The sequence below is a fragment of the Terrapene carolina genome, unplaced genomic scaffold (assembly GCF_002925995.2).
Source record: "Terrapene carolina triunguis isolate 2854851 unplaced genomic scaffold, T_m_triunguis-2.0 Scaffold62, whole genome shotgun sequence".
NCBI classification, from domain to species: Eukaryota; Metazoa; Chordata; order Testudines; family Emydidae; genus Terrapene; species Terrapene triunguis.
In genome coordinates this window covers 48,777,900-48,837,979 of record NW_020664413.1, presented here as the reverse complement: position 1 = coordinate 48,837,979, position 60,080 = coordinate 48,777,900, and the positions used below count along the sequence as shown (strand labels likewise).

The 60,080-nt window shown below is 41.5% G+C and overlaps 1 protein-coding gene across 1 annotated transcript; it reads right to left on the bottom strand.

Moving 5' to 3' along the window:
- Positions 1–7,631: 7,631 nt before the first annotated feature.
- Positions 7,632–44,360, bottom strand: WDR75 (WD repeat domain 75). The gene is made up of 21 exons (XM_026647633.1): positions 44,256–44,360; positions 39,053–39,182; positions 37,472–37,537; positions 35,891–35,990; positions 34,371–34,495; positions 32,377–32,447; positions 31,489–31,605; positions 30,594–30,682; positions 29,543–29,701; positions 29,007–29,066; positions 28,801–28,916; positions 27,967–28,142; positions 26,970–27,133; positions 24,317–24,497; positions 21,713–21,807; positions 20,621–20,716; positions 19,652–19,821; positions 18,909–18,968; positions 12,852–12,998; positions 12,666–12,757; positions 7,632–9,924 (listed from the first exon to the last, which is right to left on the bottom strand). Exons 1-21 carry the CDS (start codon positions 44,339–44,341, stop codon positions 9,717–9,719), a joined length of 2,508 nt encoding a protein of 835 aa, XP_026503418.1. The 5' UTR covers positions 44,342–44,360; the 3' UTR covers positions 7,632–9,716.
- Between the last annotated feature and the right edge of the window lie 15,720 nt (positions 44,361–60,080).

Sequence of the window (60,080 nt, the reverse complement as noted above, 5' to 3'; positions counted from 1 at the left end):
AGTGGGAAGACTCCAAGGGTATGTCTACACTACGAAATTAGGTCAAATTTATAGAAGTCGATTTTTTAGGAAGCAAATTTATACAGTCGATTGTGTGTGTCCCCACTAAGCTCATTAAGTCAGCGGAGTGCGTCCTCACCACCGTGGCTAGCATAGACTTTCAGAGCGTTGCACTGTGGGGAGCTATCCCACAGTTCCCGCAGTCTCCGCCGCCCATTGGAATTCTGGGTTGAGCTCCCAATGCCTGATGGGGCAAAAACATTGTCGTGGGTGGTTTTGGGTACATGTCGTCAGTTGCCCCTCCCTCTGTGAAAGCAACGGCAGACAATCATTTTGCACCTTTTTCTGTGCGGGCGCCATACTGCTTTCAGCAGATGGTGCAGTAGGTCTGCTAACCATTGTCATCCAACCACTGCTTCCGCTGCAACTCTGCTCTCCTGGTGCCATGAATCCACCTCACAGGTCCTCTCATCGTTCTTTATAAATATCTATTCTCGTGGCATCCCATCATCATCCACCGCTTCCGCTGCAACTCTGTTCTCCTGCTCTTGCCTTGATAGCGAATTTCTCCATGTTGTCTGTCATGGGCTCCCGGGAACGTGTGTTCTTCACTGGGAAATGTGCGCGGTGCTAACTGTCGTCATCCACCGCTTCCTCTGCAACTCTGCTCTCCTGCAGATGCCATACCACGGCAAGCATGGAGCCCGCTCAGCTCACCGCTGCTGTTGTGAGCGTTGTAAACACGTTGTGCATTATCCTGCAGTATGTGCAAAGCCTGCAGAAGCAGGCGAGGAGGCGACGACAGTGCGATCATGATAGTGATGAGGACATGGACACAGACTTCTCTCAAAGCACGGGCCCTGGCAATTTGGACATCATGGTGGTAATGGGGCAGGTTCATGCCATGGAACGCTGATTCTGGGCCCGGGAAACAAGCACAGACTGGTGGGACCGCATAGTGTTGCAGGTCTGGGATGATTCCCAGTGGCTGCAAAACTTTCGCATGTGTAAGGGCACTTTCATGGAACTTTGTAACTTGCTTTCCCCTGCCCTGAAGCACAAGAATACCAAGATGAGAGGAGCCCTCACAGTTGAATTACCGTTGGGAATGTTGAAATGCCTATAGTTATCCTTGGGAACCCAGCCTACCCCTTAATGCCATGGCTCATGAAGCCATACACAGGCACTCTGGACAGTAGTAAGGAGCAGTTCAACTATAGGCTGAGCAAGTGCAGAATGGTGGTAGAATGTGCATTTGGACATTTAAAAGCTCGCTGGCGCAGTTTACTGACTAGTTTAGACCACAGCGAAACCAATATTCCCATTGTTATTGCTGCGTGCTCCACAATATCTGTGAGAGTAAGGGGGAGTCGTTTATGGCAGGGTGGGAGGTTGAGGCAAATCGCCTGGTGGCCGATTACGGTGTGACAGTTCTATTTGTTTCTTCTTGATGAAAACCCGCCCCCTTTGTTGACTCTACTTCCCTGTAAGCCAACCGACCTCCCCCCTTCGATCACCGCTTTCAGAGGCAATAAAGTAATTATTGTTTCAAAATCATGCATTCTTTATTAATTCATCACACAAATAGGGGGAAAACTCACAAGGTAGCCCGGGAGGGGCAGGTGAGGTGGGAAGCACCGGGTCGGGGGGTGGATGAGGGGAGGAGGGAAGGACAATGCCACACTACAGTTCAAAACTTATTGAATGCCAGCCTTCTGTTGCTTGGGCAATCCTCTGGGGTGGAGTGGCTGGGTGCCCATGGCCTTGCCTCCCTCCCCCCGTGTTCTTGGGCATCTGGGTGAGGAGGATATGGAACTTGGGGAGGAGGGCAGGTGGTTATAGAGGGGCTGCAGCGGCGGTCTGTGCTCCTGCTGCCTTTCCTGCAGCTCCACCAGACGCCTGAGCATGTCGGTTTGCTCCCACATTAGGCTCATTAGCCTCTGGGACGGAGATGATGGGGGAGTGTAGAAACATTTGCAGCTGCGGGAGGAAAAAAAGGGAGAGTAGTATTTAAAAAGATACATTTTAGAGAACAAAGGGAAGACTATTTCACACTGAATCAAGCGATTTACATTACATAGCACATGTGCTTCACCCCCCTGCCCCCACCGCGTGGCTAGTATCAGGGAAGATCCTTCCCTCTCAGCCAAATGCGAACAGCTCAGCATGAACAGGCCTCCACCCACTGCATGGCAAAGGCTTTTAGAGTACCTGCAGGAGAGCTTCATGGAAATGTCCCTGGAGGATTTCCGCTCCATCCCTAAACACATTAACAGACTTTTCCAGTAGCTATACTGGCCGCAAGTCTTCAGGGCAAATTAAACATTAAACACGCTTGCTTTTAAACCCTGTATTATATTTACAAAGGTACACTCACCAGAGGTGCCTTCTCTGGCTTCATGGTCCGGGAGCCCGCTTTGGGAGGATTGGGAGGGTATTGGCTCCAGGGTGATGAACAGTTCCTGGCTGCCAGGGAGAAGGGATTCTCCGCTTGCCTGCTGCATGGATTCTTCTCCCCATACAGCGATCAGATCCAGTACCTTCCGTTCGATCCATGCTGGAGCTCTTTTGCGATTCTGGGACTCCATGGTCACCTGTACTGACCAGCTCGCCATGCTGGCCAAACAGGAAATGAAATTCAAAAGTTCCCAGGGCTTTTCCTGTCTACCTGGCCAGTGCATCTGAGTTGAGAGTGCTGTCCAGAGCAGTCACAATGGAGCACTCTGGGATAGCTCCTGGAGGCCAATACCGTCAAATTGCGTCCACACTACCCCAAATTCGACCCGGCGATGTCGATTTCAGCGCTAATCCCCTCGTTGGGGAGAAGTACAGAAATCGATTTTAAGAGCCCTTTAAGTCAACAAAAATGGCTTCGTTGTGTGGTCAGGTGCAGGGTTAAATCGATCTAATGCTGCTAAATTCGACCTAAACTCGTAGTGTAGACCAGGGCCAAGAGGCACACAGGAAGTTTGGGGCAGGGGAGGGGAATAGATTGCATGCTTTCAAAGCAGGGGTACCTGGTTTAGCTGAGGACCAACCAAAGGCAAAACAAGCTGACCTGGGAGAAGAGAGAAAGAACTAGAAAGGCTCCATAATTGGGAAATCAAGTCATGAGCGGCAGGAGAAGGACCCTAGACTCCCCCGGAGGACTTTGATCCCAACCCAGAGAATGCTTGGCACTGGTGAGGAAACTGAGGCAGGTAAATGCATGTAGGTTTTATTATTTTTGGATAGATCTGTGTATTTCTCATGCAATTACATAAACAGTAATGGTATTTTAGAATCCTGTGCAAAGTCTGTGTGTGTGTTATATGTTACACATATCATGAGCCCTTGAAGAGTAAACCAGTGGATCCAGAATGCCTATATGACTGGATTTCTGGGAGAAGGTGTGTTTAAGCTTTTGGGGAGTTTCAGGGGTAAGCACTGATAACAGGGGCCAGCCAGATGGACTGTGGGGCCACAACACTCAGAAGGGGGTGCTAAGTAGAGGAACTGCACCCCAAAAATGTGCCTAGGGACCCCAAGACAGGGGCAGTGCCTGGACTCAGTTCAGACTCAGGAGGGTTAAAGAACATAGGATCCAACAATTGATTCCCTCACAGCAGTCTGGTGAATGGCCAAGAGGGAGTGTTTAACTAGACCTGTCACAAATGCCTTCCTCATTTCTTTCTTTCAATTATTTCTTTGTCCCATGCCTAATAGTTCCACGACTTGATTTATGTACTTTCATTTCCATCTGCATTTCAAAAGTAGTGTTGCTTATATCTATCTAATCCAGTTTATTTATAATTCAATCTTGCCTTTATCCTACAATAATGTAACAGTAACCCCTGTAGCAGATGAACATTGATTCCTATCAAGTGACAGGAGTATTACCTTGTTCCATATCACGTGCCTGGGGCCAGGAGCTAAAATCAGTCTCCTATCTGTGTTCTTCTGTGGCGCTCGAATTATAAATACAAAAAGAAAAATATAACATTTCCAAATTCTTTAGAAAAAAGAACCAGAATTTAGGAAACAAAATTAAGGCAGACATTATGTCTTTAACTTAACCTGGTGTGTCACATACTTGCCATAATTTTTAATGTCCATTGAAATGCTCTAAAAACCTCTCCCCAGTTCTGTGTAACAGAGTAAAACAATTGTAATTATTTTATTGTAAAAATAAGGACTTTCCAAAACAGGCACCCTCACATCACCTACACTCTCTCCACTAATCCTTTTTTGGTGGAATTGTTTACATTCCAAGCCCCTGAGAAGCTTTCAAACAGCCATCTTTTTCTACTTAAAATCTACCAATTTTTTTTCTTTTTACCCGAAATGTAGACTTTCTCCCCAAACCTAAACTGGTGTAAGGTTCAGGACATGCAATATTCAGTCCTAGATCAAGGATAATTTTAAGATCAGCTATCTTATGAGCCACCAGGGTTAGAAGAACAAGCCACATTGTCTTTGGAGAGTTGAGATTTCCCCTCTTCTAATGTTATAAAACGTGTGATTCTGTCCCTGGGAGTTTGTAACTAGCAGGACTTAAAATTACCATACCTTATTATATAGACAAGCTAGTTTATATAACTTCTGGAGGTTTTAAAAGTGTTCTTTTCCCCCCCCGTCACCTTGTGTATAGCCAAGGCTATAGGAAAACAGCACAAAAGACAGGTATAAATAAATAAACATAAAAACTCTAAAAAGTACCTAAAATAACTTCTTTTAAAATGTGGTGTAAACAAAGCCCATTCTTCTGCCTTTGCAGCTATCAATATTATTTCCATAGTAAGAAGACTACCTCAAGTGGGGGAAGAAAAAACCCAAACAAAACAGCACTGCAGAGCCAAACAAGCTTCCTAAATAACCAAACAAAATAAGAAAAAATATATGGGATACATAAAATCTGAGATAGCGTGATATATGGCTCTTATTGCCACCTGTTTAAGAGGAGCTGCATAATTCCCTTGCTGCCAAGTATGGTCATCCCATCACAAGTTTTCCAAATAATTAAAAATAATAAACAATGGTAAATAGCACCTTTCATTTCAAAGTACCAGTATGCTTAAGGAAATGTGAATAATTTCCTTTGAAACTGGAATCATCTTGTCCATCAAGTACTTCCATTCGGGCATTCACTGTCAGTTTGAATAAATAACAAACTCAAGGCTAAATTCTCCTCACACATCACGTTTTCAAGGCTGTTGTACCCTCTCTATACGTGTGAATACCCACTGCCCTAAATTTACAGAATAGAAAAGATTTTAGAAATAGTGCTGGTGTCTTTCTTTAATAATAGTATCTAGAATCATGTATTGTACTATAGAGAGCAGATTAGTACTTAAGAGATCTACCAGGTGACTGACAGAGAACTTGGATCTCAGTCTGTGTCTATGGACATTTCATATTAACACCTGATAAATTTACTAAAAATCTATGGACTCAAAGTTGTCACTTCAATAAGGACGACTATGTAAAATCCACTATTTTTTTTGAGTTAGTTTTTCCATTGCAATGAATGTCTGCCAATATTGGCGAAAATAAATTAAAGCAAGAATGGACATAGTTTACCTTTTAGCAACACACTTTATTTTTGCATTGGTGGTAGTTAGTTTGCCCACACGTTTAGCATATTATGTGACAGTGTGCCAACTTCACTGCAGTCACTTCATGTATTAGATTTGAGGGGGTTAAATAGTTGTTTATATTTGGTGCTATTTTGTCCAGACATCCTACAAGTGCACATAGTAGTTTGGTTTTGAAACTTATGCTATATGAGAATTATAAAGTTGGGAAGAATGTAAGGGGAGGAACCTAATGATAAGATATCGGGCTCATTACTGCCTTCATGGATCAGGTAAGGGTAGGCCCATAGCTTGAATGCAATACTAAATGCAGCAGTGTGGAGTTAGACCCTAGGTGAGGGAATAAACACTGATTGCTTCCTGGAACTTGGTCATGTTTAGAGAGACACAATAGGAATGGAGGAAACCGGGTAATGCTTTACCGTGACTCGTGTGATGTTGGCCCTTGAATAAGGTTGCCAACTTTCCAATTTCTGGACACTGGACACTCCTGCTCCACTCCCTCCCACAAGGACCAACCCTCCATTCGCTCCTCCCCTTCCCCCCACGCCCAGGCCAGGCAGGGCTGCCCAGAGGGGGAGCAAGTGGGGCAATTTGCACCAGGCCCCGCAGGGGCCTCCACGGGAATATAGTATTCTATAGTATTGCAACTTTTTTTTATGGAAGGGGCCCCCAAAATTGCTTTGCCCCAGGCCCCCTGAATCCTCTGGGCAGCACTGAGGCCAGGGACCACTGCACTCTTCCTACCCCACCAGTTACCTGCAGGGGGAAGTCTCCTTCCGCTGCACCTGCACCCCTCTCCCCCACGGCATGTTCAGCCCGCCCCCAGCAGCTGGGCCTGGGTGGGGGTAGCCTACTGCCACTGCCTCCCACAGCCAGGCTCTCTCTCAGGCAGCCCAGCCACTCTCCGACCCATTTCTGGCTCACTCAGACTCTGACCCTGGCAGCCAGGCCTGGGCGGGGAGTGGAAGGGATGGGATCACCCACTTCTCACACCAGCCGCTCCACTCGGGGTTGGCGTGAGAGCCAACCAGCCTCCCAACCACTCTGGCGGCTGCCTGCAAGAGAGCACGAGCCTGGCTGTGGGAGGACAGAGCCCCTCTCCCTGCGCTGGCAGGTCAATCTGGGAGTGGGGGTAGGGCATGTGCCCCCACATACCCCGCTAGCTCCTGTAGGTGGCGACCGGACTTCTGGTGTCCAATATTCGTTTTAGACCCAACATCTGGCAACCCTACCCTTGAACAGCACTCAGCCTGTATTCCTCACTGATAAAATGTCCTTTGAACAGAAAGAAGCCAGAGTTCATTAGGCTACTGAATAGCATATGGTTGACACCCCTCTCCCCCATAATAGCCATTCAGCAAATCATTTCAATATATACCATCGTGACATTGTGCAGTCTATGGTTTTAAAGTGAATATAATGTAACTGGGATATGCTTCATGCAAAAGGTCTCTTGTAAGGTATCATTACAAAGTTTATAATCTACTGAGTGTGATCATCCTATTTGTATAAATGTACCACTTGTATCTGAAACTAGAAATATAAACTATAACTCTGAGGGCTTATTGTAATTATGCAAAGTGTGGGCCATTAATGGTGGTTTGGAATCTTGACTCCCATTAACCAGGACCATTGTCTGCAGATGGCTGTGTTTTACCTGTGAGTCTTCCTGTATGTGTGTGTGCTGGCAAGTGGGTAATGAAGTCTTGCAGTGACATGTGATCATGTCACCTGAACTGGAATCCATCTTTAACCTGGTGCTTTTCCAGTGAGGGGGGTGGAAACCCAGAGGGACAAAGGGTTCCCGCCTTATGCAAAAGATATATAAAGGGGTGGGAACAGAACAAAGGGAGAGAGAGGAGCCATCATAAAGAATCCCCTAGCTACCACCTAAGCTGGCAGGAAAAACAGGAGCAGAGGTAGTCCTGGTACATTAGGTGGCAGCTCCCAAGGGGGTTGTGTGATCCAACCCGTCACAGCCATCATATGCTGTTTTAGTTACAGAACTGTTAAACAATGATGACATTGCGATTCTGCTGGTATCAAACTATTTATTGAAAAAATACCCCACAGTAAATAAGCTTGATGGGCAGTTAAAGCAGACAGACTGTATTACATTTCCCAACAATTGTTCTTTCCTTCAACTCTTGGGCAATCTATCAGTTTCTCAAACACAGTAATAATGAAGTTTCCTGTTACTGTTTATCTGTATTCCTTCTGTAGCATTACAGTACATATATTTTCTATTATGATGTGTGCAAAACTTCAATACGCAAGAACATCCACACTATTTGTAACAATAGAGCAGAATAAATGATACTCTAAAAAAGTCATACTTCAGTATTGTGTATTCTCTTCCTTTATTTTCTTATACACAGATGGCAGAAAAGAGGAAGTCTCCAACACGCTGGTTCAGTCTGACCATCTGTGTGGAAGAGGGTTGAATGCTGCCTTGGTCACTGTCACCTTGCGTGATGCTCTGGATACTTCTGGAACCTTCTGGAATTCCATTAGAGCTCCACGTAGAAAATTTCTCCTTGACATTTTTATACATTGGGCAGATCAGCAAAAAGTGCTGAGCAATTTTTTTCCACTGATGATTTCAGAATACAAAGTCACGTCATTACTAGATTTACGCTGATAAAGCTACTTAAGCACCACACTCTAGATAATCTTTGAGCATTTGTGGTTCCTGCTTTGAACTGTTCAAGTCTAATTAACAGATCTGAGTGATGGATAAATTGCTAATAAAATTCAAAAGTCAATACTATAAATTGACTGTAAAACAAGAACAGCTGTGTTTTAGTGAAATGGAAGTGATATACTCAGCCAAATGGTTCTGGATACCTTTGTTTAGAGCTCAAGAAAGGAAGCTTTTCAAAAAACCTTTCTACACTCTACATTGAAATAATTAAGGGCATGTTTATATTAGCGGGGGACGGGGGATGAGGAAGCTAACACTGATTTTAACACTGGTGATAAAACAGTGGTAGTTGGGAGCTGAGCAACAAAATGCCCATTATGTAAGTGGTTAAAAAGATTTTAAAAATTATTCTTTGACTATTATTCTTTGCTTCATTTATGTACCAAAAGCCCATTAAAGGGTTCATTGCCCTTCCAGAACCGATGCTGTGTTTCTTTTTAAGTGGTGAAGTTCAGGCAACTGGAATTTTTGAAATGTTACATTAGACAGTATTGATGCACAAATACTTTCAACATCTGAAGCACCTTATATCCAAAGATCTCTCAGTGCTCAACAAATGTCAGTGAGGTATTTCAAACCTGTGAGGTATTAGGCTGCATTCACCCATGCTGACAAAGGGAAGTGGTGGTGATGGGGCAGGTAAGCTGCTATTTCTGGGGGATTAGGACAGTCAGGGTTTGCACTGCCTGTGGAGTGGCTGGCTGAGATGTCTGCTTGTCTGCTAAACTGTTAGTTACCTCCTTCTCCCACCTTGTTGTGTTTTGTCCATCTGCCACATCCTGTCCACCACCCAGATTGTATGTTCTCTGCAGCTGGGACTGTCTTCTATGTTACTTGCTTGTACATAGCCTATCACAATAGGACCTTGATCCTTAATTGGGGTTTCCAGGAGCTACAAGATAAATAGCAGCAGCTGCTATGAAGTAAGGTTCAGAGTCTATAGAAATCCTGGTTGGAAAAGCTGCCTGTCCCTTTGTGATCAATACTGCCCACTTTTGGGCCCTCTGTAGGCCATCCCTGACAGAGCAGTGGTTCTGGGACTTTCAGAGACTTTCTTGTGCCTTAGATATTTGAGGGCACCAGCCAATATAATACAGAATTGAATCAAGCCCATCATCTACATTTTACAGGTTGGAGAATAAACAACAGAGGTTAACAGTTGTTTGAGGTAACAGTGTGTTTGAGACAGAGTGGGGACAAAACCCAGATCCTGTGCTTTAGTCCCAAAACCAGTCTTCCTTTCTTAACTAAAATATATTAAAACTGCAAAATACTTGCTTTGAAATAATACCTTTTACATCAAATATTAGAATCCAATAAGAAAAACTTATGACAAAGGATTGAAAGAGAGCTTTTTGGTAGAACACAGTATTTAATCCATTAACATAATATTTAAGTTCATAAGAAAATATAAAATGCAACATGTCTTGATGTATCTAGAGAGCAGCTACCCAACTGTAGTCCATTCTTCTTATCTTTCGCAGTTGTTTTTCCTGAGATTTAGACAGTTTAGTTTGGGTAATTTCACCCAAAAACTCTGTAGGATTTATATCTTGCTCCATCTCAGTAAGCTCTAAATCCTCATCTGATTCATCCTCTGCTTTTTCACTGTCCATTTCAACTTCATCAACCACTTCTCCGGCACTTTAAAGTAGGGGGACAGAGGAAAAGAGAGACTATCAGCATATTCTACCACAGTAAGGAATGAGAATATAGTTTCGATACTAAACCATGATACTGAGTTAAATTGTCTGTGCAGGTGAATTTATATACGTTATATGACTTATTTATGTAGCACTGCAAGAGCACTAGGTACTTTACTTACAAGGAAAAGATATGCCCCAAAGAATTTACAATTTAAACAGATTACTCTCAGCATATGTAGCACATATATACACACAAACACACTACAAATATCTATAATAAGGCCTAATATTTGGGTCTGATCCAATGTCCTTTGAAGTCGATGGAAAAATTCCCATTGCCTTAAATGGGCACTAGAACAACCCCTTAAACTGAACAGCTATATGTTCAACTGCATGCATCACACACCTTTGCCCATCTCATCCACTCTCTACCCACTAATCCATTTCTCCTGGATTTATTACAACAATCCAAACCCTTGAACACTTCCAAATACCTGCTGTTTTATTTGAAATGAAACATATCTGATAATTTTTTTCTCCATATTATATTTGAATAAGGTACTGTATAGACTATATTCAGTCCTGCATCAATAATAGGTATAATCTCATGATTTTACAGAACTAGAAATGGGTGTTTTATACCATTGGAAGAGTGAGTTTTCCACCCTCCCTACAGGCCACAATATCATCTTTAAGACCTGGAGAATGCAGAGATATCAGACCTTAAAGTGTCGACATTTATAAGTATAGAAAAAGCTTTACAGTTAACTTTTCAAAGAAACTTTAAAAAGTTATTGCTTATAGTGTCCTCTCTCCTGCTCACACTCCCTCAATCTTGTGCAGACGACCAAATGATATTAAGGTAGAATGGGTTTCAAAAAAAGAGTCCCAATAAAAATGTTTAAAATAGTTACCTACAGAATACATGCAGCTGCATGTTGTCTGAAAGTTTAATTGGAACTTGTCTGAGATGATCTGTATAACTCTCTGCTTGCGAGTAACATGGGCGTCCTACACTCATCACTGAATTAAGAAATCTGTACCACGCACCCTATATATATATATAGACATCTATCTATCTATCTAGATCTATATCTCTTAGATATATCTGCCTGCATCTTGATGTCAGTATCCATATCTGCCTGTCAATGGTATATAACTTGCATATGCGTGAAGTGTATGTATAATTTATATATATATATATACACACACACACACACACACACACACACACACACACACACATATAGTATTTATACAGTTTTTACATATTTGAATGTCACTGTCTTTTTAGAGCCCAATCCTACAAATTCTTATGCTCATGTGTAACTTTACTTATTTGGATAGAACCAGTAATTACAATAGGATTTCAGATGAGTAATGTTACACATGTGTAAGTATTTATAGGATAAGCTGTTAGACTGTATGTGCAGAAATTCTAACCAGGACTACTGACAAACCCTCCTAGTGTAGATACAGCTTATACCAGCTAAAAAGTGCTGTTGCCCATATAGCTTAAGCTGGTTTAGTGAGCGAAGCAAGTTCTACTGGCAAAAGCACTTTTATACTGAGATAACTGCATCTACATGACGGCGTTTGCTGGTACAGAAATGTTGCAAAAACAAGATAGAAAACACCCCTTCCCTGTACCAGCAAAGGTTTCTAGTGTCTGGTGTATGTCTTTGCAAGTGTTTGTGAAATGCCTAATGCATAGGGTACCCAATCCTGGTTTGAGCTGTTTGAGCTGGTGGGCACTACCACAATATGAATAATAATAATAATAATAATAAAAAACAAAAACAAAAAAAACCACGTTTCTCTGGAGATCTAATTCATTGTTTGGTACACACTTATGTATGAAAGGTTTTCAAGAATAGGCGGTCTAAAGGTTAATCTGAGCATGCTAAGTATTTTATTGGCTTCAGTGTACTTAGCATGCTAATAAATCTACTACAAAATTACTATCATAGGCCACCAACCCATTTTTTTTTTTTTTTTTTTAGAACATACATTCATCTCACAAAAGAGTAAGCTTCATAAATGAAGACACCTCAGACATACCAAAGTGTTGCATATTGCTGCTAAACCAGTTAATCCTGTAAGCTTGCTATGCATGCTATCAATAAATTAAGTCCTAAATAAAAAAAAAAAACTAGGAACTCCTGTGGGGGCGCCTCTCCCCCAGTTTTAACTATTTAAATTTTGCCTTCATGATCTCCTTTACAGATAGAGTATTCACTTCTTGAGACTTCTAAAATGAGGAGTATGTAGAAATGAACATGGATTCAAAGTGCAATTACTAATACAAATAAATGGAAAGGTCTGTGAATGTCTAACAGACATTTATGTAAAAATATCATTTAAAAAAAGATTTGGTCCTTGAATGAAGGTTGAAAACAGTTTAATAGGAAATGAGAAATTTCTAAACTTAAAAGGCAATTTTTCTTATGTTTACATGGAGGCCAGAAAGTTTACCCTCCTGCCCCAAATCAATAAATTGGCACAGATTGATTCTAATAACAATCTAACAAGATCTTACAGCTTAGGGGGAAAGGTTATGCATTTAAAAAGCAGCTTTAGAAGATATTTAAATGGTTGTAGAAATGGCACCTTAATTATAATCATTCTTATTAAAAAAAAAAAAATAGGAAAACTGCCACAACACTTGGAAAATATCAGCTAGATCTTCCTAACTGACATATGAAACTTATTTAAGCCACCAGCCTTGACTGTTTTTACCTTTTATTCTCCTTGGATATCAGCATTGAATTGATAAAAATGGAACACAGGAAAGAAGCAGATGGCAACACATGTGCAGGAGTGTGTAGGAGCTGATGAGACAAGAAAACAGTGGTTTTATTAAAGTTCCATTTTTCATGCTTTTATATATGCATGTTTATCTCACACACACACTCTCTCTCTCACCTCTTTGATTGCAGGTGAATCTTGGGCTAAGTGACTCTGGACAACTGCTGTGCCAAGATCTGCATTCTCTTTGGATCGTTGCTGATGCCTGTGCTTTCCCAATAGCAAATAAAAGGGGGTCATAGGGAGACTCTCCTCTACTGCCAGCTAAAAAGAGCAAAGTAAAAAACAGAATAGGTAGTTTAAAAGGGGAAAGAGGCCTTCCTTTCTGAGAAGAAGAAGAAGGAAAGGACAATTTTTCAGTGCCAAGAATCTGAATTCCCCCTCTCCTACTAATGCCAACAGCTAACAAAATGCTAATGTTCAGCAATAAGTGTTTAGAATTTACCAAGGCACAGTTCAGATATAGTCTAATTACAGTCAGATAGAAATATGCAAGAAAGTTCAGATACAGTCTAATTCACTTGGATATTGTGAATATTTTGCTTTAAATTTTACATTTAATACTCCACATTAAACTTTAATTCAGTTATAATCAGAAAAGTGACTTTGTAACAACAACAAAAAAGCACCTTTCTACTCAAAAGATCTGGTTTCAGTGCACATTCTGAATAAGATCAGATTACTTCAATTACTCAAGGGCATATTATCCCCTCTGCCTCTGCATGCAGGGTGGATAAAAACTGATAAGGTCCAAATTTAGATTATAATCTATTAAGGTCATTTAAATTAAATACAAAAATATTAAGCAGTACATGTTTGCTGCCAAATATTAAAGGAAGTCAAACCACTGGACTGGTGGAAGTCACTGGTTATGCACCTGGAACCAGAATTTGTTGTAGTGCTAAACCAGTTTTTGACAACAGTAGCCTCTTCTGCAGGTACAGGAAGAATATTTTCTTTATTTCAGTTTATTCCCCTAGTTCAGTTCAATTACTTGCTCATTCAAAGTTAAGAAACTAACTGGGAGTTGAAATGGCAGGAATACTTTGTTTTCCTCTTCCAATCTAGGAATAAAATCTAGGTGTGAGAGGATGAGATCTATTAGTTCTAAAATCTTGAAGGACACAATGACCAAAAAATCAGTTCAATTCACTAACTACAGATATTACCTTTATTTAATAAATCAAGTTTTAAATATGAAAAATATTTTGCTCAATTTTATTATAAGAAAAAAGTTTAGTATCCAGCACATTTTAAGGTACCGTATAAACTCGTTCGTAAGTCGAATATTTTTGGTAAAAAAAGTGACACATCAAAGAGCGGGGGTTGGCTTATAAACAGGTCTACACCAAAATTTGATGATTTAAAACTCTATGGCAGGGGTCGGCAATCTATGGCACGCATGTCAAAGTGAGCTGATTTACTGTGGTATGCTGCTGCCAGCCTGGTGTCCCTGCCGCCAGCCCAGCTCAGCCCGCTGCCGGCCTGGATGGATGGAACCCCAGGCTGGCAGCCGGTTGAGTGGGGCTGGTGGCCGAGACCCCGGCTGGCAAGGGCCGGAACCCCAGACCAGCAGCGAGCTGAGCGGCTCAGCCCACTGCCAGCCGGGGTCCCAACCGCCGTCCCGCTCAGCTGGATGGGCAGAACCGGCAGTGGGCTGAGCCGCTCAGCCGCCGCCAGTCTGGGATTCCATCAGCTGGCCCCTGTAAAAGTCAAAATGTATTACTGGCACGTGAAACCTTAAATTACTGCGAATAAATGAAGACTTGGCACGCCACTTCTGAAAGGATGCTGACCCCTGCTCTATGGAATCATTGAATAGAATATCTAATACATTGTCGTTTTGTTTACCTGGAGCGTCTGCAGGCATGGAGCCCCTCAGCTCCCTGTGGCCGCGGTTCGCTGTTCACAGCCACTTCCCGCAGCTCCCATTGGCTGGGAAATGCGAACCACGGCCACAGGGACCTGAGGGGCTCCGTGCCTGCAGACACTCCAAGTAAACAAAACATCCCGACCTGCCAGCGGCTTACCCTGACGGGCCGGGAGACAAAGTTTTCCAACCCCTGAAATATAGGGTCAGCTTATGAAAGGGTCATACAGTTTTTGCTATTTTTACCTACACTTAGTTTCAATTCAACATGCTTTAATGGTTACCAACCCATGAGAAATCAACTTTTCTTTTGGAAAATAACTAAAAAGTACAAATGCAAACCATAATTAAAATCAATGATTTAAATCAAGGTTTGATGCTTGCTGATTTAAATAATGATTAAAACCAGTGATTTACTTCAATTCACTCTATCTGCATGAAGAGGGGACGGGCATCCAGTGGCTCTTGGGCCCAGCAGACAGAATCACAGAACTGGAAGAGACCTCGAGAGGTCATCTAGTCCAGTCTCCTGCACTCAAGGCAGGACTAAATATTCTCTAGACCAGTGCTTCTCAAAGTCGGACCGCCGCTTGTTCAGGGAAAGCCCCTGGCGGTCCGGGCCGGTTTGTTTACCTGCCGCGTCCGCAGGTTCTGCCGATCGCGGCTCCCACTGGCCGTGGTTCGCCGCTCCAGGCCAACAGGGGCTGCAGGAAGCGGCAAGGGCCGAGGGATATGCTGGCCACCCTTCCCACAGCCCCCATTGGCCTGGAGCGGCGAACCGCGGCCAGTGGGAGCTGCAATCGGCCGAACCTGCGGACGCGGCAGGTAAACAATCCGGCCCGGACCACCAGGGGCTTTCCCTGAACAAGCGGCAGACCGGCTTTGAGAAGCACTGATCTAGACCATCCCTGACAGGGGTCTGTCCAACCTGCTCTTAAAAATCCCCAGGGATGAAGATTCCACAACCTCCCTAAGCAATTTATTCCAGTGCTTAACCAATGACAGTTAGGTAAAATTTCCTAACATCCAACCTAAACCGCCCTCGCTGCAATTTAAGCCCATTGCTCTTGTCCTATCCTCAGAGGTTACGAACAACAATTTTTCTCCCTCCTCCTTGTAGCAACCTATTATGTACTTGAAAACTGTTATGTCCCCTCTCAGTCTTCTCTTTTCCAGACTGGAAAAAATTGGGTTTGTTTAATCTTCCCTCAGATGTCATGTTTTCTAGACCTTTAATCATTTTTGTTGCTCTTCTCTGGACTTTCTCAAATTTGTCCACATCTTTCCTGAAATGTGGCGCCCAGAACTGGGCACAATACTCCTGTTGAGGCCTAATCAGCACGGAGAAGAGCGGAAGAATTACTTTTCGGGTCTTGCTTACAATACTCCTGCTAATACATCCCAGAATGATGTTTGCTTTTTTTGCAACAGCGTTACACTGTTGACTCATGTTTAGCTTGTGATCCACTATGACCCCCAGATCCCTTTCTGCAGTACTCCTTCCTAGGCAGTCATTTCCCATTTTCTATGTGTGCAACTGATTGTTCCTTCCTAATTGGAGTACTTTGCATTTGTCCTTATTAAATTACATCCGATTTACTTCAGACCATTTCTCCAGTTTGTCAAGATCATTTTGAATTTTAATCCTATCCTCCAAAGCACTTGCAACTCCTCCCAGCTGGGTATCATCCGCAAACTTTATCAGTGTACTCTCTATGCCATTATCTAAATCATTGATGAAGATATTGAACAGAACCGGATCCAGAACCGATCCCTGCGGGACCCAACTCGTTATGCCCTTCCAGCATGACTGTGAACCACTGATGATTACTCTCTGGGAACGATTTTCCAACCAGTTATGCACTCATCTTATAGTAGCTCCATCTAGGTTGTATTTCCCTAGTTTGTTTATGAGAAGGTCATGTGAGACCGTATCAAAAGCCTTACTAAAGTCAAGATATACCACATCTACCGCTTCCCCGCTATCCACAAGGCTTGTTACCGTGTCCAAGAAAGCTATCAGGTTGGTTTGACACAATTTGTTCTTGACAAATCCATGCTGACTTATTTATTACCTTATTATCTTCTAGGTAGTTTGCAAATTGATTGCTTAATTATTTGCTCCATTGTCTTTCCGGGTACAGAAGTTAGGCTGACTAGTCTGTAATTCCCCAGGTTGTCCTTATTTCCCTTTTTATAGATGGATACTATATTTGCCCTTTTCCAGTCTTCTGGAATGGCTCCCATCTTCCATGACTTTTTAGAGATAATTGCTAATGGCTCAGAAGTGTCACTTTTGTGACTTCCTTCTCCTTTAACCCAAGCTCATGAATTGAGGATCCCAGGGAGAAAGGGGGTTAGCTATGCAGCTAACATTATAACTCACCAACATTTCCTCTGCAATTTGGACCCCATCCTCAAAGGAGGAGTAAGTCTGGGGGCATGGACTGAGTGGAGCCATTTGCATAGCTCCTGTAAAAGCCATGTTAACAAGGAACTTGAGAGAGGCAGTTGAGGAAGAAGGGCCATACAAATCCAGTGGAAACCCCCAAAATCTAAATCACATCTTCCCTACCCCTACATGGGAGCAGAGGTACAGCTCCAAGGCAAAGCCAGTTAGATTCTATACTGGTTCATGCATCAATTAACTTCGAACAATGTATCCTTTAATACACACGTTGATACATGAACTAGAAAGAACCCATCTTGACTTTCAGATTCCAGGTGTATACACAAGCCTAGAAATTAGAATTACCTCCTCAACACTGTCAACTGAGCAGCCTGGATCTGGAGTCAGATACCCCAGGGCAGTGGTTTTACACAGTCACTTCTCAGACTAGTATCACTACCACTGAACTATAGAGTACAGCTGAGTAAGGAATAAACGATGAATAGTTACTATTTTCCTCAAACAACAGATGAATATAGTTTTAAGAAGTCTATTTTAAGTCTTACTGATTTGTTTTAGATTGTGACTATGAATACTAGCTATTTGAACTTTGACCTGCATTGCTTAATTGGGATTGATCAAATTAATCAAGTGGTACTGTTTTTGTTCTGATTCAGTGAGTATGGAAGTACTCCTAGGGCAAGTCTACATTGCCGCTTAAGTCAATCTAACTTACGTCGCTCAGTTAGAAAGTTACAGTGAACTAAGCATTGTCCACACCAGCGCTATGTCAGCGGGAGATGCTCTCCGATTCAGCTGCGCCAATGTAGCGCTTCTGTATAGATCTGCCCCTAGTATGAATGCTTTCGGTATATGAATTTTAAATTCACTCAATACTTGCTCATATAATTTTGAAATTCACTTATTAACACTAGTCATCATGAAGATAAATCAAATTTCCACTTTCTATGAAACGCAAACAAAGGGCCATAAGGGCCATTAACAATATGACTACAGTAGAACCTCACAGTTACGAACACCGCGGGAATGGAGGCTGTTTGTAACTGAACAAAACGTTATGGTTATTCTTTCAAAAATTTACAACTGAACATTGATACATTAAAATACAGCTTTGAAGAAGAAAAATGCTGTTTTTAACCATCATAATTTAAATGAAACAAGCACAAAAACAGTTTCCTTACCTTGTCAAATTTTTTTTAAAACGTTCCTTTATTTTTTTAGTTGTTTATGTTTAACACAGTACTGTACTGTTTTTGTTTTGGGGTTTTTTTTGTTTTGTTCTTTTGTCTCGGCTGCTGCCTGGTTGGAACCAGAAGTATGCAAATGAGGTGTGAGATTGACCAGTTAGTTCATAATTCTGGTGTTCATTCTTTTGAGGGTCTACTGTATGTATAATTTATAAAATATGAATTGACTTCTACACAAAGTCAATTTTTTGCATTTTCCCAGCTCTACATGAAAAAGCATTTTCAGAAGTTACAGAATCCAGCAACTCCATTATTAAGTATACAAGAAAATAGTTAACACAGAAAACTAAAGATTTTAAACAGCTGCAGTGAAATGTCAATTGAGAAGTAATAGCACTTTAAAATACCAAGATACCGCTTTTAAGATATGTGCTTTTAGTACAGATGTAACACTTTTTTGCCAGGAGAAAGGACAGCGATTTGTTACTTCAGCTTTTAATAAGTCTCTATAAAAGGAGCAATACTGCTGAAAAATAAGCAAAAATCAAATTAAACATGACTGCACCTTTAGATTAGCACCTCTAGCATGTCAAGGTTATCTGAACACTTATGATAGAAGAGAATTTAGATCTGACAAATAAGTGTCCAACTGAACGAATATTGAACTCCTTTGCACAGTTCGACTATCAGAACAACTATAAAAGTACCTGTTTGCTTGATGGTGTAAGCCTTTCTTCTGTGGACTTTGTGCTAAATGTCAGTAGATCCTAGAACATGCAGAATGATGCAGTCAGATTATGGAATGGAATAAGGTGTTCTATACACGTCAATGTATTATTTACAAAATAGTTTCACGGTCTAAAAAGTTATTTGAGTGAAATAAAAGGAGACACAGTCCCCACTGTATATTTCATACAGAACCCACAACAAAGCAACGAAGGGGAAAAATCAGAGACCAAGAGGTAAATTAAAGTTAATGTAGATGGGGGGGGGGGGGGGGGGGGGGGGAAAAGAAAGAAAGGGGGGGGAGGAAAAAAAGCTCTGGGGGAAGCTAGTAAGTTTTGGATTTAATAATTTAATTTTTAAAAATATTTGCATAAAGAGCAATAAATAGCTCATAAGGTAGTCTGATAAGTGTTAGGCAATAATGGCAATTATCTTTATAGATCCCCAGATTATGTAGTGTTGCTCTTTCATCTGGTTGAGACAGTAAAAACTAAGAACAACTGAAGTGGAATCAACAGTAATCAATTAAGAAGCTGTTTTGGAAACTGAAAACTAATGATCACGTTATACCTTATGCGGGTTAAAAGCAACATCATCATCATCAGAGGAAGCCCATTACACTAACTACCAGAGGCCTGGATTTTTATTGCTTGATCAGCAGTTAGCGTGAACGTTTTAAAGTGACAGTTCTCTTATTTCCCCTTCCCTGCCTGTCACTTCTTACCTGTGTTTCAGTCAGGAAGTAAAGCTGAGATCTGCTTAACCACTGGTGTTTTTCTGAGCCAATTGATTCAGGCACATCTCTTGGAATGAAGACAGCCCACTGGACTCTCTCTCTACAGACATTTCTCTGGATACAGAATGGCCTTGGCTCATTTGGCTTAAATACAAACACTGGCAAAACAAATATTTGTTATTTTTAATAAACAAAAGCACTTTCTTCCCACCCTTCTTGGGCTAGACAAGGCCCCACATGTCAAAGCCAAAGATGGCTGGATAGGACTCCCCTTAACTTCAGTGTGCAGTTATCCTTAATTGGATGGATAAGATGTTACTGAATGATAGGAGGCACTCCCATGCCCAAGAATGTACATGCTACCTTCATGGTATTCCCAGCCAGAGAGCAAAAACAGAAACTAAACCCCTCTGCAAAGCAAAAGATCTACATGAGACATTATACACAGTGAAACAAATGCTCCACCCCCCCTAAATTTAGGTAGTGTGGAAAGGACTAAGAACTAGGGATGTAAATACAGTTTAAAAAATGAACTGTTAAAATAATTTAAAAAATATTTCATTTAAACAGTTAACCAATTAAAGGGCCAGCAGAGATTAACAGTTAAGGCGGGTTAACCAGTAAGACTAATGCTTACCAGTTATCTGGTTAACATTTTACATCCCTACTAAGAACACCCCATGCAGAAAGACTGACTGACCCATATTTTCATTGCCAAAGCAGCAGCCAACTGTGTTCTGGGAAGGCTGGGTGGCAGCGGAGCCCTACTTAACTGCTGGTGTCAAGACATGGCCCAGTTTCTTATACAGACAAAATTTAAGGAACTACAGTCTATTTTGTGAATTTAAAAAAAAAAAAAAAGGTCTTCAACAATAAAAATACAATCTTCTAGAAGTTGTGTTTTCAGTGTTGCAGCTTTCACCATCTTCTGCTAGCGAAGGAAACCTTTGTACTTACAGTCTGAGCCTTCCAAGAGCCGTGAGACTGCAGCAATGTTTTCTGAAAGGGAGTCAGGTTGCAGCACCATGACGTTGAGCTGGGCACTCCATTCCACTAAAAAATAAACCATGAGACATGAAAGGAAGCCAGATGTTTTACTAAATAAGAGGCCAAATGTGGAAAAGACACCTATAGCTATACCTCTGCCTGGAAGACTCAAACTTTAATATTCACAGATGAGTCAAAACAGATATAAATATGAGTCCTGCTGTACCAGAATAAGAGAAAAAGGGTTTGATTATCTAGTCAGTTGGAGTTTGCTGTGCACACACTCTGGACCTGAATGTTTTTTTTAAAAAATATTAAACTCTGATTTGCATAAACTAGTCATACTTGTACTGAATAGAAGGAAGCATACAATATTGTTTGGAATCCTGCTATCCCAAATCCGTTCATTACTCTTCTCCAAACTACTACTCAGTACAACCTGATTTAGTTTGTAGGCTCTAAAAAGGAGATGGAAAGTAACCCTTGCATATTGACAGGATATTTCTCTAACCAGTAGAAAGCTGTTAACCTCATTCTCCTACGTTGTACTCAGCCTCAGCTTGTGAACTTGCACAAAATTGCAGGTTTTAAGCTTTTTAAAATTATTGATTTAAATGTTCACTGTTGTGGGAAATTATGGGAGAGTAAGACAATTATCTGGTGATGGCAGACATCAAGATTCAAAAAGTTAGCTTTAAAACTGTTGTCAATATCACATTGCAAAATATACAAAGTAACTATCTTTAAAACAAACTACGAAGTTCTCAAGCAGCATTTTTCTTATTTTGCCTATCTAAATTTCTATTATTATTGATGAGAACTTTGTCGGTTTGCATGTACGATGAAATCAATGTTTACTGACATTTACCAATAAAAATTAAACTTTCCAAGCCTAATCACATTCCAGCTCAAAAAATTCCCTCAATAGTCAAAATGTAAGTGTTAACATTTCAGTCAAGATTGCTGCAGGCTTTACAATGTGGTAGTGTTAGGCCTTAGCTACACTATTATCAGTACTGCCCTGGCAGGTAACATTCACTGATTTAACAAAATCGATCTTACATGCACAACTGAGCAGGTTCCAGCAACACAGAAAGCCATTATCGGTAGTGCCAAGAAGGTATTTGGAACAACTTAGTCTCCCAAAACACAAGTTCCTAGGTGAATAAAAGCCAAAACAAAAGTTAATGAGCCTTCTGTTTATCTTTGTAAATTACCATTACAATCACAAGCATGCTTTCAGTTAAATCTTAAATCCTTTTAAGTTAAGCCAAATTCTACTCAGTTATCTGCTGTAACAGCAGAATTTAGTCCTCTAGATCCATCTCTAGTGGCTCAGTAAGAAATATAAGCAAACCTTTTGAAAGCACTATAATCTTAAAAAATCTCAGCAAAAAGCAACTGTGTCTATGGACACTTACAACATTCTTTACAACACCCTAGTATAAAAGAGACGCCATTATAATTCCACACTGGTCACAATAAGCTGTTAAACAATCATGGGTGCTAAAGAGGTCACAGTGTAGTAAAAAATCCTATATTTAAAGCATTCCTACCTGTGTTACTAAACAGTACTACAGATTTTCTCTCTCCTTTTCAGTTTTACTAGTCTAATTTACTTTTCACTATTAATACGATTTTCTTATTACATCGCCTCAGATTGGAGAGTTAAATTAAGCTGGTCTGTTTCTAATCAATTTTAATTTCTGGTTCTCTTGCGCTAGTACAATTAAGTAGCATCCTGATTTCCAGTACTTCAAGAGAAAATATTTTTGTCTTTAAAAAGCCTGTGTGTGAGGACATTTCTAATATTAATATCAGAAAGTAACCAAGTTTGTGTGTTTCAAAAGGGTTAGTTATTCTACGTCTAATGTAAATGACAGTTCCCCTTTAATTACAGCATAGAAGTCCAATACATACAATTAAGGCCATCCAAATGATTGACCGGCCTTCAGAAAATTTACCAGTGTACCACATGTAGACCATAGCTAACAAGAAAAAAATTCTCAATCTAAAATCTGGTCAATTTTTTATTAAATAAAAAGCGAATTTAACATAGCTGTGGGTAATACACCTGTCCCTGAATTTTCCTGCCAGCTTCTGTCCTTTTACAGTCACATATTGCTCAGTTTCTTTCCCCTACTGTGAGAGACCCATAGGAAATTGACTATTCAGAGGAAAAAGTGAAACTGACCAACTACAAAAATGCTGACAAATTCACAGAACTAACGTTATAGTCCTAAAGTGTACCATGAACACCAACAGGTCAAAAATATTGAGTTTTGCATTTTTAAGTTGACAGTGTCCATTTAAGATAGCCATAACTCAGTATTTGTTTTCAGTCATTTGTTGCAAATAGTTACACCTCAGCAGGCTAGGTACTTGATAGCAGTACTGTGTCACCATTCTCAGGAGCACCACCTTTGACAGGAAAGTACTTCCAAGAAAAAAATTTCACAGCATTAGCCAATCTTCACAGAAATATAAGTTCCCATATGACAGGAGGATAATGGATAAAAGGGTCAAAGCTCGGAGAATAGTGATGGGTCATACCCATTACTGTGCCAAGATAGCAAAAGCTAGTTTCTCAAGCTACAAGCACTTTTCCAAACCTGATCTGTTGGTAAAAAAAAAAAAAACCCACAAAAAAACCCACAACCAACCACTTCTGCAAAGACTCAACTCTCAAAGACAGTATTATAACGAGAAAGGAGAATAAAGTGTGTATCTTAAAAGTTTATTCAATGGAGTGAATGCTTCAAGTGAATCTTTGGCATTTTTAAGACAGATTCAGACAAAGCAAATTTCCTGCAATTTTTTCAACCTGGCATCTTTATAGCTAGATCAACCCAGGAATTGTATTGAAGGAATGGTAAAGCTGAAATGTATACTGACACAAGTCCAAAACTCAAAAGTGAGATTGTCCAAGTCTCCATTGCAACTTCTCTCATCGCTAGCAATGACCTATGGTTTTCTTCCACATCATCCTGATCAAGAACTTGTGTGTCTAGACATCAGGATGCCTTTCGTTGAGATCAAACGATATTGGACAATGGGACAACTTCCTTAGCAAATATTTTACAACATGGGTTAACCAGGATCCAAAATGACAAGTTTCACACTAATAGTAAATTCTCAGTTTACTTGTTTAATTTGGTATTAGTGATTTTTTAATTAAGCTGTTCTGTCATAATACACATGCTTAAGTAGGGAAGTGATTGGGCTAATGTAGAAAAGGGAGAGGGTGATGAGCTTTAACCCCTTGATCCTCAGCTCCCCCTTGCAGAATAATGGGAAAAAAGGAGAGAGAAAAAGAGTCAGTAGTAACTATGTCCTGAATCATGTGAAGTAGGCATAGGTATGTAGTGGAGGAAGGGAGTCACAAAAGGGGTAGATGAAACAGCAAAGGGAGCTGGGTGGACTGATCTTCATTTAGGAAAAGTTAGTAAGCCCAACTTTTAGCAAAACAGCTTTAAATAAATATTGTAACAAATATTTTAGTATCTACAACTCTAAAAGCTCATAATCAGAGTAGATCTATACAAGTGTTAAATATTTCATCTGTATGAATACATACCAGTGCTCTTTGAACGCTATAGATGAAATTACCTTTTAAAGTAGTCTTAACTTGAAAGAAAAAAACAAATGATAAACAACGTTACATACTGTATTCTTCCAGGTGGATGACAAAAAGTGCATATAAGATCCCAGGTATCCGAGTTCCACACAGTGACTGTTTCTTCAAAGCTAACAGCAAGCAAAGAGCCATCTTCTGAGAAACAGCAGTTAGTAGCTGGATAGTTGTGATAGCTGCCCACAAAATCACAGCTCCATCCCATACTTTGTTCTGTTAGATTGAACCATTAATTAATATATCTGTTTATTAATTCTTTCCATATTAAGACTTCTAAATGAAACTGAGCAGCACTTCTGTTAAGATACTATTCAGATTCTCTAAGCAAAATTATTCACATTTGTAAGTAGCAAATTTTTGTAGGGTTTTAAAAAAAATCTTCCCCCTGCCAGCATAGAAAATGCCCAGCAAGTGTTGCATTCTTTAGGTTCTGCACTTGAACCACTAAATTTGACATATCATGGAATTTGCACACTGCAATGTTTTTGTTCAATATGCAAACTACATTAAATGCAACATTAAAAAAAGGGGTTGCTAGAGAGATCTAATTTTAATTCCTGTCACTATACTGAAAGAAGGTCAATATTATTAATGAAAATGTACAGCCTTAAAAAGTATTGGACATTTCAGGCCAAAGATACTTGAGGTTATTTCTAAAAATGTAAATGTCCTTTCCTATACTTGATTTTCACTGAACCAGATTAACACACAGGTAAATTTTAAGCTTCACGCATAATATAGTAACCTGTCAGCAAACTTTCTTGTAAACTGTCAACTTCTTCTGGATCTCTTTCCCATCATTATCAATTACCATAAAAACAAGCAGGAACTTTCCCCTTCCAAGTTGATTTATTCAATGATAAACAAGTAACTAGTTTGGAATTTCCCCAGTTGGTTCCATAGTAACAATATATTCTTTCAATTGATTTTGAAATAAATGGCTGGTGCGGGAAAAGACAGGAAGCAGATAATAAAAGAGAATCTACCCAACATTATTTTGAATGATTCTTTTTCTGCATCTTGTAAGCACAGTATAAAGTAAGATATTCATTACATGTTCTTATTTCTCTTTTGCTTTTACATTGTTTCTTTAGAAGGCAAAGTGCCAAGATATAAAGGGGCAAGATACAAAAATCGGTTTTACTAAAAACAAAAATAAGCCAGTGGGATGTTCTACACATACAATAAATAAATCACTGCACTGTTTTTTGATATACTGTTGCAGGGCAGCTCTTTCCTTCAGTTCCCAGGTATACAAGACCAACTACACAATGCAAATTCACAAAGACAGATCAGCTGTATACGCCCATGCATGCCCTGACACTGAACTCTATACAGCCCTTGTATGCAAGTAGGATGCAAAAGCAAGAGGGACTTGTTCAGTGGATTCAAAACACTTCCATGGTGGGGGCAGGAAGAACCATTAAACCCCATCCACACCTCTCCACTTCATACCATTAGTACTGGCTGCAGCCTGGCTGTGCAGTTAGTTAGGAATGGAGACAAGTCAGGGCAGTAGGAACCTATTCCCTCCAACACAGTTTCTAAGAGCAAAGAGTGTTTACTCATGGAACTGGGATTTAGTTTAGGATTAAGGTTATTTAACCCTAGAAAACACTTTGTTTATCTCCACCTCAGCATATGTAGGCATTGTACAAGAGCTAAATCCAGTGGCTCAGAGAAATTCACTATGGCAAACAGAAAACTAGCAAAAAGAAAAAGGGTATTAGAAAAAATTTCTATTTATCTATGACAATTAAAACAAAATGAACACAACCAAACTGCAAGCGGATCGCTGAAAGGCTGCTGTCAAAAAATATATTTGAGAACCTGTGAAGATTGATACACCAATGTCAGGAAAGTTAGTCAAAATGAAATGTGCCAGGAAGTGCATTAATGGGGAGCCCCATATATCTGTGGGCTGGAAGGGCTATGGCATGTTACATATCCTTGTGAAGTCCTTAGCTTTTATTACTTTGTGTTACAAAGAGTCTCAACATGATTTTTGGTGGGTGAAGGGACTTCAATTTTCATTTCTCATCTATGCAATCCACAGAATTATGTTCTGTCTGCATTTTAGGATTTACAGCAAAGTAAAGGTTGGGCTGTAGTCACTCATGAGCAGAGGATGGAGGTCACTGTTCCCTTTCCAGACTACTGTATCCCTTTCAGGAGTCTGATCTGTCTTGTGTACCCCCAAGTTTCACCTCACTTAAAAACTACTTGCTTACAAAATCAGACATAAAAATACAAAAAGCGTAACAGTGCACTATTACTGAAAAATTGCTTTCTCGTTTTGTCTTTATGAAATTTTAGTTTGTACTGACTTGGCTAGTGCTTTTTATGTAGCCTGTTGTAAAATTAGGCAAATATCTAGATGAGTTGATGTACCCCCGGAAGACCTATGCATACCGCTGGTTGAGAACAACTAGTGTAGGGTTTAGGCTAGAGGGATCTATGCATTCGTGTCCCTACCACACCCCCAACTTGCCTACATTCCTAACTATGGGAAATGATGCTAAAGGGTGATGGAACTCTGTACTAGGATGCACAGAAGAGAATGCATTACTTCTGTTGTGTTTCTGATCCTGTGCACTTGCGTATGGATGGAGAAGAGCCGAGTCACAATTTCCATGTGTTCAACAGGTGGTGAATAAGAACAAATTACGTATTGGCCATACTCACTCTCTGAGTCAGAGTCATCCACCAACACCCAGACTTTAAATCGACCATCGTTGCCAGCTGTTACCAAGGTAGGAGTTCCATCTTCCAATTCATCTGTGTCACGGAAACACAGAGCTGTTACATGATCCTCATGTGGATTGTTTATTCTGGTGTTCAGAGTAAAGCTATAGGGAAGAAAACCTAAATTCACTGTTTTATGTCATTTTGAACTTGCAACAGGTTTGTGTTCTGTTTCTTTTGTGGGGGACAGGACAGGGGTGGAGGAAGGGAGGTAGGAGGATGGCGGTTTGGGAAAGGGAGATGTGGTTTGAAGAGAATTTTGTTACCAGCCAATACATAATCTCACATTTAGTTTACCAGGTCTGTTCTCCCTCATTTCCCCCACAAAATTAAGTAATTCGGAGAACAGAATTCTGATTTATTTAGATTTTTAAGACATACCTACTAGAAGTGCTCCTCCTAAGCTCTGGGCACCCCTTCTAATAGCTAGCACTTGATCAACATGGAAAATGATTATTACATAGAAACATTTAAATTTCACTTTTAAACTCCAATCCCATAACTATTGTGCCAAACAACTTTGTGTAACATCTATCCAGTCTCCTCCTAAATAAGCAAGAAAAAAAGTGAACTTTATGGGTGTCCAGAAGATTAACAAATCCAGGCCCTGGAAGACCAGGTAAGTATTAGCATTGGGGTACTGTTTCAAGGTTTTACATATTCATCAGTACAGTATATCTGGCCAGATAATATAGTAGATTAGAACGACAAAACAGATTCAAGAAGGTGGTATTAACATGTAAAGAAACCAGACTGCTACTGGAATATAAAATGTTTAGACTGTTAATTTCAAGAACTACAACTCAAGTAAGTGCGACTGACAATTCATATGTGAGAGTGCTATTTAAATGTAGACACTATATTCATTTGCACAATATTTAACAAGAAGTCAAATATTTTGTGGTTACCCAGGGGCTGACTATAGAAGTATCAGTACCTTTGTGTTTGCTCATCATAGTTCCACAGTTTCATCTGTAATTCAAGTTCGGTTTCTTTTTCTTCTCGCTGTTCCACTGTCGCTAACCAGCTGCCTTGAGCACTAAATGCAACCTTCACCAAGTCAACCTGGTTTAGACCTATTTGATGGATGTATTCCTGCTGCACGATATCGAGCTGGAGAGTCACAAGAGCAAAACTAATTTTAAAGCTCAAGTGAGAGTTTGGAGAAGTCAGTCATGGAAAAAGGACCCCACGGAAGGAAAGATGTTCTGGAAATTATCAGGACCATTGAAAACTAGATGAAATACTGAACAGTGGAACTGATTGCCAATACATGGGCCTTAATACATGAAAAATGCCTGCAAAAACCATGTAGATTCCACAATACAGAAGATGTGGCAACACACCAAAATACACTTTGATTTCGATATTTAGCTTATAAAGGCACCAATGACCATTGTGTAAGGCATTTTCTGTAGATTCTGACAATCTTATTCTTCTTACATTCACTTCCAAGTTGTCCATCACCATAAGAATTGTGATTAGTATTCCAAGGCATAACTAAGGAATCAATTCAAAATCTTCAAATCCTATTATGTTTATATATTACAACCATTTGTACTTCTGTAATATCCTTGCCAAATTACAGCTCTGCAAGTCAAGGCACAGATAAGCGATTTTACTACGGTCACAGAGAAGGTCTGTGACACAGCTCTACTGATTCCAATCTTATGCTATAACCATTGAACTACTCCCCCTTACCTACATCATATTGCAAGTGTAATTCTGTCACATAAGTATATAACTTACAGCAGCAGTCTATCCAACTTACATTGTACAACTGTTTGTCAGTTTGGAGACAATAGAACTGCAGATGACCAGGTTTTCCATTCAGAACCAAAGCTTTAGTTCTAGGATCAACCACCAAACCAGTCTTGACATCACTGCCTGCAGTGAAGAGCAACAGCAAATGATCGAAGTTAGAAAGTGATGTCTTTAGCTATCTAAGCAGAAGAAAAGTTGTTTTACTGCACGTACCTTTGACTAATCCTTGAATTACGGCAGAAACGCTCAGGTTGCTATGTATGATTGTTATTTCTGAATGTATAAATACATACAAATTAGCAAGGCAAGGTAAAGACTTATGTGATGTAAAAAGCAACAGTTAGCAATATTCTACAACTGGAAAAATCAGGATATGCACCCACCCAAAATTCAACTTTAAGAAGTCATTCTACTACTTAATGAACTACAAATGCAACATATATATGTGCACTAAACATTAGATTGAAAATCACATGGAAAGTCATCAGCACAAGAATGTCTGAAACAAGAGAGAAAAAGTACCAGCTTATCAGAATCTTTGGGTCTAAGTTACAAGCTTCCACAATCTGTAAACAAAATCCAACTGTTGCTAGCATAGGAAATAAAAGATCAAACATCTACGCTTTCAGATGAGATTTGAACTTGTGTACAATACCAAAACAGTGAATCTTAAATTCATATATTCTAATAAATCTATGGCTCATGAATTCCTTATGGAATTAATACTATTACAATAGGTTTGGGCTTACTGTTTTCTGTGTGAGAGGTACAATAGAAAGTTCCATCCGGTGAGGCTGAGATGTGTTCAATAGTAGATCCCAAACGGGGCAGGAATTCCTTCTTACAATCTGATCCATCACGCCACTGAACCAGTACAGACTCAACCCCACCACTCAGCAGGCTGGTGCCTTCACATGCAATAAAAAGCCCATAGTAGGTAGAGGAACCATTCCAAACGGACACATCTATATATTTCTAGTGCGCTAGTTACTACGGTATCTAGACACCAATTGTATATTTAAATTACGTCCCAAGCAAAAAATTATACATCACTGCTACACAGACTGATCAAATGGCTCAAATCTCTTAACATGTCCGTCTGATCTCTCAGACTCAATAAGACAAACACTGCTACTGCAAGCATCAAAATGTCACTTAATAAATCCTCTCTCAGGAACAGCTAATTTCATTCATTTCTTGGAAGAGTCAACTATATTTTGTGTTACAACACAGCGGAAATTCTCTATTTAATATTAAATACTGCAAAATGCTTCCCGCTTGGGAGAAAAGGCTCGAAGCAAGATCAATACTGCGGGGCTGAGTCATGTTCACACTAAAGTTAACAAGAGTTTTTCCACTAAATTCAAAGGAAGTAAAGCGTGGGCCCAGATAAGATTTCTTTGGCTTGTTTTTTAAATTTGGATTTGACTCCAATAAGAACTTAGGTTTCCCCATCTCCTCAGAAGATGGATTGTTGCTTAATAAAGATGACAGCTGGTTCAGGATTTACATTGCCAAAGAAGGAAAATCTTTGAAGTCATGTCTGCCAGCCAAAATAGTGGCATGAAAACATGCTTACACATCTGATTTCCTTGCTTTTTTGTAACAAGTATACAGCTGTGCACACAAAAAAGCCACAACTGCTTCCATCTTTCCATTACTCCATCCAAAAAGCCCTCAAAAAACGTTTCCTGAAGACATAAATCCATTCCTAGAATTTAAATATTTGTTCGTAGGTGGATGACTCCAAACTTCAGCAGTTTCTTTTTTCTTCCTGCACTTTAAGACATTTGCACTCACCCTCTACAGAGAAAGCTAGATCCATCACTACATCATGGTGCCAGTGCAGTGTGGAGAAAGTGTATTCTCTTTTGTGGTTAAAATTTCTCCTGTTCGGAAGAAAACATTTAATTTAGTAGCAGAATAGGTGTTGGAGAGAATAATCTGTAAGCAAACAAAAATGGGCATGCCAAATGGAATAAAATGTAAAATAAGTATACTAACATCTACTGTAACCCTTGCAATGTGGGTTTCTTGTATGTTCAGGTGACGGAAAGGGAGTGGCACAGACTGCAGGTGTCCAGGTGTCCCCAGCTGGCATAAGATCCCTAGGGAATTATTGCCAGCTTGGGCAAGACCAATCCCTGATCTGGAGCACTGAAGCAGAGCTGTTACTGGCTGCTAGTTCTCAAATTCTCTTTTCCATCTGTCCTGGGCGGCTGTGTAAGGGAGAAGAGCTAGCCTCTCCACTAGTCACTGACTGGCTTTGTCTGAATATAAACTCCCATCGTGCTTTCACTGGGGTTCCCAAAACCTGGTACAAAAGTCTCTTATCTCCACCCACAGCAGTAGGCCGAATTCAAACACTTCAGTTTTAAAGTCGCAGGGTGCAGCTAAGGGGACATTTTCAATTTGTGATCATATGCAAATTAGATAGCCTTGAGGTCAGTCATAATTTAGAGCTTCGAGGGCCACAGGATGGCTATCCTCAATATCTCCTTATAATCATTTCTACAGGAGCCACTTCTGACTATGGCAAGGGAGGATGCTAGATCCAGTTAGAGAATTATGTCAATGCCTGATCACCACTGTCAAGCAGAAAGTCCTATGCCTACTCTCATGACTCATTATGTTCAAGTTCTATTATTAGAATGTCAAATCAATGCTAGCTGGATAGCTGTCAAGTTTAACATACCAGAGACGAATCTTGCCATCTTTATGTCCACTTGCTATACAGTCTTCCTTAGGGTGACAGGCTACACAAGTGAAATAGTTGTTTGCGCCTTTTCTACTTGTTGCACTTAAAGGAAACCTTCAAAAATTAAAGAGTCGTTTTAATTAGAGTTCAACGTTAGATGAAGCTTCTCAATGGTCTTCATATGTAGTCTACCTGCAGCTGGGGCTATGTCAAAAAAGATTAGCGCAATCACTGCACAAATGCAAATTAAAAGATACTTCTGACTGCACATGGGATTCCAAGGAGTGAGCAACTGGTTGAGAGTACTCCTGAACTACAAGAAAGTTGACAAAAGTTAGGCACTCCCCTGCCAAGAAAAGGACAGACACCATCCCCACTTAGCTTGCTAGATTCTTCTCCCTCAACAAAGCACTAGCATCTAAATCTCATCAGGACCTTACACAAAACATCCTAATTTAAGTCCCTGTTTCAATCCAGCAATAGAAAAGTGATGACACTATAGTCTGGGCTAGGCTAAGAGTTGCTTGGCATCCCACCAATCAGTGATGGCACTGCAGTCCAAACTGCCTCCGTTTCCCCCCAGCAGCCTGAGACACACATTGAACAAGGGGGGCTGCCAGAAGAGAATTTTGGAGAATCTCTAAAGAAAGAATCTGCCAGATGGATAAGCAGTTACTCAGCATCACTTGCTTGGATTTCAGAAATAAAAACGAAGTCATTCATGAGGAATCCCATTTACCCATGCAATGATCTACAGTTGAATCAATGGCATCAAAGGATGCTGATGTATGCAGATTATTTTAGCTCCAGCTGACTTGTTACTATACAGATACATATTTATGAGGTTTCATAGCTGACAACAACATCTACAGCTGTTCGTCTTACCTGTTAACCTTTTTCTTTTTGAAAAAATAAACAAGGAGATGAAGGCCACGCACTGATGCCACATATTCACCCTGTTACAGCAATACAGCAAGTTAGGACTTTGTATTTGATATAGATTCACATTGAAACTGGAGCACAACAAATGGGCCTTTGATCATGTTTCTTAAACAGGTCTGTATCATGAAAAAACGGTACCAAGATAGAGACACAAGATGCCATTACCCTAATCAATGACAGTTGCTTGCTTGCAATGAGATGTTACTGCTCCACATTTTAATACAGCTAATATAAGCTCATGCAACCTAAAAGATTTTTTCAGATTTTTTAAAACTTGCTTTCTCTATAACAACCTCCAAGAAGCAACTCAATATTTCCCCCACCTACTGGGACAAGCTTTGCACTGAGTTATAGCCATGCAATCCCAGAGAAGTATGCACGGGTAAAGTAATGTGTGGAATCTCTTGTTATGTGCACATTGTAAGGTTGCATATGAATGGTTGCTTGGGATACTGGCACAAATTCTTTTTTCATATAGAAAAATAGTTTAGTGCTATTCGTTAAAAATCCAAGAATTCCATGAATTTTATACCAGAACCAGGAGCTCTTACTTAATTTTGTCCCGGAACAAACAGATGAAAACACAAATATTGGATTTCCAGTCATAATCCCTCCTATCTTTAGGTAAAATATAAAAAATACTCCTAAACTTCTGTAGCACCTGTCCTGCTCTATAAAAGCAAAGGATCCATTAGGGTACACAGGATTTTAAACATGACTAAGAACAGCATCTCCTTATACAACACATCTAGTCCAGGTGACTAGGGAGTACAGTTAAAGCTTATTTCTGTCACTAGTTATACTCCTGTTGGCACTGAAGAGAGTCGATTCTTTTTTTATTTCACATACGAAAAATCAGCTAAGTTCTAACTGCATAATATTTACTACCGGTGGCAATGCATAACCTAAGGGAACACCCCTGTCCTCAAATAGCTTCTCTTTTATATTTCAAGCTCACCTTGTAAGCTAGCTGTTTGGGAACCTTCCCCCTGCCCCCCACAAAAAACCTAAACAAAACAGTTTTTTAAAATGTAAATTTATATCTGAGCTGGGAGTAACAAACAGGGAACTCCACAATGTTATTTTTACAGTCATTTTTTAGAGTACAAATGCACTGTTAGCTCATCTTTTTGTGCATCAGAGTTAAAAAAAATTAGGGTAGAAACCAACATTAATTCTTTTGATTTGTGTGTTCCCATTTTCCCCAGAGGACAGGTGCTCTTTTTGGTATATATTTTAAATTTTAAGAGAGAAGGGATGTAGCTTAATGAATTCAGAGTTATTTAGTTACCTCACTTTTGCTAGTGCTCTGAGACAAATAAAGTTGGTCATCTAATCAGAGCCTTTTGATCTTTACCATCTTACTTTTTCTTTAACACTAAGTCTGAAAGAGCCAAAATTTTGCAAACAGACAAGAAAAATAAGGCAGATAATATTCTGGGTCCAACATGTTGAACACAATTTTCAATTAACATTTACCACACAAAAAAGCCGTCAAGGCCAAAGTGTATTGTCTGCCTAGTACAAGAATGGTAATTCTCTTCTTTCTAAAGAAAGGGGTATTTTACTGGATTAAGAGCTTGAAATTCTGCAATTTTCCTTCATTTTTTCCCTAATGCAATGAAGTTGTGTTGTAGGACATACTTTTGCAACTCATCAGCAATCCTGGTCTTATTATATTTTTATGAAATTATAAAGAATAGATGTTGCTGGATGTCAAATTTGTTGAGGCAAGCTTTCTGAGATCAGTGGTTTGCAATTAAGGGGAAAAGTCAGGATTCACACTAGGCTCACATAGCAAGGACACACCCATACAATCATTACTTCTTTGAGCGATCAGATTACTTGGTTAATCATATTTTTTTATATACCAGACTAAACAGAATGTGGTTAATACATTTTATATAAAAGAAAAACATCTAAAAAGGTAAATATACTTCTCTTCCAAACGCAGTACATTTGGGCGACTGGCCTATATCATCCAAAATCAAAGACAGCTCCTTGGCTTCCACTTCTTGGTCTGGTGTTTTTGGTAGTTTCACAGAAACAAGCTGGAACGAATCTAGTCAAATAAAGACTTTGGTTAATAAAATAATTTTGTGGATGATGTGTGTTCAAAAGGAGAGAATGTGGGTGCACCTGTTATCCTCACTATAAAATCCACACTAGCTCCTTTCAGTGTTGTTTTGAATGCATGCTTAAAGATGTATACTTAAGGCTGACACCTTTATATTTTGGTCTCAGATGTTTCTGTGCCAAACTGCAACACAGACAGATGAGCTCTAGATTTTTCCATAGTGGTTTCCTGTGTAACATAAAGCAGAAACCAAACCAAATTACATAGATTTGTTCTTCCTCTTGTTAAAGAAAATAAAGTATCTGACTTTACTGTAGCCAAACAAAGAGTGAGAACTATGTTATTCTCCGACACTCTGAAGTGGCATTCATAGGAGTATTATACAAGTCATATATCATATCTGTTTTCTCAGGCTTTGAATAGCTGAATTCATGCTGATACTAGAACTGGTCCAATTTTTTCCATCATCGTGTTTTTTCAATTTGAAAATGCCCATTTGTTGAAACAAACTTTCTGCAGAAACAGAGCAGAGCAAGAGTCTTCCATATCCCAGGCGAGTTGCGACTGGCTATGCGGGCATGAAAATTTTTGAAGAGTTTAAATTTTGTTCTGATGCAAAACAAAAATGGAAACCTCTAAGTTTTCCACAAAACAAAGTTCTTGTTTTCTTGCAAGCCTTAACTGATACTTGTTATTGAAGAGATGTAGCTTTTAATATGGTAACATGACCTCAGGATACACTTAGCAGTTTAAATATAGGTCAAGAGACTCAATTATGTCTGCCATAACATTAAGTATGTATAGCACAAGGGTCTGTAAGTTTAAGACTAAACTTTGATACAATCAAAATCCAAAAAATGAAAATACTAAATTGCACATTAACAATTACCATAGTTTCAACAAGAAACAAAACGCTAGGTGTACAGCAATAGTTATTTTACCTATTTAAAGGACACTTTCAAGATAACTTTTAAAAAACACTTTTCCTACAATATGTAGTTTGCTAATAAGGCTGTAGATTATTAAGAGTGAAAATGTACACCGATTAATTCACTCTCCACCTCCTGTGCTGTTGGTACACTTTTTACATTTCATTCAGTATGGACAGTGAAACCAAACCAGAAAGGTTCTGGTCAAATGCACCAACACAGTATTGTTGTGTTTGGGGTCTACGTTATACCAATGGAAGGGTTAAATAAAACTTCGCATTTCCACAGGATTAATCAGACTTGTAAATCTTTCTTTTGTGTCCCCCCCCCGGAACAAAAATTACAAAACAATGTTTGGGCCTAAACTAAGTTATCAGAGTCCCTTTAAACATTCCAGCATACTTAATATCACACTGCAACAAAGTACAAACTGAAGTTAATTATATCGTACCTAAGGAATCTTCATTTTTCTTTGGAATTATAATGAACACTGAATCCTCAGAACCAGCAAGCGTATAGAATGCAAAAAGTTTGTATCCAACAACAAAAGTCTGAAGAAAAAAACCAACAAAGTAGTTATGAAATGTGAACTTCAAATTAGCTGGACAGTTATCAATTATTCTGAAGTTCTCGTACAGTCAGACAGTGAACAATTTACAACCTAGTCAGAGATTCTTTTTATCATGGCCCTTGTAGATTTTTAAAAAATGTTTGCTAAAAGCTTGTAGTCGATCATTCTCAATTTAAAGTCAAAAGAAAAAAAGCATTCTTTTGGTTGGTAACCCTATTACAGAACAAAAGACTTATGTCAGTCTTGTTTAGCAGTATTTGTATAGTGTGAAATGCCAAATTTACTGGGAAGGCTAAAGGTAACATCCTACCCTCTGCTATGTGGTGGGATGGAAGAACTATGTAGGAAGCCTATTCTTCTTCCACCTTCCAAGGCAGGAGTTCTCCTCAGCTCAGGAGAAGTAGGATAGAGCTGGCCGTCACAGCAGCCCACAGACATCTCCAAGGGGACACATTCAGCACCTAGTCTGACATCAATAACTACAACATGTGTTCTAAATGCTACCTTAAACACTTATTGTTCCTGCTCAGATGAGTGGCAAAGTACATCTCAGCACCCATCCCACAATACACATCTGTCTGCATCTTTTTACAGCTGCCCTTATTCAAGCTTTGGTCCCAAGGCAGTTTATATGCAGTGGAACAGCAGCCCTCAAACTGTCATCCTTGGATCAAAGGTAGCTTGTAAAGCCCTTCTTGGCTACCCTCAGAAATAAACATTTTGATAAGTAAGCAGTCGGGGAATTGGAATATTATGAGGAGACGTGGCTCATGAGAGAAGCCATCCCATACGAAGTGGTCTGTAAAATGAAAAAAATAAGGTATAATGTCAATTATCTGAAAGTCATCCTCACCCCCAGTGAGACAGGGAAAAGACATGCAAACTCTCTGGGAAGCCAGATAGTCGAAGACAGAGAGAGGAGCTGCCTGAGCCAATCAACTAGCTAAAATAAGGAAGGGAGAACAGAAGAGCTACACTGAGCACAAAAAAAATCACAGATATCTTTGTGCATATAACTCTTCCTCCCTCCTTTCTTAAAGGCTACCAATACTGGGAAAAAGTCTGGATAGCTTCTCTCCTATGCTTCATTTTCACACAATTGTGCAGTAAGTCTCAAGTAACTTCTTGAGGACCTTCTGATAAGCCTGGTTTTAATGTACTGAATATTTAAGAAGGGACTGCATGCTTAATTAGCAAAGGGTCATCAAAAATGACCACAGCTAGGGGTCAGCAAATTTCTCCTGCCCTAAGTGAGAGGCCTGCTCAGGGACAAAATACAAACCATATTAACAAACACTGCTTTTGAAGCCAGGGTTTATGCTCATCTCCACTAAAAGCTTCAGAGAGCCTGAATTTGGCCCTATATGTTTTGTTCAGCCCTAGTATTCATTTAACTGATGGTCAACAGTGAACAACTCTGGAATCCATGAAAAGTTGTGACAGAAAAAAATATTTACATACTTTAATGAGAATTCCATCTGTGAAGTCCCAGAGTTTAATGGTGCCATCTAGAGAGCAAGAATACAGCTGGAAAAGAAAAATAAAACAAGTTACGAAAAGAACACAAATAGCAAAGCAAAACACTAGGACCAAGATTTTACACAAAATTAGACCCTCAAGTTAGGCTCTTAAATCCATATTTGGTCACCTAAGTGACTGGATTTTTAAAAAGTGCTAAGCACCAAGTTCCACACACTTTTGAGATATGCGGTTTGAGATCATGTGTGTTCCTATTTTGTATATGAACATCATATTAAAGTTACCTAGCATGTGAATGTTTATATACATTTACAATGCGTGTGCAGGGATGACAGATGCACAGAACTTCAGGAAATAGATTCAGACCCCTTCTACAAGTGGGCCCAGACTTTATGCACAGCAAAGAAAAAGCCAAACAGAACCAACTCAATTTTTCTTCTTCAGATACATATTCTAACTCAAAGTTAAAGCTGAAAATTTAAGTATTCCCCACTCATTTCTCCCAACCCCCACAAGATAAAAATCTCACACTTAGAGGATGCACAGGCAAAACTTAAATTGATGCCATCAGCTGAATTACTGTGTACCCTCAAATTTCTCATTTGATTGCTACAGATAGTGTAGTAGGAAGGAAAGGTCAGAATTAACTCAAATATTTAAGGTGCTGTTGGTAATACAAATATATTCCCCATCTTCCATGTTTTGAAAGAGATCACGCACACTTACAGTTATAGTAGGTAGGTGTGTACATGGGGAGAGGCATGTGTAATGAGGACAAAAGTTATTAGGGTTACCAATATTTATGCATAAGGGCATAACACAAACACCAGCTGAGATCAGGAATAAGTTTCTCCACAGTATAGTTGCACATTTGGGTTCACTGTAAGTGCTATGGGCCACTCATTCCTGTGCCAATGCAGAGCCCGACATTTGAGAGGTTGATTAGGTAATCCTTAAAGCCATGTACTGATTACCATACCCCCCTGGGAAATAACCGGGATTTAGCCATGCCTGCTCGTACTCCAGACATAAACCTGGCATGTCTCCTGCACCCGGGTATGCCTTATAGCTGTTTTAAGAGTCTTTTCCCCATATAGCTGGCACAGAGTGGGCCACAAGGCACTGATGAATCAGGTCCTACATGTCCTACTGCTGAAGAGCCTAGTATTGGCAATAGTCAAAGACAGACAAATACTAGATTAAAGGAACCATTGTTGGGTTGTTCCAGTATAGAATTTTGTGAAGTGACCCGACACAAAAACTGTCCACCTCTGCTTTTAGAAAAAGCTTCCCACTCAGTAAATTAGAGTAATCTGATGGTTTACAGCAACAAATTCATACACTAATATGGGTAATTGCAATTTCAGTCTAAGTAAACAGAAGCTAGTTCAGTAATTGTTATAAGAAATAATTATTTCCAGCCGTCTCTCACTTTCCAGCCACCCCAAAAACACATGACTGTGTGTCCTGTACTGCCAAAGTCAAGTACCATTTCCTTAACTAAATCAAGAAAGAACCAAATGCCTAGCTGGACAGGACTCACAATTACAAAGATTTAACAACCTGCATGTGGTTTTGGGGGTTAAGTTGAATTCCTGTCACCAGGTTTGTGTGACCCTGCAGGATGTGTACACATTCTTCTGTAGCCGTGCTATACACTTTCACATAGTCTCCTGAGGCACATAAAAGGTATCTGAAAAGATGATGAAACAAAAGGTTAATATCACAGGGTGACTGAGAATTCTGGATAAAGGTATTACACTTCATGTTTAGTACTTTGTAGATTCAAAGTAGTTGTTACTCTTGATAAACATAAAAAATGTAGGCCAGCATCAAAGAGATGACTCCATATTTGGAACTTTGTTTTCCATGGTTTGTACAGATTTACTTACTTCACCATTAAATGTAATGGAAGAACAAACAAGTATATCAGATTTAAACATGCAGTTGCAAAGGCAGGAAAGTTACTTTTATGTATTTTAGTTCTTGCTAAAGGTGCTGATGGCTTGATCACCTCGAAAAATAAAGGCCTGTATTGATCAGCATAACAAATAAAACATTCATGATGCTACTTACACCTCTCCATACTACATATAAAATATCTATCTCCTCCTTTCATAACATCAGTATCTGCTACATTTATAGGACTCTGCCTGGAAATGCTCTCAATTTTGGCCAAACAATAAAGATCAGCTAATTTTTTCCCAAACCTCAAGTTCCTAAGGCTATGTCTACACTACCGCAGCAAGTCGACCTACGCTGCGCAACTCCAGCTATGTGAATAACGTAGCTGGAGTCGACGTACCTTAGGTTGAGTTACCGCAGGGTCTATACCGTGCGCAGGTAGGGGTGTGTGTGTGTCAGTCAGTCAATGGGAGAAACTCTCCCATCAACTTACCTTACTCTTCTCAACAGGGGTAGAGTACAGGGATCAACTGGTGAGCGATCCGCTGTCAATTTGGAGGGTCTTCACTAGACCCGCTAAATCGACCGCCAGTGGATCGATCTCAGAGTGTCAATCCGGGCTGTAATGTAGACCTTCCCTAAGACTCAAGCACCTTCTCAGCACTCCTATTTTATAGGTTTTAAAAAAACAACGTACCAAAACAAAAATGAGAAATTCCTATAAAGAATTGAAGATAAGTATCAGAGGGAGGGAATTCTTAGGTTCCCTGTGAAACTTCAGCATGCTGCAGCTAACCTACTCTCTAATGGTCCATGAATTTTCTTTTGATATCTTCACTGGTTCCTTAGTTATCTCCAACTCCAATTCAAAATTGCCCTACTGATGTTCAAAGCCATGCATGCCACTCTTCTGTTTATCTACTCTCTGCACACCTTCATGCCACTCTTCACAGCTGCAGAAGACTCTACTTCACTTACACTGTTCCATCCCTCACTTCTGAAACAAGTCTGTTTTAAATCTCTCCTTAGCCCCCACCACCCTTTGTTTTTTTGCAGCCCGGAATACTAACAATTAAGTGTCACGCCACGCTAAAAATAGGAAATTTAGCCAAACAGACAAGTTTAAAACAACATGTGCCTACATGTTTAAGATTATGTTTTGCTCTCCAGCCCTTGATTATGGGCTGCCAAAGACAGCATACTCAGCTAAGGAGGGTGAAGAGAAGAATGGTTCTGGAATGGACAGTCCCATGACTACACTGCAAAATAACTCTGCTTAAATATGGTTATGGACAAAACCTTTTCTTTTTGCGGATACAGACTAACACGGCTGCTACTCTGAAATTTATAACATGGTTTATTCATGTCTGTGTAGACACACAAAAAACAGGCTAGAGAATCCGGCTTTAATACTATCTCTCCCACCCCCCAGTATATACCCTACTGTAGAATAAATATGAAATTAAAGTTATCTTTTAATCTGGTTAAAGAAATGTGCATGTTGTAAAGCAAGAGCCTGACTAGCAAGTAGGGCAGAAGGAATGGAGCAGGGAGGATGTCTGGTTCAAAGACTAAATTAATGAGATAAAGGAAAGTTTCTAAAAAAAAAAGGCTCCTGACCAACAGCGGTGACAGCAAATGGTTTTGAATAGGACAGAAAGAATCTGTCTTAGAGGAAACATGGACCTCCCCATCCCACATACCAATGTTATCTTAAAAGTAAAGCCTAAGTGAACCCAGGTGCAATGAAAAACCAGTTGGTCAGCAAGAAGGAGGGTAGAGATAGGGAGGATAGGCCTTGGGGATAAAAGGAAGTTGTAAATCTTATCTGGATTAAGACTTGAAATAAGGGTGAAGTGTCTCAAATTGGTATTTAGCTGAAGTCAGTAATTGGCAATGACATCACTTGTTTGTTAAAGGGTGTAAAAAGTAAACTTTTAAAGGGTTCACTGCTAATACCTGCCTGACCACGTTGGAGCTAATATGGGTCTAAGAACCCCTGGGTTTAATCTGTTTGTCAGTATCTTGATCAAATGCTTATAAAGGTTTTGTTATTGTTTGGATGTAGTAAACTGCTTATTATTTAGGCGTTTGAGGCATGTTTAGAGCTACTGTATAAATATAACTCAGCCTTTGGATTTAATAAAGGAATTTATAGTTAAATTAGTGTCATGACAACATCCTGAATAAATAATAATAATTTCAACACCTAGGTTAAAGCCTCATCTACACCAGGGTTCATTTACTCTGGAGAATTAACCTTTGGGTAATTCAAACATGAATATTGAATGCAGGCAATTAATATGTTACAGTGTCCCCACATTCACTCCTATTTCACTTGCAGTTATCCCCACATCCAGATACAGAAATGCAAGTTAATTGCTCACTGTGGAAAAGTGGTGAGAGGACTCACTGAAGCGCATGAGCTAGTTTGCTACTGCCTCTTGCCTACACAGCACTTTCAGGAACATAACTGCAACGTTAAGGGAGGAGTTACTGTACATTCAAAAACAACGAGAAGTCCTTGTGGCACCTTAGAGACTAACAAATTTATTTGGGCATAAGCGTTCGTGAGCTAAAACCTACTTCATCAGATGGAGTGAAAAATACAGAAAGCAGGTATATATATTGCAGCACATGAAATGAGCCAATTCAATTAAGGTGGAAGTGGCCTATTCTCAACAGTTGACAAGAAGGGGTGAATACCAAGGGAGGAAAAATTATTTTTGTAGTGACCCATCCACTCCCAATCTTTATTTAGGCCTAATTTGATGATGTCCAGTTTGCAAATTAATTCTAGTTCTGCAGTTTCTTGTTGGAGTCTGTTTTTGACTTTTTTTGTTGAATAACTGCCACTAATAAGTGTCCAGGGAGATTGAAGTGTTCTTCTACTGGTTTTTGAATGTTACAATTATTGATGTCTGATTTGTGTCCATTTATTCTTTTGCGTAGAGACTGTCCGGTTTGGCCAATGTACATGGCAGAGGGACATTGCTGGCACATGATGACATATATCACATTGGTAGATGTGCAGGTGAACGAGTCCGTTATGGTGTGGCTGATGTGGTCAGGTCCTATGATGGTGTCCCTTGAATAGATATGCAGACAGAGTTGGCAACAGGGTTTGTTGCATGTATTGCTTGGTTCCTGGGTTAGTGTTTTTGTTGTGTGGCATGTAGTTGCTGGTGAGTATTGCTTCAGGTTGGTGGGCTGTCTGTAAGCGAGGACTGGCCTGTCTCCCAAGATCTGTGATAGTTAGGGATCGTCCTTCAGGATAGATTTTAGATCCTTGATGCGCTGGAGAGGTTTTAGTTGGGGGCTGTAGGTGACGGCTAGTGGCATTCTGTTACTTTCTTTGTTGGGCCTGGCCTGTAGTAGGTGACTTCTGGGTACCCTTCTGGCTTTGTCAATCTCTTTCTTCACTTCACGAGGTGGGTACTGTAATTTTAAGAACGCTTGATAGAGATCCTGTAGGTGTTTGTCTCTCTCTGAGGGATTGGAGCAAATGCAGTTGTATCTTAGAGCCTGGCTGTAGACAATGGATCGTTTGATGTGGTCTGGATGAAAGCGGGAGGAATGTCGGTAAGTATAGCGGTCAGTAGGTTTCCGGTATAGGGTGGTGTTTATGTGACCATTGCTTATTTGCACTGTAGTGTCCATTGGCCTTGTTAGCACTACAAAAGTAATTTTCCTCCTTTGATAGTCACCCCTTCTTGTCAACTGTTGAGAATAGGCCACTTCCACCTTAATTGAATTAGCTTCGTTAGCACTGACCCCCCCCCCCCACTTGGTAAGGCAACTCCCATCTTTTCATGTGCTGTAATATATATACCTGCTTTCTGTATTTTTCACTCAATGCATCTGATGAAGTGGGTTTTAGTCCACGAAAGCTTATGCCCAAATAAATTTGTTAGTCTCTAAGGTGCCACAAGGACTCCTCCTTGTTTTTGCTGATACAGACTAACATGACTACCACTTTAAAAACTGTACATTCAAAGTTATCCACACACTATTTATGCACCACTCATCCTGAGCCATGTCAAGCCATGCACCAACAGGCCACCTCCAGTTTTTCACCAGTAATGGGAGGATTTAATTACTTTCTACCCCCCTCAGTCTAATGCTTTACCTTGATGTGCTATTTTGGAGTATCTTTCCCTACTAACTTTTACAAGTGCTTTGAAAGTCTCTGACTGTGAGTACTAGACAAGTGCAAGGTACTGCTATATGTCCCCTGCTATCCCTTACCAGGACCCCCTGTATCACTCCTACATCCAGCCAGCTGCACCCCTCCTAGTTCCTGCTCATTTTTCCCTTCCCATCACATGCGCTGAGGATGGAGGTGGTGACCAGCCGGTGGCTGAGTTGCCATCTGAGAAATTTCAGCATTTCAAAATTTGGCTTTATTACCAACTAGCCTGAATCCCACGTGATGGAAATTTCTCATGAATAAGAACTTGGCCCGAAAAACCCTGGCAGGGCGGGGCTCCCCGGAGCTAAGGACCCCCAGCCTGGCTCCCACGCCCGAGGCACCGGCAGGGCAGGTCCCCGCTGGGGTTTGGTGGCGGCTCCTCGAACCCGACTCGTGCTCCCGCGTTGTGGTGGGTTCGAGTTGCGCTAGGGGCCGGTCCGTGTCCGGCCGGGGCCGCGCTGCGCTGACGGAGCAGCAGGCTCCGCGCCCACAGCGCTAGTACCGGCCCGGGGAGGCGCGTTCGCAGCCCCTGGTGAGCCCCCCCGCCCCGCCTGCGGCCGTTACACGCGCTGGCTCCGCAGGGCCAGCGGGGCTCACCGACGGCTCCTGGGCCGTGTCGCGCCCCCGATCCCCGCGCAACCTCCCCCTCCGATTCGCCCCCCCCCTCACTTGGCATCGGCAGAGAACGCCGCTCTGGCGCCGCTCAACTTGCTACCGCCGCAGCGCACCACGCGGAGCGGCTGCTGCGCCACCATCTTCCCGCTGCGAGACCTTCCACCTTCGACCTCTCACCCTTACCCCGCATCGCCTAGCGTTTAGGGCACTTCCGCCCTTAGTTTACATGGGGACAGGAAACTCTCAGTGATCTCCGTGAGGTCACACGGGAGCGCCGTCGGCTGGAGCGCACCACGCTTCGCTCCGCCCCTTACTGGCGGAAGACTGCAACAGAAACCGGAAACTGTAGGATGCGCATGCGCATAGCCTTTCTTGCTGTTCCCGTTGTCGTTCTAGGCCGGAGTCGGCATGTGTGGGTGACGTCACTAATGCGCGCCAGAGTGAGGCAGCAGAGGCCGGCGCCTGGGGAGGTGAGCGAGGGGCGGGGCCTGGAGGCGCGGAAGTGGGGTGAGCACGCAGGTCTCGTGCTGCTGCCGTCCGGCAGCTCGCGTCGGGTCGCTGTCAGGGCGGGCAGCGAGAGCCTTGGCTGCTGCCCCGGCGCGCCTGTTGTTCCTATGGTAACTATGTGGCACCCCTCAGCCACATAGTTATACTGACTTAGTCCCGGTGTAGACAACGCTAGGTCAACGGGCTTCCGGTGGACATAAGCTACCCCTTCTTGGGGAGGTGGCGTACCGCCTGTGCCATGGGAGAAGCTCTCCCAGTGTAGGTAGCATCTTCCCTAGTGCTCTAGTGGCGCAGCGCCAGACAAACCCTTATACAGTCTCCTATGTCTGCATTGCCTGTCCTTTGCTGAGAGGTTTCTGATAACAGGGTGCTCAAAGAGCAAGGCAGCTTTGTCTCGGGTAGTATCGGCTGCTATCCAACTGCACACAGCAATGCTCAACAGTATCTTAGCACAGGAAGTGAAGAATAGTATTGTATCCACTTGAAATGCTAGGGAATCCTCGATAGGGAAACTCTAGATAGGAAGGTTGAAATTATATTAGAATCTGATTAATTGGAACCACCCACTGGTTGGAGAGGCTTTCATCTTGGTTAAGCAGAATTGTCAGTCAACAGCTGCACCTTTGGACTTCAGCACTGACCCCAAAGCATTGGGCCATACTTATATAGCTCTCATCCCCGTTGAATGAGTGTCTCACAAAGATTAATGAATTTATCCTCACAACATCTCTGTTAGGAAAAAGTATTATTATCCACATGTTACAGATAGGGAACTTAGGTATAGAGAAATTGAATGACTTGTCCATCATCTCACAGGAAGTGTGTTGCGGAACCAACAATTGAATTAAAATCTTCCGAGTTCCAGTCCAGTGCCTTAAACAAGAGATAGCCTTGTCCTGTTTAAGCAGCAATGTCAGTGTCAACGGACTTAGTGCTTCCTAGAATATATTCTATAACTGTACCCTAATTGAAATTTAGTTTGAATGCTAAGCTAACACCTCTGCTCTTGAAGAAAAATGTCATGATATTTTATATTTCCACTTAGTGTTAGGACTGCAGAGAAATCAAACCAAAACACAATGCTTCCATTTCCCTCAATGTTAGGTTAATACACTCGTCAAAATTTAGTGCAGAGTTACTAGAAAAAATGCTGATCTTATAGTACAGGTCTGTCTCATCTTACGCGGGGGTTCCGTTCCGCGGTTAGCGCGTAAAGTGAAAACCGCGTATAGCCAAAACCCCATTGAGTTCAATGGCGGGCGAAATCGCCCGCACTACAGGTATAGTATTAAAACTGTTGTTTTTCTCTTTCTTTTTGTTTTTGTTTTGTTTTTGCCGACCGCGTAAAGTTGAAATTGCGCATGTTAAATGCGCGTAAGATGCGACAGACCTGTATTTGTTTTCTGAGACCATGTCTACACTAGAAACTTACCAGTTTAGCAATATCAGTTAATGGTGTAATGTGTTTTTTTATGACATTTCTATACTGGCAAAAGCCCTAGTGTAAATGCAGTTATACCGACATAAACATGCTTTTGCTGGTATAGCTTTTTTGCTTACCGAACAATATAAACTATATCTGTGAAAACACTTTTTTACCAGTATAAGCTATGTGCATGCTAGCAGTGATTTGCCAGTATAGCAATACCAGCAAAACTTTTAAGTGTAGACTAGGCCTCACATCAAGGTTTTAGCTGGGACCAGCTTAGCTGAAGATCTGTAAAGACTGCTGCCCAACCTGGAAAAATGTTATATGTATATACACTTTGTAGCTGAAAAACTTGATCTTTTTATTTACGAGCTGTTTTGGTCTGTATATTGAATGAAATAAAAATAATTTAGTTTCTTCACAAAAGTTCAGAGACTATTTAGAATCTTTTTACCTGTGTCTATTAAGCAATCAGTTCTTTCAGATTCACTCAAGTCTGTCTATCTAAGGTATTCATGTGGACCCCATCTCCATAGTATCTGAGCACCTCACAATGCCAGTGAGGTAGGGAAGTGCTATTATCCCCATTTTACATGTTGGGGAACTGAGGCACAGGGAGACTAAGTCACTTTTCCAAGGTCATACAGGAAGTCTTATAAAACTCCTATATATTCTATCCCCACATGATTTTGGTAGTTATTTCTGATATTCTATACTATTTTAACTCCATACATGCAATTTTATTCCAATTTTCCCCTAAGAAATTTAACCATAAAATGAAAATCTAGATTTAAGGTTTATATTTTTGGTGTACATTTTTATATCTAATTTTGTTGTACATGTAATTGGATTACATCAAAGATATTGTAGAATTTACTATCAACCTTTGATATCAGGAACTGAGACAAGATAACATTAAAAGAACAGTTAAAAAAATTATATTATCCATTGCCAAAATAGAACATTTATTATTAGGCTTGGCAGGATTCAGTTTAAATCATTAGTCATCATTGATAAATGTCTATTTCACCAGGCACACTGAAATCGATGGAAAAAAATATCCATAGGTAATAGTTAGCAAGCACAGCTTCCCAGGCTCCTTGCACCTGCAGGAATCCGGTATCTCCGGCTGCGCAAGGAGTCCTCTGCAGCCCTGCTGTCGTGGCTGTGCAGGGAGCCCCCTGCAGCACTGCTGCAAAATGCTGAAAATTTATTTAAAATTGGGGTGGGGGAGGGAGGGAAGGTTAAAAATAAAATCCATATTGACCGTTGAATTTACCACACACACAAAAATTCTGCCAAGCCTGTTTGATAATGTATCATGTCCTGATTACACCATTGTTCAGTTTTGTGGTGGAAAAACCTTTGTCTTTATTGGAAATGTAAAATTCACATTGTACAAAATCTCATTAAAATTGGAGGAATATTCGCTACTTAGTTTGCATTTGTTTATGCTATTGCCTCACTATTCAGAAATACTAAAGGGTCTAACTCGGTCCTGATGCATGCAATTTTGTAAGTGATAGTAAGAGTTATACGCATCAAATAGATTATTGACTCATAAAATCTTCTCTACAATAATTGACTCCAGGGAGTGTTACTCAGTGAATGTTTCCACCATATAAAATAAGACATCCACAGAAAGTTACAAAAATAAATAGACAATTTACCTAACTGCTTCATGCTCTTAACTTTCACTATGTTGTTGCTCAGTATTCAGAAAAGGTCTGAAAAAGCCTTTGAACATGTACTTAATACTGATAAACAGTCATTCTTGGTTTCCACATTAGTGTGTCAATAACAGAGAATGAATGCTGGTCTTGGGACCACTCTCTGCTAATTTGCAGCAATAGTTTTTGTGTGTATGAATATATTCAACATTTTGAGTAGATCTTGCTGTGTTGTTGGATTTGAAACATTTCTAATGGAATAGTCTCACTGGGTTTACTATTTTTAGTAGCCTCCAAAACAATTGAACTTTTAAAGTGGCTTCCTATTTTGGGTGGTGGTGGGGTTGTTTTTAATCAGAAAGACCAGTTTACACTTCAGTTTGTGTCTGACATCAATATTCTGCCTGGGACACTGACATCAGGAAATCCAATCTGAATATTTGTGGATGTGAATATTGAGCTTACTGGTGTCTGATGTTGACATATGAGCAGAAGCCTTTAGAGCAGCAGAATTCACACATATACACTATACATGTCTCTGATGGAGTGAGCCACCTGCTGAGTTTCTAGCATTTTTTAAAATGAATGTTCTGTTTCTGCACAGCCTGTTGCTTGCGTTTTAGTCTAGTGGTACTTGCAGATAATGCAAAATCCCAATTAAAGCTTTTACATTGAAAGTTTTGTTGCTCTGTCCTTATAGCAATGGTGCTTCAGGGATTGTCTACATGGGGAGGGAAATTTACTGGCATAACTGTTCGGGTATAAACTCCCCGTGTGGACACTCTCATAAGAGTGTCCACACGGGAATTATACTTGTAATTATACCAATATAATGATAGCGGTAAATTTCCCTGAATAGACAAGCCCTCAGGAAAAATGATTCTCTAACTCAGATCTGCTTGCCATGTTACCATATGATATTGTTTGTAATTCAGTTGGGTGAAATTTGCTAACTGAAGAAAGCTGCTCAGACCTTCTTCCTTTTTGAATGTTAGCTGGTGATTTAAAAATGTTCAAACCCTCCTGAGACTTTTTTTATAATTTCATTAGGATCTAGATTTAGACGCATCCTAAGTGAATACATGGGGGACCAATGAAAGGATTACTGCTTACCAAACACTTTATTAACAAAGGAATGTGTAATTAAATATACAAAAAGTAACAAGATCCTTGCACGCTTCATGCTGAATTTTGTGATCATTTGAAATGTAATTCAGGAAATTTAATTGCACTGTCAGTGTTTTGTTTCAAATACAATGCTATTAGAAAGTTTTCTACTCATGTTTCAGGTATACAGTATTTATGTTTGGATATATTAATAAAAGTCTAGAACATCTGATGTCATAAAACAATATTTCTGTTTTATGTTTTGGAAGATGTGTAAAGGTGGAAGACATTAATCCACATCTGTGTAAATCAGGCGAGTAGAGTACAGACATGGCAGAACATAAGAACGGCCATCATGGGTCAGACAAAAGGTCCATCTAGCCCAGTATCCTGTCTTCTGACAGTGGCTAATGCCAGGTGCCCCAGAGGGAATGAACAGAATAAGTAATCATCAAGTGATCCATCCCTTGGCCCCATTCCCAGCTTCTGGCAAGCAGAGGCTAGGGACACCATCTCTGCCCATCCTGGCTAATAGCCATTAATGGACCTATCCTCCATGAACTTATCTAGTTCTTTTTTGGACCCTGTTATAGTCTTGGCCTTCACAACATCCTCTGGCAAGGAGTTCCACGGGTTGACTGTGTGTTGTGTGAAAAAATATTTCCTTTTGTTTGTTTTAAACCTGCTGCCTATTAATTTCATGTGGTGACCCCTAGTTCTTGTGTTATGAGAAGGAGTAAATAACACTTTATTTACTTTCTCCACACCACTCATGATTTTATAGACCTCTATCATATCCCCCTTTAGTCGTTTCTTTTCCAAGCTGAAAAGCCCCAGTCTTATTAATCGCTCCTCTTATGGAAGCCGTTCCAGACCCCTAATCATTCATTTTCTGAACCTTTTTCAGTTCCAATATCTTTTTTGAGATGGGGCAACCACATCTGCATGCAGTATTCAAGATGTGGGCGTACCCTGGATTTATATAGAACCTTAGGTTGTGTACCCTACACGGTCTCTACATGTCCCAGCAATGTCTCCCCTGTGCAGAGAAAGGCTCCAGCAGTGGGGGAATGCTCTGGGATGTGGGAGGCAATGGGGAAAGACTCCAGTAGCTCCCCACTGCTGTAGCTTTTCCCTACCACAGGGAGCTGCTGGAGCCTTTCCCTGTTGCAGTGAAAGACTGGCTCGGGGAGGCAGCTGGGAAAGGCTCTGGCAGCTCCCTGCTCCTGGAGACTTTCCCTGCTGTAATGAAAGGCTATGCTGGGGGGAGGCAGTGACCGGGGAAAGGCTTTTGCTGCCTCCCCCTTGCCAGAGTCATTCCCCTATGAGAATGCCCTGTGGTCTACCTTTTTGATAGCATCATGGTGCCATCTGGTAGTCTACTTAAATGCTTTGATCACTCATGCTAATGTAACCTCATGGAAGAAAGGTTGAACCAATTGAAAGTTGAGTATTTTGATTAGCCAGAATCTTCTAGAATAAACATCACATTATGCATATCCTTATTTGTGTACAAGGCCATCAGTGTAAATGGTGGTTTACAGAGCTCATTAAACAAGATACAGTCCGTACGCCAAAGAGCTTACATTATAAACTGACAAGACAAACCTACAGAAATTAACTCAAACTGGAATGAGGGAGGGAGAAGAGGGTTCACAGTCATTTAAACCTTCTCCCCCAGCACCCAGAGAAGAGATGCACAGCCATTAAGCGGTTTCAAGAGTTGGCCTGCTGCCTACTTAGCATAAGCGCTCTTAAAAATGACCTTTTTCTTTCATAGTTGCTATGTGTTTGTTTTATTTAATTTAGTTTTTTCTCTTGTAAATGGTTCAGTCTTGAATAATCATCATATTTAAATACTAACCTAATATTGCTAAACAAGGTAATAATTCTTTCATTTTTTCAGAAATTCATTTCATTGTTTTGTGTTTTTCTGAGTTAAAATAACTCAAGTAACTTGTGGGGTTTTTTTTTTTTTGTAATTAGGCATAAGTATCTAAGGCTATGCCTACTGGAAACCATGCTGTCTTACTTCTGTTACTCTTCTAATAAATTAGTGCTGTCAAATATTTGACCATTTTTGACATCATTTGACTGGTCAACTGAACAATTATTTTTGGACAATTCAAATGCTCAAATCTGGGAGTGACTCAGATTTCACCCTGTCCATATTTTCTGAGATTATTTTCTTTTATTAACAAACCAAACCAATAATAATACAAATTAAAGGTCTGATCTGCAAACCTACTCATGTAGTAATCTGAGTAAGTGAGTCTATCCTACATAGGCGAACAAAGGATTAACAAGCATCTGAGATCATTATTAGCCCATCTTGCTGCACCTAATCAGACTTCATTTGTTATTAGACCCAAGACAGAGATCCAGAAGAGAGAAGGTAGACAGTTCCCTCTCTCTTGGAAGGGTTTGGGAGAAGGCAGATTGAAGAAGGCCACAGGGATAGAATTAACACCTGTAGTGGTGGCAAGGTACAGAGAGGCAGTCTTGAGGGGTCAGTATTCCAGCAGAGAAAGAAGCAGCTGGGAGGACCTAGGGAGAAGACAGAGGTGAGACTACAAGTGACTAGGAGGTAGGAAGTGGCTCAGGGAAAGGCTGTGCACGAAGGAGCAGACCTAGCTGCTTAATACAGGGTCTCTGGGCTGGGGACCAGAGGAGAGGATGGGCCTAGGTTTCCTTAACAGCCCTGAGGAAGGGGCTGTCACACTGTCTTGAGTGGCTCATGAGTGAGCATACCAACCTCAGGGCAAACTGTTAACAGCAGGGCACACACCCCAAAATAGTTGTGAGTTCTCTACTTAGATTTCACCAACGAAGTAACAAGTGTAAACTCCTCAGTACACAGCCAGAGTGGGGTGGAAGATTGAGCTTAAAGAACAGGCTCAGAGAGCAAAAAGTTCTTTTGTGTTGAGACGTTTCTGGACTTTTTGTTGTAAGGAGTGGAGTTAAAATGTGACCTGATGGGAGAGCCAAGTTACGAGAAGAAAGTCCACTGCAGGATCTGAGTGACTATTGGCAGGGGGTGCAAGAGTGGAAAGAGTTGCTACACCATGAGGGGGGACAGCAGCAGTGAGACCACAGCAAGGGTTTGCAGAATCAGGGCTGAATGCAGGGATCTACAGTCAGCTTTTTGTGCAAGATTTTATTTTAAACATTAATCTAAAATTTACATAATCTTGGCTGCTGAATTGTAATTGCAGTCAAATATGCTGTGTAGACAGGGTTTTTATCTGTCTTTAATTACTTGGAGCCAGAATCTGCCTTTTAGAAGTAAAAATATTTAAGTGGAAAATTTGTATGGCTCTTCATGCATTATATGGGCAGGTAACCTACTGTGTACAGCTGTAGCAGTGGTTTGGAAATCCATCCTTCAAAAACACATGGTCGGTATTCTATATGTTGCTTACCCTGTCTCTTGTTAGTTCAAGGTCTGGCTTTAAAACACCCAACAGCTTCGCAAGTCATGTCCTTACTTGAAAGTACATAGTCTTTCCTAATTGTCATTTATGAAAGTCATTTATGTTTGTGCAGAAAGGCCAGTGTACAAAAGCTGACTTGAGTTTGTTTCATGGTAAGCCATCCAATATTGTATTTATCCCAAACTGTCATTCATCATAAATATGGTAAGAAATGTAAAAGATCCTCTGGCAGTGCAACAGTAGAAGCAAAACAATGCTGTGTACATAGGGTTATAATTAGGACCCTACCAAATTCACGATCTATTTTCATCAATTTCATGGTCATAGGATGTTAAAAATCGTCAATTTCACGGTTTCAGATATTTACATCTGAAATTTCACGGTGTTATAACCATGGGGTCCTGACCCAAAAGTGTGTGTGTGGGGGGGGGTGGGGTGGTTAAAAAGGTATTGTAGTGGGGTCACAGTATTGCCACCCTTACTTCTGCGCTGCTGCTGATGGAGATGCTGCCTTCAGAGCTGGGCAACTGGAGTGCAATGTGAAGCACAGATGTGAGGGTTGCACAGTATGGGGGGGTTCACTTTTGGCGGGGGCAGGGCTGGCCTTATGGGTGGGCGACCGCCCAGGATGCTGTGGTCAGGGGGGCGCTGTGGTCTCCCCCAACACAGCCAGGCCAAGGTCCCTTTAACCCCTGAGTGCTGGGCCTAGAGCCAGGGAGAGATAGGCTGGGACAAGAGTGCTGGAACCTTTGTAGAAGTGGGGAGCCACCAGTGCTGGAACTGAGGGGAAGGGGGCCATGCCCCCGACTTTTTAACATGGGTGTAGTTTTGGGGAGCAGAGGCAGCATTGTCCCCCCAAACTGCAAACCTCGGGCAGGCGCAGAGCTGTGTTGGCAGGGGCTGTGCTTCATGGCAGGGGAACTGTGGCTTGCAGTTTGGGGTGGCAGTGTCACCCTCTGCCCCCCAAACAATGCCCATGTTAAAACGTGTGGGGCATGACCCGCTGGTCTTCCTGATTCTGGTGGCATTGGCTGGGACGTCCCAGATGGGAGCTCCTACTGGCAGCGGCTGCTCCCTATATATCTGGGGAGCGATGGGGGCAGGAAACGGGGCAGGGTGTGGAGCTTCCTGCAGCTGTGGGGAGGTTTCCGGAGGTGGGTCTGACCTGGCTCCAGGAGCAGCCCCTGCAACAGCGCCTGCAAGAGAAGAGCCCCCAGCCCTGCCAAGACTAGGAGCTGGAGCCCGGAGCATGGTAGGAGCTCTGGCTGGGGCGTCCCCAGCCCTGCCCCACCCTGACAGATCTCATGGGGGAGACCATGGTCCATGATGCATTTTTCCTGGCTGTGAATTTGATAGGGCCCTACACAATTGAGTGTGTGACTTGGAATTAGGATATCATTTACAGTGACTGAATTTTAGATTCCTGCCCCTTTATATGTTAGAGCTATAGGGTTCTAGCACAGTTCAGCTATGTAGTTAGGATTCTGTGTATGCTACTAAAGTGGTCCTGTGACATGCTTATAATTGCCATACAGACAGGTTCGTAAACATTTAAAATAAGGGTTAATTTGGTGGCAGCAAATCATGTGTTATGTTTCCCTCTGTAGAGAGATCCACACAATTGCACAGAGTAGTTTGGAGAGGGGCTTGCAGTCACCCAACAGTCTCCCTACCCCGGTAGGTCCTCCCAGTGACTACTGCCTCTGTGTACTTGTTCAGAGGATGAGTAGGCAGGAACTGTAGTGGGAGAGGTGGCACATAGGTTGGAAGCATGAGGTGTGGAGGGGATTCTGGTCTGGAGGAAGTATAATGAGAGCCTGGAATAGAATCTGGAAATCCTGACGCCCAATCTCACCTGCCTTGACAACTGAACTACATTTCCCTTCTAGGTTTGGGCCCAGAGCCCAGGACTCCTGGCTGATTCCAAGTCCTCTGATCTAACTGCTACATCATGCTGCTGTCTTGCTGGTGAATGTTTCTATATTAGTGAGGGGTGGGGGAAATAACATTTTGTGGGGCTGGTGACCTGACACCTGAGAAAACAGATTTGAAAGGAGGAACAATACCTTGGTTCTTCCATGATACTGGGCATCACTAGTGTCTAGGGCAGGACTCTGGCCATTGCCTTTGCTAGGAGTAGAGCCTTGCTGGGCTTCTCTGTTGTCCCCTGGTTGTTACCATAGTCTGGGCCATTGTCAGGACCCTGACCTGCTTCCTCCTGTCTGATTTTCTTTTTGAAAGAGATCGTCTGTGGGGCTCTCTGCATCCAAGTGTCTTTGTTCTCCATCAGTTCCTGAGTGCTGTTGCTAGGAGTAGTGTAGTTTTGGCTCTTTCTGCACTCTCACTTCTGTGTTATTGTGTGTGTCTTGGCCTAAAAATTAATCTGCATGATTTCAGTGTGGTCAGGGAGTGGGGGCACTGACCACAGCAGCTGAAGGGCATTCACTTTCACAAACACAAATGTTTGGAAATTGAGAAATCTCTTGAGCAAGAGGAATGGCAGGAGGTATGCAAATGCATAGTCGGGGAGAAGGCTGGGGACTCTGCCGAGCCAGCCTTAGGGATGAGCCAATTGGATAGCTACACAGAAGCCTGTGTTTCTGGAGGTTCTGCTTTTTACCCCCTCTTGGAAAGCACCTAAGAGTTTGCTCACCCAGTGATCCGCTACACCCAACTCCCAGTGAATTATGGAATCCCAGTTCTCAGCCAGTTGCCATATCCCTCCCTACTCCTACCTTCTACCTGGAGAAACTCTTCTGATGCCCAATAATGACAACGCTCCAACTCCCCCACCAGTTGCTAAAACCTTTCTACGTCACTCATCAGCAGTAAGCACCCTGACTTGCTTAAACATCATTCCCTTCTGGTCCCAGATATTCTGGCCCCAAGTCTCACCTCACACAGAGCTACTTAAATCCTACTAGACTCCAGTTTCTCTGAGGAGATGAATGGACGTGGAATAGACAGTGTTTCTTCATGCTGAGCCTGGGACAAAGAATTGAGGGTAATAGACATCTGGGTCTGGCAGGAGGGATGCTACTAAATGACGTATGGTTGGGGTTGAAGAGGAAAGAGAAGGGCAGCAACAAAGCAGGAGGATCTGATGCTATCAGCAGAGTTTAAGAGCATGAAGATGGGGCTTATATTAATACACTGAGGGCTGTGTGAGAGAGAGAGTGGGGAGAATGAGGAGTCCACACATAACTAATAGTAGGATTTATTGAGTTATAGACTTCTGTCCCTATAGGAACTTTATTGATAGAAAGTGCTGGCCTATGGAAATCACAGCACACAATGCCCCATTCTGATCCTGTGGCAGAGGTATCTCCTGATACAATCAAAGGAATACTAATTTAAACTAAGATTCCAAGAGACAAGGGAATGGGATAGAAGGCCTTTCACCATTACTGAACTGGCCCCAGGTTGGTTGCCACAGGGTCTTTCCTCTCTGAGGTCTGTTTGGGTCCTGTGTGAAACAAACTGATGGGTCTTGGTACAGTTCCTATTGGAAAGGTGTCCACATCACATAATCCCCCGTCAGTCCTCTCTCTTGTTCCTGGAAGGCTCTCCCTGAACGTAGGAGCTGGAATGAGCTAGCCTGTGGCTGTACCAGAGATAAGGTCTGTAGATGAACTGGGAAAAGTTTCCCCTATAATATAACCTAGATGGTCTCTGGGGTTCCAGGTGAAGCTTCTGCAGCAGAGAAGGTGCAGGAGCTGCTGCTAGTGCAGAACCAGCTTAGGGACATCAAGATAAAGAAGGAGCTGAGTGAAAGATAAGAGAAAACAGGGACCCAAATACCAGCAAAGATAGAGGGGAGGGCACGAAGTGGGAGAGTGGTGCAGGAGAAAGAGGAGAAAAAAAGACCCCGGGGAATCCAAATAATAGCAGCTGAAAGAGGGACGGGATGTAGATCAGGGAGTATCTGGATCCCAAAGACCCAAATATTAGGATCCAAAAGCACTTTACAGATCTTCTGAGGTAGGTCCTCAGTATTGTCACACTTTACTAGTGGGAAAATTGAGGCACAGGGAGGCAATATCCAAGATCACACACATGTCTGTGGCGGAGTCAGGAATGTATCCCCAGAGTTCTGATTCCCAGTCCACATGCTCTGACCAGCAGCTCAGGAATATAATGACAGAGACATATGAGGAAGGGGCCAGAGGAACCAAAGATCCCAAGTACAAGCAGATAACGTGTGTGTGTGTGTGAAAGAGAGAGGGTTGGGCACCAAGAGGGTGAGTGCTGGTATAAGATGGGGAAATGAAGATTCTGGCCAGCCCAAATAGCAGCAAGTGAAACAAGGGTGGGTTAGCAGATCCCAGGAACTTAAATACTGGGATCTCAAGAACATTATAAGCATTATAAGGTAGGTTCCCAATATCTGTTTTATTAGTGAGGAAACTGAGGCACAGAGTAGTGAAATCCAAGGTCATATCTCACACCTGTGGCAGTCAAGAAACTCTCCCAGGAGTTTGACTTCCTTATGCTGACAACTAGATCTCATACCCCTTCAAGAGCCAACAATAGATTCCAGCAGTCCTGAGTTCCAGTCTCCCAGGTTCAAATATGTTCCTTCTCCCTCCGAGGGACAAGAAATTAAACCAGATGTCCTGGCTTCCCTGTTCTAAGCTCTACATAAGAACATAAGAAGGGCCATACTGGGTCAGACCAATGGTCTCTGTAGCCAGTATCCTATCTCTGACAGTGGCTGGTGCCAGATGCTTCTGGCAGTCAGATGTTTAGGGACACCTGGAGCATGGGGTTGTGTCCTTGACCATCTTGGCTAATAACTATTGATGGACCTGTCCTTCACGAACTTATTTCATTCTTTTTTTAACCCATTTCTACTTTTGGCCTTCACAACAACTCATGGCAGCAAATTTCACAGGTTGACTGTGAGTTCTGTGAAGAAGTACTTTCTTTTGTTTGCTTTAAACCTGCTGCCTAGCTCTTGTGTTACATGAAGGGACAAATAACACTTCCCTATTCACTTTCTCCACACCATTTGTGATTTTGTAAACCTCTGTCACAGCCTTCTCAGTCATCTCTTTTCTAAATTGAACAGTCCCAGTCTTTTTAATCTCTCCTGATCTGGAAGTTGTTCCATTCCCCATATAATTTTTGTTGCCTTTCTCTGCACCTTTTCTAATTCCAAATCACATTGTATCCAGAGGCAGGAATAAAACCCAAACCACATCCTCACTGCCTTCCCGCAGTATTCTAGGAATTTGTCCCATTCCATGTCTGATAGAGCTGAACTCTCCCTTCATTCGGATTAGGCAATATTGGTTCCTTTGGCGCAGGGAAATTGGTTTTTTCCCTCCCTCTCTTGGAAAGCTGTCAGAACGATCCTCCCAAGCACACAGCTGGAGTCACATGAGGAGGAGGAGAAGTGTATAGAACAAGTTCAGGTAGAGGGCCAGTCCCTTCTAGACTAAGTGATATATTACAGACAGTTCAGGGAATTAAAACCATGTCTCCTCAGTGTTCAGTAGTGCTCCAGCCACTGGGCCAGACATACTGGGGGGCCAGGGGTCTATAAGCGGGAACCAATGTATAATGCTGTTGCACAACCACACTATTGTGAGGTATTTTTAGACAGCAGTCTAAAAAAAAACTGCTCCAGAGTCTCAGATGTCTATTAAAATATTAAGTCTCCAGCCCCGCTGATTATGAAGAAAACCTCCTAAATATGAACCAAGTGATATCTGCCTGAATCTGCAAAGAGCCCTAAGCAAGATGTGAACTGTCCCATTCATACAATTAAGTATTAACTCTGAGTCCCAGTGATGGCAATTTAAATGTCAGCTCATGGTCTGTGGACTCCCAACTCAGGCTGTCTACATACAGCCTATGTTGGCAAAATTTATGTCGCTCAGGAGTGTGAATATTCTACCTCCCGAGCGACATAAGTTACACCAGCATAAGCATTCGTGTGCATAGCACTGTTGGTAGGAGAGCTTCTCCTGCCAACATAGCTTATACTGCTCACAGAAGTGGGTTTTTTTATTGCCAACAGGAGAGCTCTCTCCCATTGTGCATAGCGCGTCTTCACCACACGTGCTGCAGTGGCGCAGCTGTACCAGTACAGCTGTGCTGCTGCAGCGCTGTACATATAGACGTGGCCTCAGTTCATCTTCCTGTAGGCCACAAAGCTTGTGTTTCCTCTTGCCCTCTCAACAACCCTACCCTAACAGCTCCACTATTTGAGAGGCCCTCCTCCATAGCCACCATAGTGACTGATAAGAGCCTGGAGGAGGCGGATGATCTCTCAGACAATGAATAATTACAGTGAGAGCTGGAAGTGCTACTGCAGAAGGCAGTCTGCAGCAGCTGATGGAGGAGATCCAGGAGCAGACCTCTGAGGGTATGTCTACACAGTAATGTAAGCTAAGGTTAGCAGGACTCGAGTCAGCTGACCCATATCAGGGAACCCTGGGCGTGAGTGTCTACACTGTGTTTAACCCTTGGTTAAGGATTTTCTGACCTGTGCTCAAATCTAGGGCTTTGGCATCCACACAGCAGGGCACAGACCTGAGACAAAGTAACCCTATCCCAGAGTGACAACACTCTAGCCCAACGAACGTGTTGCACTGTGGGAAAACTCTACTGTCCACCCTGTTTCCTAACTCTGATGATGCTGTTGATGAAACTCAGGTGCCCATAAGGAGTACATAAACTGCATAATTAGCTACTTTACTAGCTGTCTCAGTGTGACTACAGTGTGAGAAGGCATTATATTGAACTGCCATCTAATCTGAGAATTGGGGTCTCCAGCTCTAGGCTGAGACACAGTAGTATTAAAATGCCCATGTGCACCTGTTCTGAGGATAAATAGGACGTCAATCTCTAGGGCTGTCAAACTATTAAAATGAAATTTAGCAATTCTTAATGTTTAAAATGGGATGTTCAGTGAAGGTGTTTTTGATTGGTTGTTTTTTAATTTATTTTTGCCTGTTTTGAAGTTTGACCCAAAATGTAGTTTTCAGAGGAAAAACACACACATACCCAAGTCTGGCTGCTGCTGGCTGCGGAACGGTGAAGTGTGCCCCCAGGACTTAGGGTGCAGTGTGCTCCAGGATCCCGCAGGGATCCCTTATCCCTGCCCCGCTGCACTCCAGGAGGCAGTGATTAGAGATTCCCGGGAGGCCATGGGGAAGTTTTGGGGCTGGCTCCCACTCACCACCCTCACACTGCACGCTGCCTAGGTGACTGCACATGCAGCCCCAGGTGGGGACAGGTGGGCACCCAGGAGCAAAGGACAGAGAGTGGAGCAGGACCAAGTGCCTGCCCTGCAGTGAGGGGGTGAGGCTGGTGGGGGATGACCCCCATGCTGAGCTGGGAACGCTTTCATTGTTTTTATTGACTCAGGGTATGTCTATAGTAGAAAGGTAAGTCGACCTATATTAGGTTGACTTTCAGCCACTGCAGTAATTACTGCGATGGTGCCTGTCCACACTACCCTCCTTGGGTCGGTGGTGAGCATCTTCATCAGGAGAGCTTCATCAGGAGCGGTGTGAGGAGCTGAGAGCTCAGGCTCTCATCTCTGCTGGCAGCTTCCTGCCGGGAGCCCAGCTGCCTCACAAGCTCCCAGGCTCCCGGCAGGCTGCCCCCCACCTCTGCTCCCCGTTTCTCACGGGGAGCAGGGGGAAGCCGCCTGGCGCTTCTCACCTCCTATTCCACCGCAGGAGCAGGGGGGAAGCCGCTCAGGGCTTCTCTCCCCAGG

Coding starts and splice junctions, on each gene's coding strand:
- WDR75 (XM_026647633.1), bottom strand. CDS start 44,341: ATGGTGGCGCAGCAGCCGCTCCGCGTGGTGCGCTGCGGCGGTAGCAAG. Junction 32,448..34,370: donor GTACTGCGTTTGGAAGAGAA/GTATATTTACCT, acceptor TTGCTGTAACAG/GGTGAATATGTGGCATCAGT. Junction 28,917..29,006: donor AATTCAAGGATTAGTCAAAG/GTACGTGCAGTA, acceptor TCTTCACTGCAG/GCAGTGATGTCAAGACTGGT.